Below are 72,089 nucleotides of genomic sequence, written 5' to 3' on the forward strand. Positions count from 1 at the left end.
ATAGCATCTGACAATTTCACATATACAACTTTATAAATCACATCTTATTCATTTGTTCATGTTTCATTGGCACATATTCACATTTCATTTCGATATACATCACATAACATTCTTTGCACATATACCTACATTTCATTTTCAAACATTGTATATATATTTCAACGTACCTGAATTGGAATATCTTTCACTTAGTCATTTATTTCACGAAATACCTGTTGAACTGTTCGGAATCAATAAGGATACTCGATAGCTCGAAAAGCTCGTACAATGCCAACATCCCAGATGTGGTCTTACATGTAATCAAATATCGATGCCACTGTCCCAGACAAGGTCTTACACGAAATCATATATGATGCCAATGTCCTAGACATGGTCTTACACGTAAATATCAAATCGATGCTAACGTCTCAGACGTGGTCTTACACGATAACACATATCAGAGTTCTATGTCATGACATATGTATCCTAACTATTCCTATGGTTCGTATGGGGCTTTTAGATGTCATCACATTGTCTATACTTTCTCGTATTCATATATTCTGCTACTCGAACAATTCAATATCATAATAACATATATATAATTTATTCAAAATACATATATATTTACATTACCATTCAGCATTAAATTCATTCACATAAATAATATGCATTTATAATATAATTTCATAACGTCTATTAAAATACGAACTTACCTTGTTTACAGTAACGACAAATTAAATTGACTAATCTGATACTTTGACTTTCCCTCGATCTAAAGCTGAATTCTACTTTTGCCAATCTAATTAATATCAAAATTAATTTACTTATTCAAAAATTCATTCAATTTCATCTAAGAACACATAAATGGGCTAATTACACTTTTGCCCCTAACATTTCACATTTTTCACAATTTAGTCCCCATTTCACAAAACACAAAATATTCAAAATTTCGTCATACTCAAGCATAGCCAAATTTTCCTTAAGTCGTTAGCAGCCCATTAATTCCATTTACTTCATATTTCACTCCCTCAATTTACAAATTTCACAAATAAATCCCTAATTTAGATTTTTATAAAAAATTACTTAACAAAATATAATAATCTATCAACAAATATTTATTTTTCATCATCAAACAACAAAAACATCAAGCTATCATCAATGGAAACTCAACATTTCATCAACCAATCCAAAAATTAAAGCATGGGGTAGCTAGAATACGAAACAACTATCTCAAAAACGTAAAAAATTACTAAAAACCGGGTCAAAATGGACTTACAATTGCTCCTCCAAAGTGCTGAACTATTTTGAGCATTCAAACCCTATTTTTCATTGTGATATTCCGTCATTTAATGATGAAGATGAACCAAAAATTGATTTTGGTTTTATTTATTAAGCATTACTTAAATAATTACTAGAATAACCTTAATAAAATAACACCAAAATCATCCATTTAATGGCTATTATTGTCCATTTCCACTATCCATGGTCCAATTGTTACATAAGGACTTCTCATTTAATAAATCAAAGCAATTAAGCACCTTAACAATTAGAATACCACTTTTACATTTTACGCAATTAAGCATTTTTTGCAAATTAAACACGCAAACAATAAAATTTCCATACGAAACTTTCACACATATTAATTCACATACTTTAAGCACATAATATAATATTAAAAATATTTTTTAACTCGGATTTGTAGTCCCGAAACCACTGTTCTAACTAGGGTCTAAATCGAGCTGTTACACGAACTACATAACGCATGACTTGAAGTTGGCCGCCGTGGTATTTGTACTGAAAATCTAGAGGCATTATCTGTAGGGTGAGAAGCGTATCATCTAGACTGATCACAAGAGCCTCAAGTATTTCCTTACTCAGAAAGAGTTCAATCTTAGGCAGCGTAGATGGATTGAGCTGATTAAGGATTATGATTGTACCATTGAGTACCATCTAGACAAGGCCAATATGGTGGCCGATGCATTGAGCCGTAGAGCTATAACAGATCTAAGAGCGATGTTCATTCGACTTAGCTTGTTTGATGATGGGAGTTTGTTGGCTGAGCTGCAAGTTAAACCAACTTGGATCAAGCAGATTAAGGGTAAACAGCTGGAGGATGAGTCTTTGGGTCTTTGGCTTCGATAGATTGAGAGTGGTAGCACTACGAATTTTGGGTTAAACTTTGAGGGTGTGTTGTGTTTCCGAGGCTAGATATGTGTGCTGAATGTTCTGGTTTGAGATAGTCTATACTGAGAGAGGTGTATAGTAGCCCTTACGCTATACACCCTGGTGGGAATAAGATGTATCGAGATCTTCGAGAGTTGTATTGGTGGCTGGGGTTAAAGCGTGAGGTTACTAATTTTTTTGCTTGTTGTCTGACATGCCAACAGGTTAAGGCTGAGAATCAATTGCCTTCGAGTTTGCTACAGTCGATTAAGATTCCCCTTTAGAAGTGGAAACGTGTAACGATGGACTTTGTTAGTGGGTTACCCTTGACACCCACTAAGAAGAATTCTGTTTAGGTCATCGTGGATCGATTGACCAAGTTAGCGCACATCATACCGGTTCGTACTGATTATTCTTTGCAGAAGTTGGCGAATTTGTATATTTCTGATATAGTGAGACTGCATGGGGTACCAGTTTCGATCGTTCCTGATAGGGATCCTCGCTTTACATCTCGGTTCTAGGGGAAATTGCATAAGGTTTTGGGTTTAAGGTTGGACTTTAGTACTACGTTTCATCCTCAAATCGATGGTCAATTGGAGAGGGTAATTTAGATTCTGGAGGATATGTTAAAGAGTTGTGCTATCGATTTTCGAGGCAGTTGGGAGGAGAATCTGCCGCTAGTGGAGTTTGCTTAAAATAATAGTTTCTACTATAGCATTCAGATGTCACCTTATAAGGCTCTTTATAGTCGTAAGTGTCGCACTCCCTTATGTTGGACTGAGTTGGGTGAGCGACGTGTTCTGGGTCCTGAATTGGTTTCTGAGACTGAGGATAAGGTCAGATTGATTTGGGATCGACTAAAAACTGCACCGAACAGGCAGAAATCTTATATGGATCTGAAAAGAAGTGAGATTGAGTATTCTGTAGGGGACTTTATTTTTCTTAAGGTCTCGCCATGTAAGAAGATCTTGATGTTTGGTAATAAGGGCAAGTTGAGCCCTAGGTTTATTGGATCTTACCGTATTCTAAAGCGAGTAGGACCAGTTGCTTATCAGTTGGAGTTACCTCCAGAGTTGGATCGTATCCATGACGTGTTTCACATCTTTATGCTGAGGCGCTATCGCTCTGATCCTACTCATGTTCTCCTTATTGAGGAGATTGAGGTTAGGCCTGATTTGACCTTTGAAGAGGAGCCAGTTCAAATTTTGGATCGCGACATTAAGGTTCTGCGAAAGAAACCCATTCCAATGGTAAAGGTTCTGTGGCGAAATCATAGCACTGAGGAGGCCACGTGGGAGCCTGAGGATGCGATGCGTCAGCAGTATCCTCATCTGTCCTGATCAGGTAAATTTCAAAGCTGAAATTTTCTTTTAAGGGTAAAGTTGTAACGCCTTAAATTTTATGTTTCTGCTTTTGCGAATAATTGACACAAATGTGTATCTATTTCAGTGGCTAAGTGTTCTAGGTATGTGTGAGAGGTTTCGAGTTCAAGCCCTAACTTTGGCGAATTTTGATTATTTTTGGAATTAAGCCCTATCTCTATTCAATGGGCTTATATTTAGTTATTTGTAAAACCATATCAGAATGGGCCTGCTGGTCTGGTGGTTAAGTGGAGTGTTAGGTTGCTGATGGTCAGGTGTTCGAATCCTGGCTTTAGCAAGGGTGTTATATTTTTGCTCTGTTAGTGGATAAAGTTTCGATTGAATTGAGATTCTGAGGAAGTTGAGTTCATGTGGGTAGTGGGGGGAAATCAAGAGGATTTTGTGGTATTGTGTTTTTCTTTTTTATTCTTCTTTTTTTCAAAAAAATTCTCTCTGTCAAAATTGGTTTTTCTCAAAACTTTCCTACATTTTCTCTATCTTCTTCCTTCTATCGATTCCCTTTTCGGGTTATCTTTGTGTGTGTAATGTTTGGTTTTGCGTGGTGGTTGGTAAGTGCTATGAAAGTTTGTGCTATGGTTGGTTATTCAATTTTGATAACAGTTGCATAACTTATTGTTTAGGAGTAGATTTAAAGGCTGAAGATGTTACATCGGGACTGTAGTTACGCGTTATCATTGTACTCGTTTAAGGTAAGAGATTTGGTTATCTATTGGATTGTGGGGAGGCGTAGTTTCAGTTTTAGTATCGATTTAAGCGATTAATTCGGAGTTTTTTTTGGATGAAAATAGGTTCTGGAGTACTCGGGGATCGTTTTAGCTTCAATTGAAACCAAGTGTGTACTCGATTGCACAGAAAACAAGGTTTTGACAAAAGCCAAAAACCTCACTGTCGACGCAACAAGGGCGTGTGGTCGCTCGTGTGGTTGGCCGTGTGATAGGACACGGGTGTGTGATTGACGAGGCCAGGCCGTGCGCACAAGATACGATCGTGTGATGGCTAGGTAGGCTGTGTGACACATGGGCTAGACTAATTTGGACCGTGTGGGCCACACGGGTAGCCCATTCGAGTGTGTGGAAATTTGGGCTAGGCCGTCTGATCCACATGGGCCAAGGCCAATTTGGGCGTGTGGGCCCACACGGGCAGGCTACATGGGCTTCTGAGCCTATTTTTACTGAAATGTTGTTAAGGTTGCACGGGTCGCCCAAGTCGACTGTGAACCTTCTGTAGGGTCGGTAAGCACTACATAAATTGATTAAGTGAATTATGTATTGAGCATATTATATATATAAGCATGTATACTGAACTGTATGTGTATCTGATAGATCTGTGATAGCATGACATTCTATTATATGTTGCATTGCATTAGGGTATGTTGATATTATTTGGAGGAAGTGTACTGAATGGCTTTAAGCCTAATATCTGGCAGCTCAGCTACAAATTTCTGTTTATGTGCCGCATTTGGTACTACCTAGAGTGTAGGGATGGGTGGGTTAATTTAATCCCTACATGTGGTATAGGGTTAGACGAATATGGTGTATAGAGGCTGGTTGGGTAGGACTTTGTTACTGGTTACTGTATGCATGACTGTTACTGTGATGGGCTACGGCCTAGTGCATAACTGATACTAAATACTGAAACTGAGTTGGGCTATGGCCCAAACTGCTACTCGGGCTATAATGGGCTTAGGCCCAGATTGCATTTGACTGTTTACTGCTAATTTATTGTATGTATGTTTTCAGTGGGGATTACACACTGAGTTTACGTAAACTCACCCCTTAATTTAATGTGCACAGGTAATCCCCAGACCTGACGATTCGATGTGGTGGAGGACTCGGCGGTGACCACACGTACTTAAACTGCTTTACTCTCGTTTATGGTTTTCTTGATTATGGGGTATTTTTATGTAGCTGGACTTTATGGACTGTTTTGTTTTAACTTTGGAAATTTTAATTGCTTTTATGGACTTACAACTTCAAACTTAACAAAATACGGATTTTTCTAATAACCAAGGTTTTCCATGAAATGAACTACTTTCCTTAAAATAAATGATTTCTAAAGCTTCCTTAACGAATTGAGTTTTAAAATAGTTGGCTAGATGAGTAAACGATTTTCGAAACCAATAAGAGGAATAAAATAACACGGTTTTATCGTAATAAATTAGTTTTCAAAATTTCATTCCATGTGACATTGCCAGATTAGGCCATAACGTCTAGGCAGGGTTGGGGTGTTACAAATTATAATATATATTTTTTAATTACATGATTACCAAGTGAATAAGTTTTTTATTTCAAAATGTCACAATAATAAATTTAACCTAAAAAATTTAATAGTTAAACTTAAATATTGAAATCTGAAAAATAAAGAAACTAAATTTCTAAAAATACAAATATAAGAACTAGATTCCTAAATTTTGAAAAGTACAAGAAATATAGCGACATTTTAACATTTATTCCTACATTTAAATGTTTAATAAAAATTATTATTAAAAGTTAAATATGAAATAACTTTAAATAATGATGTTGACAAGGGTCTCTTCCCTTTCTTTTTCCAAATTGCTTCTCTTTCCATTGACTGGTGTTTAGTGTTCCTTCTTTTCCCATATTAGTGACTACATGATATAATCTCTTTTGGGAAACCTAATAATTATTTTTTCTGTCAATAATGTGTAAGGGTTTTATTATTTTATAAAGTAATATTTTATCTTTATGACTTAAAAAAGCCCTTAACCAATTTCTTTAAGTTTCTATATTAAATTCGCATTCAATTAAATCTTGTTATTAACAATTTTTATCATTAATTATGTTGATCATTAAAATTAATTAATAAATTAATTAAATAATTACACATGATAGATTTTAGTTTAATGTTATATTTTTCATAAAAACTCATTAAAAATACAAAAAAATTTATTAAAATTAATAAAAACTTATAAATATTATAAAAAAACAAAACTTATAAATATTTTAAAATTAAAAATATCCAAAAAATTCTAATAAATTATAAAAGAAATCATAAAATTTAAAAACATGATAAAAATTTATAAAAAAATCTAATATGTTCTAATAAATTATAAAAAAATATATTTTTTAATAAAATTATAAAATATTAAATTATATAAAAATTCATTTATTAGAAATTAAACCCCTAAAATCAAAATGAACACATACATTAGACCAACTGTTAATTAATGAGAATAATCACTAGAATCAATATTGTTTAAATGAGACCGAATCGGTTGATCGGATCAATTGGATAGGAACCAACAAGGGTATTGGTCTAGAAAAGCCATTAGACTGGTTGACTCAAGCACTGGATAGTTGAACCGATTTTTATTTTTATTTTATTTTTTAATGATTTGTTGAATTGAATCGGATAGACCAATCGAACTAGTCGAATAGGCGAACCAATGGCCTAACTAGTTTGATCATCAATCCTGTTCTAAAAACCTTGGTCAGAATATTTCATTCTGAAATATATTAATAGTTGGATAATGAAATTGTGGTTTGATAGTGTCTAATTGTACCAAAAATACTTTATATTATACAATACTTAGCAAACAATTTTAAACTTTTTAATGTCTAAACAACTGTACTTACAAATTTGGAGATAAAAATTTTAAAAATAATAATTTATCAATAACAAAGAGAGGGTCTCGCAATTATAATTTTATTTGTAAAATATCAAGAATATTTTATTCAACATGAAAATAATTTCGATTTGACAACTATTCTTATTATCCAACTGTTGGTTTGACATTATGTGTTCATTATAATTTTAGGAGTTTAAATGATTTTTTAGTAATTTATAGTTTTTATAATTTTTAATAGTTTTGATATTTTTATATTTTATTAGAATTTTTTTATATTTTTACAAGCTTTTATGAATTTTTATAGGTTTTTGTAATATTTTATATATTTTAAATATGTTTTTATTAAATTTATAATTTTTTATAATTTATTATAACTTATTAGATTTATTATAATTTATTATAATATTTATAAGTTTTTTTATTATTTTTATAAGTTTATCATTTTTAATAATTTTATAATTTTTTATGATGTTTATGAGAAAATATAAGATTAAACCAAAAGTTACCACATGTCATCATTTGATTGGCTCACCAATTTATTTTAATGGTCAACGTGGTTAAAGACGAAAATTGTTAATGGAGGGGGCTTAATTGATTTTTTTAAGTTAATGATAAGGGCTTAATTAGGGACAATTTAATATAGGGTAAACTACAGAAATAGTCACTTTTGTTCGCCTCAGGTTACATTTTAGTCACTTATGTTTAAAATGTTACGTTTTAGTCACTTATGTTATTATTTTATTACGAAGTGATCACTCTTCCGTTAAGTTCCGTTATCACCCTAATGGTAATTCTACGTGGCAGTCCAACTAGATTTTAAGTTCATCTACTAATACATACTTCATCCGGCTAAATTATGCGTTAGATTTACTATTAACAGATAATTTAGCCGGATGAAGTATGTATTAACAGATATACTCATACGTCCTCCGGGTTACGAATGTAAATTGTATAAGGACTTACATGCAAAAATGTGCAAACGTTGAGGGCGAATTTTGGACTTTCTTGTTCCGGGTGTTTGCCTGTTATAAAACCGAGTATTAAAAACAACTTTACAGTATTACCAACATTCATTGACCATAAAATCTAGTTGGACTGCCACGTAGGATTACCATTAAGGAGATAACGGAACTTAACGGAAGAGTGATCACTTCGTAACAAAATAATAACATAAGTGACTAAAACGTAACATTTCAAACATAAGTGACTAAAATGTAACCTGAGACAAACAAAAGTGACTATTTTTGTAGTTTACCCTTTAATATAAGGGTTCAATTGATTTTTTTTTCTTGAGGGTTTTTTTTAATCTACAAACCAAACTTTAATAATATATACTTTATTTAAAAATACCTTATCTCTCTCTCTATATATATTATACAACAAGTTTCAAGCAGATTGCATAAAAGGCTAATTAAATCCCTTTATTTATATATTATTATTATATCCCCTAGCACTTAGACACATGCCAACGTAATAAGCCGTTGAAATAAGCCTTTCTAACCCCCGTTGACCATCCGCTCCCCCTTGAAAATGACCTTAACCATTCGCTTCCCTAACAAGGCCACCCACTCCACAGGTTACTTCATCAGGCACTCGCTTTTTAGGTACAAACATTTCTCCAAGTGTGAACACACCTTAAACATCAAATGAGCCCCACCAGAGAACAATAACAATCCCGTACTATTTGGGACCATTATGTTCGCAACTCACATACACTACGCCAGTACATCCAATATCCATAGTAACGACCTGCCACGTTGCACTTCAAGACAAGAGGATCCCTCCTTTAAATACTCTTTAATGATGAAGAAATAATTGACTCTTTAAGCATCACCCTTTACTCTGAGCAATCATCCTCTTTCCAGCAATCAACCTATACTCTTGCTCATTTTCGCCTCTTTGCCTCTTTAGGCAAACCGACCTTCTTAAAACCATCGTATACTCCTCCTTGCCTTCAGCCTTTCTCTACCCTTGTTGTATACTATATCAACAATTATATACAATAAGTTTCAAGCAGTTCGCTTAGAGGCTGATTCAATCCCTTTATTCGGACTAATACATCAATCAATTCTTGATCCAACCAATTTGACCGAATGATACAGTCTGATTCCAACAACACTTGCCTTGAGATTAAAATATTCCTAAAAATATTCCTTACTCTTTTTCCCACATAATGGGTGGGACGTAAAAAAATTTGAATTAGGTCGAGTCCATAGGAATTTCATAATTACTTTTACTTAAAAACGTGAAAGAATTGAAGCAATTACATAAATAATTACACTCAAATCCAATTGTAAAAAATTAGTTTTATACAAGTTATAAAAATTATATTATAAGCATGAACACGTAGGAGTGTTTAAGATTGTTATGGCCAAAATTTTCTTTTAGTATAAGTCTTAAAAAATATATTATAAAAATAATTTATGTATTTTATAAAGTTACAACAAAATATAATATTATTTAAATCCTAAAAAATTACTAAAGTTATGGCCAACAGTTTTATTATAAAAAAAATTTTACATGTTATAAAAGTGTTATAATATATTTATTTATAAGAAATGTTATAGTTTTTTTTATCATAACTTATTTATAAAAAAAATTCTAAAATTATACCAAAAAATTATATTATCCATAAAAAGTGTTATAAAAGTTTTGAACAGCTTATAAAACCCTTATTATAAATGTTATATATTGTAAAATTTATATTAGTTTTTACTTAATTTACGTATTATAAAAAGGATATAATCAATCATAAGTCTTTCTCTAAATTAAGTTTTTATAATTAAAACTACAAACTATTTGGACTATGAACCAAAATATTATAATGTCGATGCTAATTATACAAATAGAAAAGATTTTCTTGCACCATATTGTGGGGTATTATACAATTTGAGAGAATGGTGCTAGACACAAGCACCATAGACAACTAGCAAACTCTTTAATTTGAGACATTCAAGTTTTTGAAATATAGTTGAGAAAACATTTATTACTCTAAAAAATTTCTCATATTAACAATATCACCTTAGTATAATATAGAAAAATGTCGGATCGTGCTAGCATGTTGCATATTTTATATCTTTAATTATTGGTGGAATTGAGATGATTCATACTTCGTAGAGTATAATATAAAAAAAGTCGGATCGTATTAGCATGTTTCATATTTTATAACTTTAATTACTGGTGGAATTGAGATGATTTATACTTCGTAGAATATATGAAAGAAGGAGATTTTGATAGTTTTAATGGTGAAGATTCATAAATGGATATGCTTGTTTACCCAATCATCAAATTAAAACAATAGAGATCCTGAAATCTCATACCTCTAAACTTTTTAGGCGCACATAACGTATCTCAAGCTGCCCGGCAGATACCATTTTTTTATTCACCACTAAAGATATCAAATATTTTTAAAAGATAAAAATAACTCTGAAATGATACATCAAAATAGATTAATATATCATATAAATGTTTATACAACCAATTGAATGAATCACAATGAAGTTCCTCTCTTTAATTGCTGCGCAAATTTGGGTTGTAAAGTATTTGTGCAATATATTTCAAATTTAGAGGCAAACCAAAGAACTGCATTTTAGTATGCTTCAGTAAACCATTTTATACATTATATTCTTTAAATCTCAATGAAGAGTTTTTCAACATAAAATAAAAAAGAAATTTAAATGGATGCTATTGGAAAATTCTGTGAATACTCTATTGATGACACTTATACAATAGATTATGGATGTTAAGAATCGGTTACAAGATGTTAAATTTCAGTTTTTTCCGAGGGAGGATAATAAGGTGACATATTGGCTGGATAAATCAAGCTTAAATAATGATGTTGAACTCACTCTTCTTGAGTTCTCTAGTTTTCTCGTTAAAAATTTTTATTAGAAGATAAATTTGGTACATCACATGTAAGAAGAACTTAAATATAAAGGTAGTCGATTGCTTTCTTTCATCATTAAAAAAAAACGCGCATTGATCTTTACATTTTATGATGGAAAAGAAGAATAAATTGAAAAATAGAAGTTTTGAGATTGACGATATGGAAATAAAATGATGAATTTACAATCAAATTCAAATGATCAACTCAATCAATGACCAACATATGATGATAATGAGTGCATGTTAAATATTAAAGAGGGATAATCCAATAAATATGCACTAAAAAATAAATAAAATTGCATATGATGTTAAATATTAAATACTGCATGTTATTTGATTTGTATAAAATTTTAAAACTTTTTTTTAAATTTTTTTGAATTAGGTCAAGTCCGTAGGAATTTCATAATTTATTTTATTTAAAAAATAACAATATATTATTATTAACTTTAAATAAAATAATAGAATTTATCTTTTTAGGCATCTAATAAAAATTCCACTTCATTTTAAAAAAATAATTAATATAATATATTTCTTAAATGAATTCTATTTAATAATATTTTAACCCCCATTAGTGTTGATTAATTAAGTAAAATTAATGTAAAAAATTTAAGTAAGTGTTATACCAAAAAATTATATTATTTATAAAAAGTGTTACAAAAGTTTTGGACAATTTATAAAACCCTTTTTATAAATGTTATGTATTGTAAAATTTATATTATTTTTTACATAATTTTTTTGACAGATTTTTTTACTTAATTTACGTATTATAAAAAGAGATATAACCAAGCATAAGTTTTTCTCCAAATTAACTTTATATAAGTTTTTATAATTAAAACTACAAACTATTTGGACAATGAACCAAAATATTATAAGGTCGATACTAATTGTACAAATAGAAAAAATTTTCTTGCGCCATATCGTAGGGTATGATAAATTTGAGAGAATTATGCTAGACACAAGCACCTTAGATGTTATAAGCCAATGTTGGCCCACTTACATTTACAACATAAGCCCCCCTACCCACCACCTACCCAATACACAAGACCCATTAAACCCAAACCAACAAACCAAATCCCCTAGCCCAAATACCACCAACCCAATACTTAACTAAACTAAACTAGCCCAACATCAGAAAAAAGAAAAAACAGACAACAAGCCCTTAGCCCCCCTAAAGCTACCTACCCACCGAACCTCCCCACTTGCCCTGACACCTCCTGTGCACCGGCCACCAACTAGGGTCAAATCCACCGCCCAAGCACCGCCTCAGCACCTGCAAAGCATTAAAATAAGAAAAGACAGAGAGAAAGGAGGAAACAGTTTGTAATATGGCTATAAAAGCCAAATCGAATATTGTAAACGGGATTCGGCAAATTCATGAAATAAAAATCATACTCAAACAACAAAAATAGTCCCAAAAAAAATACAAAAATAGTGACAACCATTTGAAGAAGAAAAAACAACGGGCTAAAGGGTATTTTTTTTTATATATATATTTTTTTTCGTTTCGATTTTTTTCGCATACATACATATTTCTTTTATTTTCCTATTAATATACACATAATATATATATTATTAAACTATAAAAAATTTACCTTTTTTCGGCCACTGTGCACGGTGGCCGGCGGCCGGCGGCCGGCGACGGTCCGGCGACCGGACGGTGACCGGCCTTGTGGCCGGAAATCGCCCCAGCTCTCTCTCCCTCTCATTTTTTTTTCTTTCCTTGGCTGCAAATGAAAATTTTAAAAAAAATTTGGCCTTATATAGCCCCCCAAAATGACGTCGTTTTGGGGGTTGCCCTTTAACCCTAAAACGACGTCGTTTTGGCCATACCCGATCCGTCCGACCCGACCCGCTAGAGGATCCGCGTGTTTTTGTTTAATGGGTTATTTATGCGCGCGGTCTTTCCGCTTTTTCAAGCTTTTGCAATTAAATCACTTTTTTATTTTCAATTTGGCCCCATGATTTTGTTTCGTGTTCATTTTGATTCTATCTTAAGTGCAGTGTTTTGGTGGAAAGGGAAAATCTCCCTTTTAGTCCCTCATATCATTCGCGCACTTTAAAGGGGTCCCTATTTTTTTATTTCTGATTTGGCCCCAAAATTTAGTTTCTCAATTCAATTTCATCCTTTTTTACTTTTCTCGTTATTTTATTTTAATTTTAATATTATTTATACTATTATTACTGTTATTATTATAGTTTTTATTTATTAGTATTTCATTATTATTATTTTTACTTAATACTTATATGTATATATATTATATATCATTATTAATAGTCTTTTTTTAATATTCTTCTTAATATTATATTATATATATTCTTTTAATATATTAGGCATATTTTAAAATTTTATATTACGTGTATATATATACTTTTTATAACTATGTTATGTATACAATTTACATATATTGTTATGTATATATTTTAATATTATTAGTTATTTATTTTTTATACTATTTTATGTATATTTCTAATACCATTGTATATTTCTAACATCATTATTATTTATATATATATGTACGTATTTATATAGCGTATGAGTAGTTTTTTTATTATTATCATTTCTAATATATATATATTATATTTTATATATTATGTGTGTATTTTAATGTTATTAGTACATATTTCTTATACTATTCCATGTGCATATTTTTATATCATCTTATGTATATATTCTTAAACACTATTATATATATATATTTTAATACCATATTGTGTATATATTATTATTACATTTATTTTATTCCTATTATATTTATTATTAATATTAGTACATATATTTTATTATACGTGTATATATATTTTTTATATATAATATTATTTTCGTATATCATTATATTTATTATTATACTTATTATTTTCACTATTGCCACTTATTATTTTATTTTAATATTATTATGTATTTATTTTCAATATATATGTACATATTTATTAATATATTTTTATGTTATTAATATTTATAATATATATTATATATGTTCATTTTACATATATTATGTATATATTTTAGTATTATTATGTATACACTTTTCATTCCTATTATTACATATGCTTTAATATATATATCTAGCACTATTAGTATTTTTAATATCAAGTTTACGTCACTTTACTTATTATTATTATATGTTTATATATACTTTCATCCTTATTTCGCGGTTAATACTATTGTTATCATGTCTAATATCGCATACGTTGTTATCGTTTTTAATATTATTGTTGTAGTTATTATTTGTTTCGATGTATTTCGAACTCTATTTTTTTTGTTTCCTGCCATTTTGTATCATCTTGTTGTTCACTACTTTAAAGATTTTTATTCATGCCTTTCAATTTCAATAAATAAGGCAATGTATCGATTTAACATTAAGCCATCGATTTCATCGCTATGTTGGGTGAAATTCGTCGGCTCGTGTTAAAAACAGAACACCCTTCTTAAGAAAAAAATCTAAAACTACAAATTCTCATTTTTCAATCAGATCACGATTAAATGTCAAATTGAATTCGTACTTTTGAAAATCAAGACGACACGCGTTTAATAAAGATACCAATTTTGGGCGTCGCGAGGGTGCTAATACTTTCCTCGTGCGTAATTGACTCCCGAACCCTATTTTTCTCTGTATTTTCGTGTAGACCCAAATTTGGCCTTCATTTTTGTTCAAGAATAAATTTTCTTTTCTAAAAAAGATGATTTATTAGGTGTCCGATCACACCTAGAAAAAAGATCGGTGGCGACTCCCTTTTTTAATAAAATTGAAAGTTGGTTTTCAAATTTTCAATAAATTGCCCCAATTAGCGATCAAAGAGAAATATTTTACGTTGCTACAGCTGGTGGCTCCACTGGGGATCCATTTTTGAGAGTCGAGTCGAATTAAATGCGTGTTGTTAAAATTTTCAAAATTCCTTGTTCAAATTAATATTTAGTCGTGATCCTAAAATTGTGTTTTTAAAAAAGTTATGCATTTGCATCATGTTGTAAATATATTTCTAACTTGTTTTATCTTTTGCTTTCCAGCTCTAAGTTTTTATAGTTTTAGTTTCGTAGTTTTAAAATAAAATGTAAAGGTTTGTGAGTTTCTCCCCACACACCGTGCACTTGCATTTTGCATAAACATGAGCACTCTACCCAGGCTCCGTCCGTTTAAGTGAAAGTAAACGCTATGCCTTCGTGAGTTAACTCGTCCCTCCGCACAGGCTAGTGAATACTTTCGGGTTACATATGACTTATGCTTTCGTGAGTTAACTTGTCCCCCGCATAGGCATAAGTAAATGTAATCCCTCGAATTGAACTCGTAAGCCTATGATGGGCAATGACCGAGGTTCTGTACTAATCTTAGTAGATGATAGTACGAACAATTCGAGTGCCTGCCTAGGATCGAAACCGCATATAGTGAACCGTATGAGCCACCTAATTAGAGCTATACCGAACCTCTGTCTGTTAATAGTCACCAAAATAAGTACACGGGAGAAATGCCTCTTGCCTTTCATTTCCTTTACATTTACACTGTTTATGCAAAAGAATTGAACCGGGTAGCTTAATTTGTTGAAGTTTCCATAGTTTTTCTCAGTTCATATTTGTTGTGATTACTAACCAATGTTGTTTGTCTTTATTTTTATTTTTCATCATGCATCATAGGCATCTTGATTAGGGAGGTGTTGATTAGAGATTGGTTGCCAAAAACGGGTTTCTGATGGAGGAGTCAATTACGCAAGTAACCGAGAAAAATGTTTTGGTTCGAGACTGGTCTTTGAAGACTCAGAAAGCGAAAGGAGACAGTTTAACGGAAAGATGTATCTCCAATCTTCCTGAACATGTAACTTCGAATGCTCGTCAGAATAACCTCGAAGATTTGATTCAGATTTAGAAACAGTGGGACTCAGATACTAGGGGCATCTTTATTGAAAAATACTGTGATATAGCTCACTTGATCGCCATCAACGTAGATGAACAGTTGATTCAAGCCATGGTTCGATTCTGGGACCTAGCTTATCAGTACTTTACTTTCAATCAGGGAGATATAACTCCGACCATAGAAGAATATGCTGCTTTGCTTCGCGTTGACAATGTGCAATTCAATAAGATATATGTGAAAAAGCCTAAGCCAATAACCTTCAAGAAAAAGTTAGTGAGGTTGATTGGAATGACCGATAGATGGGCTGAAAAACAGATAAAGAAAAAGAATGAAGTTAGTTGTATTCTGTGGTTTTCTCTGCGAGACTTAGTTCAAAACCATCCAGATATTGCAAAGAGAATAGATCTGTTTACTTTGGCCATTTATGAATTGACCGTCTTCCCAAAGGTCTTGGGGTATATAGAAGTCGCAGAAGTGGATTTCTTCGAAAGGTTGGGGCAAGGGATCAACCCCGTCCCAACTATCTTGGCTGAGACTTTTAGATCTCTAAGTTGTTGTAGGAGGAAAGGGGAAGGATGTTTTATCGGATGCGCACAGTTACTTAATGTCTAGATTCTAAGCCATTTCTGGAAAGTGGAGCGCACACCTTTCCACATGTTTTCAAAAACATTCGCCCCATTAAAAATTCACCTCGAGAAAGAGTGGCCGAAAGATGTCACTGAGCAGCACTGGGTTTCAGTTATTCAAAACCTTCGTGCCGAAGAGGTAACCTGGAGAGCACCATGGATCCGTCCTTCAGTTTTGTTATACAAATGTGGAAGTCAAGATTGGGTGCCTTTACTAGGATTATGGGGAGGAGTTGGATATGCCCCATTAATGGTTTAAAGATAGTTTGCTTCGCGACAGTTCACACCTGCTACCAGAGGATTGGTACAATCAGAGTTCGCCTTTACGGGTGAAGGCTACATGAAAAGAGTCCGAGACACTGAAAAGTTTTGGAAGGAAATTCACCTAATGGAGTTAGCCCTTTATGCTGATACTATCACTCAAGATTATGACCTATAGAGAAAACGACGAGTGAATAGTCAACAAATCTCATCGACGAGTTACACTGTCCAGAATCCTTTCTCAGTAGAAATGCCATTTGAGCTGGAAATAGCGAGACCTGAATTCAAACGTGAAAAGCCCAAGCTGTTACGGGATATTAATTCTCTTCAAGAGGAAAACTACCAGCTAAAGATCGATGTTCAGATTAAAAAGACCTAAACTTTGAAAATCCAAAGAGAAGCTGAGATCGTGAGAAACGACTTAAGGGACCTTCATTTAGAAAATAAAAAATTAAGAAACACTATAAAAAAATAGTGGTTTGGGCAAGTCGTCAGCAGAATGGAAGGAAGAAATTAGAAACATCAAAGGTGGTATCGAATTCTGGAAAGGGAAAGCAAAGAAAGAAGAAGAAAAAGCTGCGCGTGTTATGGTAGAATTAAGAAAGAAGAATGCTGAGTATGAAATGGTGACTGCAGAATTTGTGACTAGTCAGTCCGAACATCAAGAGCTACGAAGGAAAATACGAGATCTAGAAAATATGTTGCAATCTCGTAAGCAACAGTTAGATACTCTTCTAAAAGCTCTAGAAAAAAAGAATGATTAGTACGATAGAGGCACATGCACTTATGAAAGAGCTTTTCAAGAAAAAGAAATGCAATTCGGGTTTTTGATCAATGAAATTCGTAAGGCAGCTATGCAAGTTGTGCAATTATCAGATGAAGTTGAAGCTCTCAGTTGCCAATTCCTTCCGAGCCAAAGATCAAGCATGTCAGAGTTCTTAGAGCGGGTGAAGAAACAAGGCAATGTGGCTAGGAAATTTGTGTAACTGTTGAATAAAAAAAGGTGAAACATTTTGTAATAGACCCTTTTGATAAATGAATGCCTAAGTATGGGACTGTCTTTAAATCAACACAAAATTCTTGCATATTTATTCATGACTAACATTCATTCGTCATTTATTCAACATTCATTTGTCATTTATTCATTCATCCATTCATTACATGTACATATCCCATAATCATTCACTGTGGTTAAAACCGTATAATCCACAGTTGTGATACTACAAGTCTGGAATCATGCCATTCTTATAGGACGCGCCGAAAAGTTAGAATTATGGAAGCCAAGTTCAATGAAAGAATTGAAAGGATGGAAAGGACCCAAAGAGAATTACAAAAGCAGTTGACCAAGGCACAACAGGAAGCAAGAGATCTGATGTTAAGATATCGAGAGGAATCACTCGAGCAAAGAGATCAGATGGCCAAATGATGGAGATGGTGACAGCTTTGGTAAAAGGAAAGAGACCTATATAGAGACCTGACACTATGGAGCCTCAGCCAAGAACTAATCATGATCAGGATCCGCTCTATCCCCCAAGATTCACTCCATCTCACGTACATGTAATGCAAAGAGAACGTCCTCAATGAGAACCTGCAAGTGTGGAGCAACGACCCGTACCTCCTGTTCATCTAAGGCAAGGTATATTCGTATCGAACCCCAGAGCTAATCCTGCCGATCTCAATGTTCTAGATTTGGATGATCCGTTAGAAATAGCCAGGTTGAAAATGGATGATCATGATGTTCAGGATAAGTATAAGAGTTTGGAAGAAAGACTCAAAGTGATAGAAGGTACTGAAGCCTTCTCTGCATTGAGTGCCAAAGAGCTCAGTTTGGTGCTCGATCTGGTTCTGCCTCCGAAATTCAAAGTACCAGATTTCAAAAAATACGATGGCACGAGATGTCCAAAGGCGCATCTTGTCACGTTTTTCCAAAAGATGACTGGTTACTTGAATGAAGATAAATTGTTAATACATTATTTCCAGGACAGCTTAGTCGGATCGGCCTTTCGATGGTATAATCAACTTAGTAGAGAAAGAATCCGATCATGGAAAGACTTGGCATCAGCATTTTTCAAACAATACAAGCATGTATCCGACATGGTACCTAATTGACTAACTCTACAGATGATGGAAAAAAAGCTGATGGAGACTTTTAGGCAGTACGCGCAAAGGTGGAGGGATATCTCAGCTCAAGTAGAACCCCCATTGACTAAAATTGAAATAACGGTCTCTTCATCAACACTTTGAAAGCATCCTTTTATGATAAGTTGGTAGAAAGTTCCATGAAAAACTTCGCAGATATTGTAATATCCGGGGAACTTATAGAAAATGCCATCAAAAGTGGAAGGATAGAAGGTTCCGAGAGTTCGAAAAGGGCAGCACCTGTAAAGAAAAAAGAGGCAGAAGCCTATATGGTGGGAACTGAGAATCACTACACTTCTAATCCGTATCCAACCGAGTCACGACCTCGATATCGCCTGCCTCTAAACTTCTATTATCCTCCCCAAAGCCCTTACTATCAAGCACCACCTCATTACCCTTCTTACCCCGTCTACGACGCAAATAACCAAAGACCAGTCACTACATTCCCACAGAATACCATGCCAGCTCAAAGCCAACCTAAAGATGAACAAAGACCGACAAGATCCAATCCTGAAAAACCCCAGTTCACCCTAATTCTCGTGTCATACGGAGAGCTGTACCCAAAACTATTGGAAAAACAATTAATATCCCTACATTATATGGCACCCTTGAAGCTTCCATACCCAAAATGATACGATCCTAATGCCAGTTACATGTACCACGCCGAAAACTAGGGGCATTCTATAGAAAATTGTCTAGCATTTAAAATGAGCGTTCAAGGCCTCATTGATGCTGGCATCTTACGATTTGATGGTACTAGCAATACAACTGAAAATCCGCTCCCTAACCATACTGAAGGGAATGTTAGCGCGGTGACCAAGGAAGACAAGTGCTGAACCAAAAGCTGCGTTTCTGAAATAAAGACACCCTTATAGAATATATGGAAGGTGATGGTTGAAAAGAGGCTATTCTGTCGCCCCTACAGAATCTTTAAAGAAGGAAGTATAAAAGGTCAATATTTTTGTGACTTCCATAGTATTGAAGGGTATGACATTCAGTCTTGTGAGGAATTTAGAAAGTTACTTCAAGACATGATAGACAACAAGGAGATTGGGATCTTTAACAAAGAGGCCGATGAGGGAGAAGTATGCGCTTCTGACAATCAATCATCAAGTTTCCCTTATAGTGCCGATCGACCATTGGTGATTTATTACGACCCAAAAAAGAAGCAAATGAAACCAAAGATGATAATTGAAGTACCATCTCCTTTCCCTTACAAAGGCAACAAGGCGGTACCATGGAAATACGATGTCAACATTATCACACCTGAAGGTGAAAAATCCAAAACCATGACTAGAAGCGTTGGTGAAGTAGGACATTTTACTTGCAGCGGAAGATAATATTCTAAAATGGTTGAACCAACGAAAAAGACGAGTGACTCGAACCAGAAAGGAAATGTATCGATGCATGAGGTCGAGGTAGAACTTGAGACTCCATCCAAACAAGAAGTTAAAAGGCCTGTGAATGAAGAGGAAGCATATGAATTCTTGAAGTTCATTAAGCATAGTGAATATAACGTCGTGGAATAGTTAAGCAAACAACCGGCACAAATCTCGGTATTATCCCTACTGTTGAATTCAGAACCACATCGGAATGCTTTATTGAAAATGTTAAATCAAGCTTACGTGGCAAGCAATATATCTGACGAAAAGCTTGATAGGTGGTGAATAACCTGAATACGGACAATTTTATTTCTTTTAGTGATGACGAAATACCGCCAAATGGTAGGGGCTCCGTAAAAACATTGCATATCACAAGCCGTTGCAAGGGTTATATAATACCGAATTTGCTCATTGATAACGGGTCAACACTCAATGTCATGCCTTTTGCTACACTTTCTAGAATTCCAATTGATCTGTCTTATCTAAGGCCTTGTCACTCCACAGTAAAAGCATTCGATGGGACAAGACGAGAAGTCATGGGAAAAATCAAAATTCCTCTAGAAGTGGGCCTATATATATATGACATCGAGTTTTAGGTCATAGACATCACGCCTTTGTATAATTGCCTTTTAGGAAGGCCTTGGATCCACTTTGCTGGGGCAGTTCCTTCATCTCTCCATCAAAAAGTGAAGTTTATCATAGATGGTTTTTTGGTCACCGTCACGAGTGAAGAAGACATTGTCGCATCTATCTCTGTTGATGCACCATACCTCGAAGTAAGCAAAGATGCAGTAGAATGTTCCTTCCGATCCCTCGAATTTATCAATTCTACGTTCGTTGCTGAAGGAAATAAGATTCCCATGCCTAAGCTGTCAAGGAATACCAAGATGGGAATTAAGCTGACTGTGGGAAAGGGAGCCCGAGCAAGGAAAGGTTTGGGAAGATATCAGCAAGGGATAGTTATAGCTCTACAACCAGTGCCCCATAAGGCTCGATATGGTTTAGGGTTCCAGCCGGATATACGACGGAGAAGAAAACAGTTGCAGAAAGATCAAGAAAGGAGGGTTTCAAGAGCCTTAGGCCGAGAATTGGAATGGGAACCCATAACGTACCCTCCTTTGTCAAAAACATTTACATCTGCAAGAATGATATACCCTGGGTAAGATAATCTATGAAGCACGCTATTATTAAATAAAAGGGGTCTTCATAATGTCAGTATAAATGTCATTGACAAAGGAAATAATGCAATTAAAGATGTTTCAATGATACGCCCTTGTCCTCCTGGATTCGTTTTGAACAATTGGACTGCTGTGGATCTCCTTGTAGTTTCTAAGTCTTCTCTAGAGTAATGCTCAATGTTAACACTATCTTTTTTGTGTGTCCCTAAGTAATAGTGAGATTCTTTTGTAAGAGCTTATGATTTGCTCTTTATCATTTAAATGAACATCAATGGAGATGCATTTTGTCATAGTCTTTTCATTCTCATTAACTTCATGCTTTTTCCCTCTTCTCACAGCCTATCATTGCATATATCTCACATCATGCCATTATGCTTGTTGGTCCCAATACTTTGATGCTCCTCTATAGTTTTCTTTTCCATTCAACTTTCAGGTGCTCAGATGTCAACGATATGAACAAACCCGTTACAAATCTTGAAATCATTTTCGAGAAAGCTATTTGTTTAGGAGAGTTCGAAGTTGAGGAAAATGTTGAAGACTATGTCTCGCCTCCTGACTTACTGAGAATGGTAGAACAAGAAGATAAACAGATTCTACCTCATCAAAAATCTGTTGAGATAGTAAATTTGGGAAATGAAGAAAAAATGCAAGAAGTGAAGATTGGGACCTCCATTTCAGATAACACCAAACATGATTTGATTGCTTTGCTTCATGAGTACAAAGATGTATTTGCATGGTTGTATCAGGACATACCCGGATTGGATGAGGATGTAGTGGTCCATAGACTCCCACTGAAACCAGAATGCAAACCCATTCAATAGAAGCTAAGACGAATGAGACCTGAAATGCTGCTAAAGATAAAAGAAGAAGTCAGGAAACAATTTGATGCTGGCTTCCTACAAGTTTCCAAATACCCACAATGGGTAGCTAACATAGTTCCAGTACCGAAGAAAGATGGCAAGGTAGGAATGTGTGTGGATTATCGCAATCTGAATTGAGCAAGTCCTAAAGATAATTTTCCTTTGCCACACATCGATACATTGGTGGATAATACAACTAAACATTCATTAATTTCATTCATTGATAGATTCTCGGGTTATAATCAAATAAAGATGGCTCCTGAGGATAGGGAGAAAACTACATTCGTAACGATGTGGGGAACATTCTATTATAAGGTGATGCCGTTCGGATTAAAGAACGCTGGGGCAATATATCAGAGGGCCATGGTGATGTTGTTTCATGACATGATGCACAAAGAAATAGAAGTCTACGTCGATGATATGATCGCCAAATCCAAGGGGGAAAGAGAGCATGTTGGGAACCTCAGGAAGTTGTTCGAAAGACTGAAAAAGTTCCAGTTGAAGCTTAATCCAGCCAAATGTATGTTTGGGGCTACCTTGGGAAAATTTCTAGGTTTCATCGTCAGTGAGAGAGGCATTGAAGTTGATCTAGATAAGATAAAAGCCATACAAGAACTACCACCTTCGCACACGTAAAAAGTAGTCAGAGGATTTTTAGGGAGGTTGAACTACATCGCTCGGCTCATTGCTCAACTTACCAACCAGTGTGACCCAATTTTTCGACTCCTTCAAAAACATAATCCCGGAGAATGGAACGAAGAGTGCCAAGTGGCTTTTGACAAGATAAAATAGTATTTGTCCAGTCCCCCGGTGCTAGTACCGCCAACTCCAGGAAGACCGTTAATATTATATCTGACTATGTTCAAAAATTCAATGGGTTGCGTACTGGGGCAACATGATGAGTCAGGGAAAAGAGAAAAGGTGATTTGCTATCTCAGCAAAAAGTTCACAGAATTTGAGGCAAAGTACTCGTCAATTGAAAAATTCTGTTGCGCTTTAGTTTGGGTAGTTCAGAGGCTTAGGCAATATATGTTGTATCATACTACATGGTTAATTTCAAAGTTGGACCCCATAAAGTATTGATGGAATCACCTGCACTCTCAGGAAGAATGGCACGATGGCAGATCTTACTATCAGAATACGACATCGTCTATGTGAGCCAAAAGTCGATAAAAGGGAGTGCAATAGCTGATTTCTTAGCAACTCGAACAATGGAGAAATACGAGCCATTGAGATTTGATTTCTCGGATGAAGACTTAATGTGCATTACAGAAAAAGAGTGCGAGTCATCAAAAGAGAAGTCATGGAAGATGAGCTTTGATGGTGCATCGAACACATTAGGGCATGGGATTGGAGCAGTCTTAGTATCTCTAGAAGGGAACCATTATCCGTTCACTGCCAGGCTTAATTTCTTCTGTACCAATAACATAGCGGAATATAAGGCCTGTATCATGAGACTTCGTGCAACTATTGTACGAAACGTCAAAATATTAGAAGTGTACGGGGACTCAGCGTTGGTGATATACCAAATCCGTGGAGATTGGGAAGTAAGAGATCCTAAATGAGTTAAATACAGTGATCTAGTGGCAGGACTAATTAAAGAATTCAAAGAAATAACTTTTAATTACTTCCCACGAGAAGAAAACCAATTGGCTGATGCCCTGGCCACTTTGGCTTCAATGTTCAAAGCGAACAGAGAAACAGAAATAATGCCTCTTCAAATGAGCATATATGAAGTCCTTGCACACTGTTTCAACATTGAAAAAGAGCTGGACGGATGGCCATGGTTCCATGATATCTTAGAATATGTTAAGAACCAAAAGTATCCCGAACAAGCAAACGATAACGATAAAAGAACAATCAGAAGAATGGCAGTAGGATTTGTTCTTGATGGGGACATTCTGTACAAAAGAGGAAAAGATTAAGTGCTATTGAGATGCGTAGATGCTGTTGAAGCCAGAAAAATACTTGAAGATGTTCATGAGGGAATTTGTGGGACACATGCCAATGGTTTCACTATGGCTAGGAAGATTATGAGACTCGGTTACTACTGGCTGACGATGGAAAGCGACTGTATTAGTTATGCACGAAAGTGCCACAAATGTCAAATTTACGGTGATAAAATTCATGCACCCCTTTCGCCCCTTCATGTCATGACTTCTCCGTGACTTTTTTCTATGTGGGGCATGAATGTTATAGGGTCAATTTCCCCAAAAGCTTCTAATGGACACCGGTTCATTTTTGTGGTTATTGATTACTTCACAAAATGGATAGAAGCCGCTTCGTTTACCAATGTGATGAAGACTGTAGTTTGCAGGTTTTTGAAAAAGGAAATCATTTGTCGATATAGTTTGATTGAAAGAATCATTTCAGATAACGCCTTGAATCTGAACAACAAGATGATGAAAGAAGTGTGTGAGCAATTTGAAATAAAGCATCATAACTCATCACCCTATCATCTAAAAATGAACGGAGCTGTTGAAGCGGCCAACAAGAATATTAAGAAGATTATTGGAAAAATGACCGAGACATATAAAGACTGGCACAAGAAGCTACCATTTGCTTTGTATGCATATCACACATCTGTGCGAACATCTACGGGAGCGACTTCTTTCTCTTTAGTCTATGGAATGGAAGCCGTGTTACCCATCGAAGTTAAGATCCCTTCTCTGCGAGTCTTAATGGAGTCGAAATTAAAGGAAGCAGAATGGGTTCGAGCTCGATATGATTAGTTAAACCTCATCGAAGAAAAACATTTAAAGACAATTTGTCACGGACAGATGTACCAGAAGAGAATGACCGCGGCCCACAATAAGAAAGTACGGCCGAGAGAATTCCACAAAGGAGAACTCGTGCTGAGAAAGATTCTCCCAATACAAAAAGACCTGCGAGGAAAATAGGCACCAAATTAGGAAGGACCATACGTCGTAAAGAAGACATTCTCGGGTGGAGCTTTGATTCTCACTGAGATGGATGGGAAAGAGGTACCTCATCCAGTGAATTCAGATGCTGTGAAGAAATATTATGCCTAAAAAAAAGATCAAGGTGAAAACACGAAAAGGGCGTCTTGATTAACACAAAAGATTAGGATGAAAACCCGAAAAGGCGTTGTAATGAAGCAAATTCCCAGGCTTAAAGAGCAAGGCGGTTGAATGGTGAGTCAAATAGCAAGACTACAGTATTTGAAGCATTTTCAGAAAGCTCGAAATCTTCTACGCAAGAAGCCATGCTCGAAAAGATTCTTGGTTGAGGAACGTGGAAGAGTTCATGCGTTGAAAATCTATAGCATTTGTATCCGCTGAATGCGATCCCCTTTCTTTTATTACACTTTTCAATATTCTTGGTTAACTTTCTTTGTTTATCACCTTTGAAATAAATAAATGGAGGTATCCCTTTTGTACCTACCTGACCATTCTCATGCATATCACTACGCGATTTATTTAAATGATAAATAGTGAAATGACATACTCTAGACAAAAGAAATATTAAACATTACCCGGATGAGAATTTGGTAAGTACAAGAGCCTCAAAGAAAGACAAAGTTCAACCAGGGGAAAAAGAGTGATATCTGAGAAACGCAGGTTACTTGTAAAACTTAAGGACAAGTACAGGGCCTAAAGAGAAAGTCAAGAATTGAAACAATGAATGCAGATCATCACAAAAATTGTGACGAAAAGAGATATATGACAAACATGCCTAAGGCGCATAGAATAATCATGTAGGCATAAAAGCATTTAAGACAAACATGTGCATATCATGATAACATCATGCATGACATATACAGGTACTCTAATAAAGCAAGAGGATGTGATGATAGCTGTACTGAATCAAAGGAAAAGACACCTGAGTTCCACCAGATGACATGTTTTGGTATTCTGATTTCTGTTTTCAAAAAAATCAACTCATATTGCGAGAGGTGAGTTGACCCTCGGCTCAAATGCTGAGGTATTTTCAATTTCTGTATTTCAAAAAATCAACTCATATTGCGAGAGGTGAGTTGAGCCTCAGGACACGCTGAGGTAATTTTAATTTCTGTTCATAAAAAAAAAATCAACTCATATTGAGAGAGGTGAGTTGAGCCTCATGACACGCTGAGGTATTTTCAATTTCCGCTTTTCAATTTATGTTTCAAAAATCAACTCATATTGCGAGAAGTGAGTCGAGCCTCGGGACACGCTGAGGTATTTTCAATTTCTGTTTTTCAAAAAAATCAAGCTCATATTGCGAGAGGTGAGCTGAGCCTCGGGACACGCTGAGGTATTTTCAGTTTCTGTTTTTCAAATTCTATTTTTATAAAAAATCAGCTCATATTGCGAGAGGTGAGTTGAGCCTCGGGTCACGTGCCGAGGATAAAGATTAGAGTTAATCGAAGACACAGATTTTGCCTCCTTGAAGTCGCAGTGGAGCAGGTTGAAATTGCAAGTCTTATCTTCATTGAAGTTGTAGTGGAGCTGATCGAGAATATCAGATCTTATATTTTCTGAAGTCGCGGAAGAAAAGACCACAAACCTTATCTCACTGAAGCGGTAGAAGAGCGGATTGAAGTTGTAGATCTTATATTCTCTGAAGTTGCAGAAGAGCAGATCACGATGAATCTTATATCCCTAAAGATACGAGTAGATTGAAAATACAAGTCTCTATCTCTTTAAAGTTACAGTGGATTAAACCAAAGCTACAAGATGCGGTGGACTGGAAAGAGACTACCTGAACAAGAAGAGCACCAAAGAAATCAATACTTGGCAAGACCGGGCAAAATTGGCATTTTTTATGTCTTTGCTCTATTCCCATTACACGACAATGAGCAAAGAGAGGCAGTTGTTATAGGCTAATGTTGGCCCAGTTACATTTACAACATAAGCCCCCCTACCCACCACCTACCCAATACACAAGACCCATTAAACCCAAACCAACAAACCAAATCCCCTAGCCCAAATACCACTAGCCCAATACTTAACTAAACTAAACTAGCCCAACATCAGAAAAAAGAAAAAACAGACAACAAGAAACCCTAGCCCCCCTAAAGCTACCTACCCACCGAACCTCCCCACTTGCCCCTGACACCTCTTGTGCACCGGCCACCAACTCGGGTCAAATCCACCGCCCAAGCACCGCCTCAGCACCTGCAAAGCATTAAAACAAGAAAAGACAGAGAGAAAGGAGGAAACAGTTTGTAATATGGCTATAAAAGCCTAATCAAATATTGTAAATGGGATTCGGAAAATTCATGAAATAAAAATCATACTCAAACAACAAAAATAGTCCTAAAAAATACAAAAATAGTGACAAGCATTCAAAGAAGAAAAAACAACGGGCTAAAGGGTACTTTTTTTATATTTATTTTTTTTGCTTTTCGATTTTTTTTCGCATACATACATACATATTTCTTTTATTTTCCTATTAATATACACATAAAATATATATTATTAAACTATAAAAAAATTACCTTTTTCTAGCCACCGTGCACGGTGGCCGGCGATGGTCCGACGACCGGACGGTGACCGGCCCTGTGGCCAGAAATCGCCCCAGCTCTCCCTCCCTCTTCTCCTTTTTTTTTTTCTTTCCTTGGCTGCGAATGAAAATTTTAAAAAAAAGTTGGCCTTATATAGCCCCCCAAAACGATGTCATTTTGGGGGCTGCCCTTTAACCCCAAAACGACGTTGTTTTGGCTATACCCGATCCGTCCGACCCGACCCGCTAGAGGATCCACGTGTTTTTGTTTAATGGGTTATTTATGCGCGCGGTCCTTCCTCTTTTTCAAGCTTTTGCAATTAAATCACTTTCTTATTTTCAATTTGGCCTCATGATTTTGTTTCGTGTTCATTTTGATCCTATCTTAAGTGCAGTGTTTTGATGGGAAGGGAAAATCTCCCTTTTAGTCCCTCATATCATTTACGCACTTCAAAGGGGTCCCTATTCTTTTTTTATTTCTGATTTGGCCCCAAAATTTAGTTTCTCAATTCAATTTCGTCCCTTTTTACTTTTCTCGTTATTTTATTTTAATTTTAATATTATTTATACTATTATTACTGTTATTATTATAGTTTTTATTTATTAGTATTTCATTATTATTATTTTTACTTAATACTTATATGTATATATATTATATATCATTATTAATAGTCTTTTTTTAATATTCTTATTAATATTATATTATATATATATTCTTTTAATATATTAGGCATATTTTAAAATTCTATATTACGTATATATATATATATTTTATAACTATATTATGTATACAATTTACATATATTGTTATGTATATATTTTAATATTATTAGTTATTTATCTTTTATACTATTTTATGTATATTTCTAATACCATTGTATATTTCTAACATCATTATTATTTATATATATATGTACGTATTTATGTAGCGTATGAATAGTTTTTTTATTATTTTCATTTTCAATATACATTTAAAGAAAATAAATATATCAATTTATTTTTTATATTAAATAAATATAATTATTTATGTATGCAATATATAAATATAAGATGATGCTATATTGATAATTTGTTTGTTTTATATATAATCTTAAAATTATAATTAGATGATAAAGTTTTACGTTTTCTTTCAAATAAGCAAACCCTAAGAGATCTCTCTTTGTTTCGTTCTAATTTAGAGATCAATTAGAGAGATTATTAAATAAAGATAATGGGCTTCTCTAGAAAGGTAATTTGAATGGGTTATATTTTTCGGTGAATATTCGCTTAAAAAATAAAATAATCCTTTCGAGTCTTAGGGTATTTTTGGATAGGTGAAAGATTTATTTTCAGTAATATTAAAAATAACGATGACGATAAAATTAATTATTATAACGGTAAGGTAAACTATTTCATTGTACTATAGCTACTGTCCATCTAAAGATACCCTTAACATCTACTGATATTTCAAGTCAAAATGTGTGATATCTTTATCTATGCTACTTCTACCTTTTTCCAGCTTCCATAACTTAAGTTTTTTTTATTACTTTAACATAACAAATTTTTTTTATAATTAGATTTATTTTTTAAAGCATATAAATATTTTTTTCATTCAATATTGTTTTTTACATTTTAGGATTTGACTTATAAATAATTTATTTGATTTTTAAAAATTCAATATCTAAAATTAACTATTTATGAAGAAAATAGTAGAAAAGCCACTTCATGACTTTAAACATATATAAATTTAAACTACAAAAATTATAGAAATACAACACCAACGATAGTTGTTTTATTGTTGACTAAACTTCATATGAACGTGTTTAAATTCAAGTAGTTAATTCTAAAAACAATGTACCTTATAAAATCAAGCTCTAAACAGAAAAAGCAAAAAGAGGAATTAGTATTCAAAAAACAAAAATTTAAACAGTAATAAGAAACAACTAAAGCTTAATTACGGTTGAAAGATAATGATTTATCAACAACATCTTGTTCATCTTGACATAACATGTAAAAACTATCCATATCAACAATATACACCAATATTACATTAGCATAAACAAATCATTTACATAAATATAAACACAAATAAAGAGATTGTAACCTTCAAAAAACACTAAAATGTAACTCTCAATATTTAAAAAATAAATAAATTGGTATAAATAAAAATCATTTATTTATCAATAAACAATATTAATTAAAATATATAATATTGTTAAGTAATAATTAGTGATATAATAATTTTCATAATATATTTGGAATATTACTCTTATTAACTCCAATGACTTTAAAAAAATGGAAATATAATATATATTATTAAAAAGAAAAAAAGTAATTAGCCCAAAAAATGAATTTTTTGGAAATAAAATAATAATTAAATTATGAATAATTAAAATAAAATACTAAAATTTAAGTTAATTTTGTGTCATAGAAGTTAAAATTTAAAAGTTCAATTTTTTTACATTTTACCACTTTGATAGCAAGATAAATTGGTATTTTTAACATATAAATTTTTAGCTAATTATTGAATAAAAAGCTATTAAATTTAGGTTTTTCTTATCAAGAATAAAGTTGGTATGTTGAATTTAAACTCTTACAAAAAAGGGGCTAAATTGGAATAAAAAGTAAAGAGGAAGGCTTGATTGAAAGATTGAAAATTTAAAGATAGCTGGATAAAGATTAAAAGATTGAAGATTTTTTTCAGTGACCGGATAAAGATTGAAGAATTTTTTATATTGTTAAAATTCTGTAATTAGTTTAAATTTAACCTCTTGTTTATATTTGATTTTTAAAATTTTGATTTATTTAATGAAAATCTAGCTAAATTTTAACACTGAAATTACAGTCCAAATTCTGTAATTAGTTTAAATTTAACCTATTGTTACAGTGTAAGGGACTCTGAAATTACAGTGCGGCAAGCTTGCTGAACAGAATATGATTGTTTCTTTGGGAATATTAGCCGAACAAGATGGCAGCATAATAAATCAGTGATAGTGTCCTAGTGGACAACGAGCAATGATACCTTAAGTCTTAAAAAAAGATTATTCTCATTTTTGCATTCATTCATAACACATCCAGTTAGGAGCATTTGATTCATTTCAATCATAGCATCCTAATTATTTGACATAAGCAACACATTTAGTTAGGTGCATTTGATTTATTTTGATCATAGCATCCTAATTATCTGACATAAGCATCACATCTAGTTAGGAGCATTTAATTCATTTTGATCATAACATCCTAATTATTTGGCATAAGCATGATACATGAAACCGAGTCTATAGGACAGGTCCGAGAGGACGGGGTAGTAACATCGGTGAAGTCAGATCTTATATCCCTGAAGTTGCAGCGGAATAGATCGAAGTTTACAAACTTTATCTCCTTGAAGTTGCAGTAGAGCAGGTTGAAGTGTCAGTTGTAGTAAAGTAGATCATAACAAACCTTATCTCCCTGAAGTTGCAGGGGAACAGGTTGAAGTGACAGGTCTTGTCTCCCTGAAGTTGCAGTGGAGCAAACTGAAGATAGCAAATCTTATTTCCCTGAAGTTGCAGTGGAACAGATGAAAGCTATAAATAAACAGATTTTATCTCCCTGAAGTTGCAGTGGAGCAGATCGAAGATGGTGAATCTTATTTCCATGTATCGGCAATGGAGCAGATTTTACCACTAGCCTTATCTCTCTGAGGTTGCAAGAGAGCAGGTTGAAGAATGAGTTTTATCTTTCTGGGGTAGCAAGAAAGCAAACTGAAGATTGAAGATTGGAAGAGGCAAATCTTATCTCTATGTATCGGCAATGGAGCAGATTTAAGCCTCAAACCTTATCTCTCTGAGGTAGCAAGAGAGCAGGTTGAAGATTGAGTCTTATCTTCCTGAGTTAGCAAGGAAACAAACTGAGAATTGAAGATCTTATCTCCCTAAACGGTAGCGGAGCAGATCGAAAGAGGCGAATCTTATCTCCATGTATCGGCAATGGAACAGATTTAAGCCCAAGATTCATTTCCTTGAAGTTGTAGCAGAGCAGATCGAAGAAGGCAGATCTTATCTCCATGTATCAGCAATGGAGCAGATTTTAGCCACTGACCTTATCTCTCTGAGGTAGCAAGAGAGTAGGTTGAAGATTGAAGTCTTATCTTCCTGAGGTAGCAAGGAAGCAGACTGAAGATTGAAGATTGGAAGGGATAAATCTTATCTCTATGTATCGGCAATGGAGTAGATTTAAACCCCAAACCTTATCTCTCTGAGGTAGTAAGAGAGCAAGTTAAAGATTGAAGTCTTATTTTCCTGAGGTAGCAAGGAAGCAAACTGAAGATTGAAGATCTTATCTCTCTAAAGTTGCAGTAGGGTAGATCAAAGATGGTGAATCTTATCTTCATGTATCTGCAATGGAGCAGATTTTACCACTAGCCTTATTTCTTTGAGGTAGCAAGAGAGTAGGTTGGCGATTTTAGTCTTATCTTCCTCAGGTAGCAAGGAAGCAGACTAAAGATTGAAGATCTATTTCCCTAAAGCAGTTGCGGAGGAAATTAAGGATGGCGAATCTTATCTCCATGTATTGGCAATGGAGCAGATTTAAGTCACCAGTCCTATTTCCCTAAAGTTATAGCCAAGATTCAGCAAAACCGGGCAAAATTGGTCCTATTTGAAGTCTTTGCTCTATTTTCGTTACACGACAATAAGCAAAGAGGGGTAGCTATAAACGGCCCAATTTTCCCGGGCCCATAAGAAGTAATATAACAAAATATAAAAAGATAAAAAAAATTTAGTCTAAAAATAGTCCGCTTACAGTCTTTACTAGCCCATTCAAAATAAAACCAAATAAATAATTTAAGTCCCTTCAAATGGTCTAAGACCCAATAATAGACCAAGCCTAAGACCCAAACATTAAAACCTAATCCTAGCCCATTACACAGCCTAATAACCCAACCCAAAACTTAGTCCATTAACTCTTTTCAGAAAGTGGAAACCCTAGACTACTAAGCCGCCGTTTCCATGCATCGTAGCCTCGCCTAGAATCAGTTTCCCATGCACTGTTGCTTCATGATCCACGTCGACATGCCCATCAATGACCTCGCCACGTCTGCAGCACCACGGCCTCCACACCTGCGAGAAGAGAAAACAGAAAATAGCAAACAACCATTGACAGCAAATAATAACAAATTACAGCAAGGATTTTTTGTATTTTTATTTATTTTATTTACTTATTTTTCGGCTATAAAACCGAATGAAAAAAGATGTAAAGGGGATGGATCTTTTTTCCAGAAATATACACGCATACTCTCACATACAAATCAGTTCTAAAGGGTGTGAATAAAGAGCAGTTTTCAAAGTGGTAATTTGAAAGATCATTTTTCTTTTCATTTTGCTTTTATCTCTTTAATTTTCGTTATTATAGGAGTAAAAAAACAAAAATAAAGGAGAGGGAGGATACTTATAATGATAAAAGCCCTCGAATCCTTGTTTGCTTTGAAGAAATCGAAGCACAAATAGGGATTGTGTGGATTAATAATGGAAAAACCCTCGGATTTGTGGTCGAACGAGACCAGATTTGGCTTTTGTTTGATGGTCGTCGGTCGAATGTGGAGACGAAGGGACGGTTGTGAAGCTTTAGGTCTGGCCGAATGAAATAGGCCTTAGATTTTGTTTTGTTTTTATTTGCTTTTATTAGTTTTAGGATTTTTTTTTACCTTGTTTTGTGTAGATCATGAAATGGTGTCATCTGGGGGGAGAGGATCCGCACGCCGACCCGTTTCTTGGCCCAGATCCGCGCCCTTTCACTTTGAATGGTCCAATTACGCGACTGGTCCTTCGTCTTCGCGCAGATAATTAAATTGATCCTTATTTCTACTTTGTTTCATTTTAAATTTGTCATAGAGTTTGCACGTCTTTGCAATTGGGTCCGCGCTGCAACATTGCATTTGGGGGCTTGGATTATTTCCGGTTCTAGTCCTCATATTTTTACAAGCATTGCACATTGATCCTCTTTAAGACTACCTATTTGTGAATTGTCCCGTTTATTTCAATTTTGTTAAGTTTTTCCCCATTTCTTTATTCATTGCATATCCATTTTTCTTTGATGCTTGATTACTTGCTTTTGTATTTTAAGTTGTCCTGATAATTGAATTTAGTTTCTAAAAAACTGTTATTATAGGTTTTTCCTCTTTTATTCTACCATTTTAACATTTTGTATATTATTTTATATGTATAATGTGTAATAAAATTTATTTTAGTTTATGTATACTTTTAATTTTATTTATTTTATAATTTCTTTTGAATCTATTAGCTTATTTTAATGTATATATTCTTTTTGTTATTTAAGGGGGAAATCCACCTACTTTATGTGCTATTTAAATTATTATTAGGTACATACTTGGTTCTTTGGCCTATACACCTTATTAAAGCCATGCTTTTATACATATAGTTTTTTTTAAAAGAAAAATATATATTTATATATAATTGTGTTTTTAAAATTTATTATATATATAATTTATAATAAAATTAAGTTAATCTTATAATTCATATTTTAATTAAACAATATTTTGACATACAATTATTTCTAACTTTTCTTCACATGTATATAACTCATATTAAATTATTTTCACTATAGTACATGTTAATATTTTCGTATAACTTTATGTAAACATTTTCTATACATATATCCTATTTCAAAGTTATTTATGTGTATAATATATTTCTTTTAAGAACCATATTTTAAATCATATTTATTGTATAAACTCTCATATTTCATTATCCTTATACGTATTATTTATATGTTCCGTCACTTTAAATCAATTTGTTTCATGTAAAATTATATATTATTTGTTTCCAAATTCTCTTTATAAACATAATTTTATAAACACATATCACTAAATTTATGTGAAAATATAGTTTTGCCTTTTGTATATGACCTTGTTTTTTTAGAAATTGTTGTTACCTATATAACTTATATATTTACTTTGTATTATACCTAATTTTACTCGTATATACATGTTTCATAAATTTATTATGTATATTATTTTATACCATGTATTATTATTCCTTCATATTTAATACATTATTTAAGTTATCTTGTGGATTATCAATTTTTGAATGAATTTGTGTTTTAAATATTTCATATATAATTTGATTTGAACCTTATATTTTATAATAACTATTTCAATAAACATGTATCCCAAGTTTTTATGCAAATAAACGTGTTTTTGAGCAAATTTCCAATTTTTTGTTATTTAAAAATTCTGAAATAAGGCAATATCTAATATTCGAGGAATTCGGAAAATCGTGCTCAATCGTACTAGGTATGACCTTTCCGATAAACCAAATATTTGGATAACCTTTTATAATTTTAATGTATGAGTTTTTCAAAGGTCGAAAATCGATCACATCTTAAAGGTATAAGGGATCGTATCCAATCGTACTGGGTATGAAACCGCATGTCTTTGAAACGAGAGATTTTTTACCGCTAATTTGAGCTATTCAAACATTTTTAAGAAAAATCATACTTCAGAAATTTTTTCCTTTGAAACGTTTGATATAAGGACAACAGCAAATCAATTTGGTACCAGTTTTTGGGCGTAATGAGGGTGCTAACCCTTCCTCATGAGTAACCGACTCCCAAACCCGTTTTTTTATTTTACCTAAACCAAATTTATTTTTCATTGAATAAAGCGTTTTAATAGGTGGTCCAATCACACCTAAATTAAGAGATTGGTGGCGACTCCATACTCTGTTTTAAAAGTCGATCCCCATTTTTTTCTTTCAAATAAAAAGGGTTTCGACAGTATGAACTGAATTATTTTTGTATGAATTGAATTAATTTGATAAATTTTTTATGAACTAATTTAAAATAATGTTAATATAGATATCTATAATACCCTTATTAACTCCTATTGACTCCTTTAGGAGTTGAATATATATATTATAGATATATAGGTTAAATATTTATAATTACCTAAAAAATATTTATAGTTAAAACATTATAAAATATTGCATTAATATGTTTAACAATAAAACTTAAAACAATTTAACTTTGTTAGTTGCAAACAAGTATATAAAAAATTAAATTGGTAAAAAATAAAATAGAAAAACTAATATTAATATAAAACTTCTGTATTTTGTCAATCGTTAAGAGGAGAGGTATTTTTCAATATTAATATAATTATTTTTATTTAATATTAATATAAAATAATCTTTTAAATATATTAATATCAAATTATAACTAAATCGATATAATATATAATTTTATTAGAATTAGAAGCAAATTAAGATTATTTATAAATATTGAGATTTAATTTTTTTAATCATAATCAAATTAATTGATAAAATATGTAATTATTGAGAGCTAAATATATTATTTTTCATTTTTAAAACTACCATATCATCTTTGCTTCCAGGTTTTAACAGCAATAAACGGAAAAGAACCAAAAAAATAAATCCAATAAGTTGGGTGACCAATTTAAATTTTTTTATAGTTTAGTGACTAAAAATATTTAATCATAATTGGGTGATCTCCAGTGCAGTTTACCCAAAAAGAAAATACCTAATGTCTCCTATGCACAATTTCAACTTCATAATATAAAAGTTGAAAGGTCAATTACACCACAGTTCACTCAATTATTGCAACATTTCTATTTCGGTCATCCAACTATTATTCTTTTTAATTTGATCATTCAATTAATTGAAATTTTTTTATTACATTTCCATCAAATCTCTTATGGGAGGGAGATATGACAATTAAAAAATTGATATAATAATAAATTTAGTCTACAAATTTTACATATTATTTCGATTGAATTATAATTTTGATTCTCAAAATTTATTTTCCTCCACCACCACTACCATAGTTACCTCCACCTCCGATTCTCTAAAAACAAAATTCCTTTTTTTCTTTCTTTCTATTTAAACTTAATTTATTGTTAAATAGTAATACATGTATACTCATTTTTCTAAACATTTTTCCATTTAGTTAGAGGGGTGACATTCCATTATAATGTCCGAATATGCATAGGGTATATGAAGAAAAATAAATCAGAGCAACAGCGATCATGGAAACTAGTAAAGGACAAAGTTCCAAATGAAATCTACTATAATTTCAAACAACATTTAATTGAGATAAATCAAGCAAGACGTAGATGAGAACCAGCAAAGAACATGAACTCCTAACCATGAAATTGCGAAGGTGAAATTTGAGGCGCTCCAGCTGTGGGTGTCTTGATCTGGGTGACCCGATGGGCCACCAGTAGCTTTCATACTCTTTTGATATTCTGCCATGTAGAAAGACAAGCTTAGATTGTTTAAGTGTTATGGAAAAACACACTATAAAGTGAAGAAGTAGATCGATGGGGGTTACTTATCTATGCTCTGATTGGTGGATGAACCTCATATGCTTCGACTTGTTGTATGTTTGACCATATCCATGGCGAAGCAAGCCAGTGGGCACACATACTCTCTCTCAACATGCATGGGTTCTTGTTTGACGATGAATAGATATGAGTTGAGGATGCCTCTTGCAACAACAATTGGAGATGGAGAAACTAGGGTGGGTTGTTGGAAACTTTATTTTTCAGGCTTGTTTTGTGTCCCTAGGCTTACACCTGCTTTTTCTTTTATCTACTGAATTTATGGTTAAAGTTTTGACAGGATGATATACTGAATGACCCTTCCATCGCTATGTGGTTGTTATACTTTTTTTTCTTTCTTTTTATTTAATTGCCTTCTTTATTAAGACAATAATCAATAAATTAATCAAAAAATAGTGTACTGTTTCATGATTAAAAATAAATAAAGCTTACCCTATTATAGAATATAGGCTAACTTCTCAACGAGTATGAAAGACAATTTTCAAACCTCTGTGCAAAAGCGGAACACTTGAACTTCCTTCTTTTGACCAATTCTATTGGTCCGATCCTGTGCTTGCATATCAACATACGGGTTCCTGCAAGATTACCCGAGTATCACAAATCCAACAAGGAGCAGAACATATAATAAAATTGGTATATGCTTACCAGTCACCATCATAAAGGATCACAACATCTGCTGTAGCAAGATTAATACCAAGGCCTCCAGCTCTAGTTGATAACAAGGAAACAAATTTCTTACTTCCTGGCTTATTAAAGGCTTCAATGGAAGCATCACGATCCTCACCACCTGTATTACCATCAATCCGATAATACTCGTGTCGAAACTATTTTTTTGAAAAACGGGTCGACTTTATATTTTGAAAATAAAACAAAAATTGGGAGTCGCCACCAATCTTTTTTTATTTAGGTATGATTGGACCACCTCGTAATTTAATTGTTTCAATAAAATGTTTTGTTTTACTAAAACATCGATTTTGGTCTACGAAATTCGAGAAAACAGGTTCGGGAGTCGGTTACGCACGAGGAAGGATTAGCACTCTCGTAATGCCCAAAATTGGTACCTAATTGATTAATTAATGTCTTAACGTCGGAAGTTGAAAACCCGAAAAGAATTAAAAATACGGTCCTCTTTTTTAATGTTAATTTTTACGAAGAATTTGCTTGAGTAAATCGAAACAGATGCTAAAGACCTTCTTGTCCCGAAGTAATAAAATGCCACATCCAGTACGTTAGGACACAACATTTTAAACCCTCGAGAATAAGCTTATCTTTTGATTTTCAAAACTCATGCATTTTAATTTTAGAAGGTTATTTGATTATTTAGGTTAAACGAGAAAAATCGAAACCGAGTAAGTTAGGACACGATTTATTAAATTTTCAAAAAAACAGAATATTGCCTTTATTATTTTTTTAAATTTTAAATAAATATATATGTAATATTTAAAACCATGCGTATCTATTTTATTTGGGTTTTAGTGTAAAGAATGAACATTTAACATGGCTCATGATGTGATTGGAATAATAATAGAATGATAACACGAGTAAGCAACATAACGACATATCTATAATAATAAAACAACGAGTATGCAGTGGCAATTATCAATTAAATATAATATTAATTAAATGATGATATACATAAAAAATAATAATAAAAGAAAGTGGAATATGCATAAAAAAATAAATATAAAAGTACCAAAAAATAAATAAGTAACAAAGAAGGATTAAAATAATATAAGGATGATAATAGTAAAATTTTGCTTGAATAAGAGATTATAAACAATTATATTTTAAAAGAATATATAATAATAATAATAAACAAATAAATGAATAAAAAATAGGTAAAACGGAATAATAAAAAGTATGTATATAAAAATATATAAAAGAGAATACATCAAAAAAAGAACAATCCAATTTGAAATACTAAGAAACAAAATAAAAGGAAATAATGAGAACGTAAGTAGATAAAAAAATCATTAATAAAAATTGATTAAAGATTGGAACTGTACAAATAAATAATACAAAATTTGAAGAATAAATAGATATACATATAATATTGAATTTAAAAGCAAAGATAATGAACAAATAGTTAAAATAATATTAAATTTAAATAGTTTAAAATAGAAGAATGATAAATTGATAAATCAAATATAAATATCATTGAATCTAAATATTTTAAAAGTAAACGAGGAATGAGCAAAAAAATAAATAAATATTACGATTATTAAATTTAAGTATGTAAAATAATGAATAAATAATGAAGTTAAACAAACCAGGATTTAATCAAAATCAAAACAAAATTAAAAGAAAAAACGGAATAAAATAAAATATTAGGCCCAAATCGTGACAAGCGAATGAGATGGGGGACCAAATGGGGTAATATCCCTGTCTCCCAAAACGCATAACTTCAATATGGACTGGAATGAAACGCTACAAAAAATTATAGGGTGAAATTGAAAGAAGAAAAAAGGAAATAGGATCGAATCGCAACTGGCCATAAAAGAGGAGGGACTTGTAGCGTAATAAGCCTATCAAAGTGAAAACGCGCGAATCCCTTGGCGGGTCGGGTCGGTCGGATGGGTTATTAGTGAAACGACGCCGTTTTAGCCCTTAAATGGCCTAAGTGAAACGACGTCGTTTCATACATGCTATTTAAATCAAATTTTTTACTTCAAATTTCATTTTAATCCTCTTCCCCCCTCCAAAAAAAAAGTAAAGTGCTCTCAACTCTCTCACCCTCTCCCCATTCCGGCTTGGGCTCCGGCGCCGGACCACCGTGGCGGCTGCCGGTCGCCGACGACAGCGCCGCCCTCCGCAGTGGTCGTAAAAACCACAAAGGTCCCCTTTTAATATTTTCGACCTCCTGAGCCCATTTCGGACACCAAAACCCTCGAAAAACTAACAAAAACCCCCTAAAAACCCAAGAAACCTTTCAGTTTCCGACAACCTATCCTCGGAGGTAACTACCTCTGTTTTTCACGGTGTCGAAAACTCGATCACCAGGTGAGTTTCTTCTCCCCATTTTCCTTTTTATTATTTCTGCATGTAAAAAATAAAATGAAAAATAAAGTAAAAAAATGAAACAGAAATTTAAAAGCAGTAGAAAAAAAGTCACATTTTCTTTCAATTTTTTTTTTGTATTTGATTTCTATTTTTTTTCTTATGTCCCCCCTTTATAATCGTTTTTTCTCGGTCTTATATAACCGATTTACAAGTCACTACTTTACTATTGTTTAATCACTGTTCATGCTGCTCTATTTTTCTGTTTCTCTGCTACTGTTTCCTTTTCTGCTTTTGTTTCTTTGTTGCCTTTTTTGTTCTCGTTTCTGTTTCTATTTCTTCTTTTCTTGTAGGCAAAGTCAACGAGGCAAGAGCTACTATTTTGGTGCAAGCAGTGCCAGAGGTGGTGGTTTTGGGCGACGAGCGCGCTGACCCAGCATGTGGAGGTAGCGGCACACAAGGAAACCCTAGGGTTAGGGTTAGGGTTAATTTTTAGGCCACTGGGCCTTTAATTTGTTTTTTTGGGCTGTAATTTTAATTGGTTTTGTTTGTTTTTATTTTTTGTCTAATTTGGGCTTGTTGGACCCGGGCAAATTTGGCCCGTTACAACTGGTATCCACGAAACATCAAATAATCTTCAAGAATATCCAGTAACCTTGTTATCTGAATAAAATAAATTCCACAACAAAATCATAAGTAAGAAACCCAGAAAGTAAATGAGGACACTTAAATGTAAATGATGTAAGTAAATTTAAAATGAAAGAATGTTAAGAAATGGAATCTGAAGAATACTTCAATTGTCCTTAGTAAAAGCCATTACATTTGTTTATATACAAGTAAAAAATAATTAGTTAGGAATTTAACTAATTGCTAACAAACTTCTAAATAATTAACAGATCCTATTTATAACACTCCCCCTCAAGTTGGAGGTTGAAAGGCATCTTTAACTCCTAACTTGGAAACCAAATAACCATGTTGCTGGATTCCCAGAGCTTTGGTCAACACGTCAGCCAACTGTTCTTCAGAAGCAACATGTTCAGCTTGAATCGGCCTTTCTTGTATCTTCTCTCGAATGAAGTGGCAGGCTATATCAATATGTTTGGTGTGCTCGTGGAAAACAAAATTTGCTACAATTTGCAAAGCTGCTTTACTGTCACAAAATAACTCGGATGGCTTGATCAAGTTCGTCCCCAATTCTTCTAGCAATTCATTTAGCCAAACAATTTCTGAAGCTGTAACTGCCATGCTTCTATATTCTGCTTCTACAGATGATCTTGCGACTATACTTTATTTTTTTGCGTTCCAGGAGATCAAGAAATTCCCCAACTTTATGCAAAAACCTGTGAATGACTTTCGAGACATAGGGCATGAGGCCCAATCCGAGTCACAAAAAGCAATAAGTTGACAAGAGCCTGAAGAATTTAGTAAAATTCCCTGTCCAGGATTGTTTTTAATATATCTGACCACCCTTAGTGCAACATTCAGATGTGTAACCTTAGGATGTTGCATGAATTGACTCAAGCAATGAACAACATATGTTATATCCGGCCTTGTGTGTGTTAAATATAGCAATCTTCCTATTAGCCTCTGGTAAACAGTCTTGTCTTGTAATAATGAATCTTCTTCCTCTTCTTGTCCTATTCTTTGATCATACTCTATTGCTGTAAGTTTTTTATTTTGCTCAAAAGAGGTTGTGGCAGGCTTAGCTCCCCCTATCCTATTGTCTTCAATTAATTCTAAGGCTTATTTTCTCTGATTTAGAAATATACCATCCTTAGATCTCAGAATTTCCAATCCTAGGAAATATTTTAACTTACCTAAATCTTTAATCTTAAAGTTCTGATTTAGGATCCCTTTTAACTCCTTGATCAAAAACTCATCATTTCCAGTTATGACCAAATCATCAACATAAATGAGTAAAAAAACTACCTTGCCTCTTTGCCTTTTTGTAAACAAAGAGTAATCATGCTTACTTTGCTAAAATCCAGCAGAAACCAATGCTTGTGTCAATTTTAGATTCCATTGTCTGCACGTCTGCTTCAACCCATAAAGAGACTTTTGCAGACTACAAATAGTGTTCCCCCTTGACTGCAAAAAGCAGCAGGCAACTCCATATAAACCTCCTCACACAAATCACTTGGAGGAAGGCATTGAACACATCCATCTGAAATAAGGGCCAGCGAAAAATAGAGGCTAACGCCAAAACAACTCTCACAGTTACCAGTTTAGCAACAGGAGAGAAAGTGTCCACATAGCCCATACCTTCCTTCTGACTATAACCTTTGGCCACAAGGCGAGCCTTAAACCTTTCCACCTCACTAGACGCCTTGTACTTGATCTTACAGAAAAATTTACAACTAATTGAGGACTTTTTCAGAGGCAGAGGAACCACAGTCCAGGTGTTATTTGATTCTAAAGTAGAAATCTCCTCTTCCATGGCTTTGATCTAGGCTGGATTCTGAACAGCCTCAGAGTAGGACTTAGGTTCAACCAAAGAAGAAGTGGAGGACAAAAACAACTGGTTATGGGTAGGCAAATGGGAATAAAAAATATGATTTGAAATAGAAAACTGACTAGAAGAAAAAACAGTAGAAGTGATAAAATCATGTAACCAATTCGGTGGCTTAAAAATTCGAGAGAAACAGCAAAGAGGATCATGTGGAAAAGAAGAACAACCTGGGACACTTGTTGAAGCAGAAGGATTAGAAGGTGAAGTGGATGAAGGTGTAGAGGCTGGATTAGAAGCTGGAGATGTAGGTGGTAAAGGAGAGTTAGATGAAGGAGAAATGTGTAAAAAATCAGAATCCAAGACCTGCAACTGTGGTGAAAAAACACAGAACTGTCTGTAGATGCAAAATGAAAGGGGAAAACAGATTCATGAAACTTTACATCCCTATTAACAAAAAAAGATTTTGTTTCAAGATTGAACAGGACGTAACCCTTTTGAGTGGGTGAATACCTCATAAATGCTGAAGGTATAGCTTTGGGAGAGAATTTCTCTTTGTAAGAGTTTATGTGGCATAACAGAGACAGCCAAAAACTTTGAGATGAGAGAGATTTGGTTGTTTATTGTAAAAAATCTTTAAAGGGCATTTATTATAAAGAACAGAAGAGGGTAATCGATTTATCAAATAACATGCAGTTTTGACACACTCACCCCAAAATTTAAGCAGTACTTTAGACTGAAACTTGAGTGCTCTAGCAACCTCAAGGAGATGCCTGTGTTTCCTCTCAGTAACCCCATTTTGCTGAGGGCTGTGAACACATAAGCTTTGATGTATAATCCCCAAATCAGTAAACAGGGAAGAACAGTTGAATTGAAGAATTCAGAACCGTTATCACTTCTGAAGTATTTTATAAAAGCAAAAAATTGATTTTTAACTAGGTGAATGAATTGTTTTAGGTAAAGAAGAGCTTCACTTTTATGCTTCAACAAATATACCCAGGTCATCCTAGAATGATCATCCATAATAGTCAGAAAATATCTATGCCCATTATGAGTTGATATTCTATAAGGGCCCCAAATATCAAGATGAACTAGATCAAAAGGCTTAGCAGACCTAGTTACACTATTAGAGAAAGGTAGACGAGTTTGCCTAGCTAAAGGACACACAGCACAAGAATGAATCAAATTATCATCAAAGGACAAAGATTGCAAAAAAGAAACATGATGCAATTTAGAAGAAGGCACATGCCCTAAACGAGCATACCAAAGACTGGTATTATTATCGAGCACAGAGTGTATACAATCAACAGAATGAATATTAAACGAATGAGAACCAGAAAAAACTAAAAAAGGCAAACCAAAAGCTAGACTTGAAGAATCAAACAAATATAACCCGCGAGATTCTTTACGAATCCCCTTCATCTTTCCATCGAAGATACCTTGTAAAACACAAAAGTCAGGAAAGAAAGTAACAGAACAATTGGAATCACGAGTTAATTTAGACACGGAAAGAATATTATGATTAAAATTGGGAACATTGAGGACATTAGTGACAGAATGATCAGGATAAAAGACATAAGAACCTATAAAATTGACAGGAACGATATTACCATTAGGAAGATGAACAAAGCGAGAACCATTAGCATAAGAAATTAGAGATATTAAACTCTAAGAATCAGATATCATGTGATCTGTGGCCCCCGTATCCAGTATCCAACTAGAAGAATCCTCAGAAAGAGAAAGACAGTGGGATATACCTGCCATATTCGCAGAAGAATCGACAGAGGAGACCTTGTTCAACATATTCAGGATCTGACAATATTGCTTCGATGTGAATGACGGAGCTGTAGCCGAAATTACTGATACACCAGGTGAATCTATTGATCTAGAAACCATATCAGACTCAGTAATTCTAGAATTAGCTGCCACGGACCCTGAAGGTCCTTTCTTCCGAGTAAATTTAAAGTCAGCCGGATAACCAATGAGTCAGTAACAGTTTTCTTTCTTGTGAACCTGGATCTTACAAAAATCGCACAAACCATTGAATTGCCAGCGATCTATGCCACCACCACTAGTAGAAAGCATAACGGCAGCTTCAGAGAACGGCGCAAGTCCCCATAGTTAAGTCCGCTGGGACTTCTCTTGAACAAGCATCCAATATGCTTGATTGACTGAAGGAAGCGGCTGCATGAGCAAGATTTGAGAACGGATGGCGGAGTAGGTCTCATTAAGGCTCATGAGGAACTGGAAAAGTTGTTGTTAAATCAGATGCTTGAGATTATCCTTAGAGATCTCACACTCACAAGCCGAAAAAGGAAAGAGAGTATGATACTCATCCCAAAGAAGCTTTAGACGCGTGAAATAGGTTGAAATCATCATCTCACCTTGATGCAAAGTGGTGATCTCGCGATGGAGAAAGTAAACCCTAGAGCCATCAACTTTATCAAACCGCTCCTTGAGGTCTTTCCAAACAAGAGTGGCACTAGAGGTGAATAATATTCCGGCAGAAAGTTCCTTGCTAACCGAGTTGAGAATCCAGGACAAGACGATTGCATTACACCGCTCCCACTGCGATTGCAATTCCTCTGTGTAAGCCTTTTTCTTGCTGTCACCGTCAACAAATCCAAGTTTATTTTTAGTGAGAAGAGCGACTCTCATAGATCGACTCCAGACACTATAGTTGTCAATGCCAACAAGCTGGTGAGTCACCAAAATAATCCCAGGTGTATCAGAAGGATGAAGATACGGTGGATGAGTGAAATCAATGGTGGCCGCCATTGATGTAACAAAAAAGACGAGAAAAGAGTTAGGGTTTGAAAAAGGCCCAAATGAAGAATGGCCCAAGAAACACTTAAGTTGTGGCTCTTAATACCATGCTAAGAAATGGAATTTGAAGAATACTTTAATTGTCCTTAGTAAAAGCCATTACATCTGTTTATATACAAGTAAAAAATAATTAGTTAGCCATCTAACTAATTGCTAACAAACTTCTAACTAATTAACAAATCCTAATTATAACAAAAAACACCATAGGGAAATATATAGACCAATAACCAACACATTCATGGACACAACCCTCAAGATTACCTGTGAAAATATCAGAACTCTAAAATCAAGCTCCTTCAGCTTTGGAAGTAATTTGTCCAAGAGAACCATTTTACCTGGAAATAAATAACTAAGGTCAGTTTTCATTTAGCGCCAAAGAATTCAATATCTTCCAGGAAGTAAACTTACCAGCATTGGTAACAAGATGGTCTCCTGTTGTATATGTAGGTCCAGGTTCAGCACCTTGGAAAATGTATGGCTAATTACAACATTTACGTAGCTGCATTGCACTGTTCAGAAGATGCTTACGCTCTCTACCAGCATTTACAACTTCAAGATCTTTTTGCAGCAAAACCCTATGGTACTATTTCTGCATCTGGGACATTCCTACTTTCAGGATAATTTCCTTTTTGGGAGGCAAACCTTTCTCAACATCTGATTTCAATCTATGAAGGAGAAATGGCCGAAGACCTAAAGATGCAGAGACAAAGAATGTTAATCATTTCGTTAAAAATGATTTAACAATGTTGTTTTAAGTGACTTAAGAATAATTAAAATTAAATTATGTAATTTGATTAAATTAAAAGTGTTTCATCTATTTAAAAATTGAGGTTAAGTTAAATGATTTATAATGTAAGCTTAAGCGATTTACTATTTAATGTTAAACTTCAATCATTTGGTCCAAATAACATAAAGAAGAAAGATATTTAGACATAGAATAGTAAATTATAGACGAAAATCACATAAACGCCAACAATGATAATATTCATTTGATACCTATCATTTTATTTATTTACTTCACTGGGGCATTAGGAGAGTGGAGAGAAGGGTGGGATCTAGGGGTCTATGGATGAGAAAAAAAATAAAAAGGGGAAAAAGAGAAACGTAAAAATAATAATGTCAAATTGTGGTTTTAATCCTTTTATTATGTTCAGATTTGAGGCTTTGTATCAATTATTTAATTTCACATAATTTTCTCATCTATTTTTATAGTATTAAAATTATGGTTTTGACTCTTTTATTATATTTGGATTAATTACTATAATTTAATTTAATTTAATTTAATTTAATTTTCTCATTTATTTTTATAATTTATACATTTTATGGGTTAAATTATCAACGTGTACTCCTAATTCTTTTACACATGTCAATAAAAGATTATCTCTCCACATACCAAAGTAAAAGTAGGGATAGAGCAATCTTCACAATAGTATCATGTTTGAATATTATGAGTATCCACATTAAAAAGTTATATATAATACAGAAAGTTATATATAAGTAGGAATGACAACTTGGTATTGTGGTATTAATTAATGATAATGAAAAACAATTATTCTAAAATTTCAATCCATTCATATTATTTAAATGGTAATAGAAAACAATTAAATAATACAAAAAGTATGTGGGAAACTACGCGGGAATGACAACTTTGTGTTGGAGAAAGTATAAAGTGCTCTTTACAATAATTATTCTAAAATTTCAATCAATTCATATTTTTTTAACTACTAAATACAATAATAAAATACATTATATTCTTAAAAGTAATAACCTTAAATTCCAAACATAAATAGTAAATCATACTTGAGCAAATTATAATAATAATAAGCCACACACATTTCCACAAGACTCATCTATTCAATACTAAAATGTTGTAACAAACATAGTCCATATTATGAGTGCGCTCTGCATTAAATCTGTTTGATATTCAAGAAAATGAAAGTCATGTTAGTGAGTAATAAATATATAGTAACTTAAAATTCATTTGGAAGCTAGTTTTCATTACATGGTTTATGAATACAATGTCATGCAGCCCAAATAAAGTAAAACAATCATGATTTCTCTAGGAAAAAGAACTGAGGTAAAAAAGCCCATGGTATCATGAAGACACTAATTAAGGTAAAAAAAAGGTTGAGATAAAAATTCAATATGATAATACTCTTTAAAATTTTAGGGAAAAAAATATCATGTAATAAAAGGTTAAAAACGCCCATAATTTCTTTCCGAAATGATCCATAAGACAAATCTCCACGTAATATATACACGTATAACAGGGATCATACCACAAGTTGTCATCAACAAACTCGGGACAAGTTATAAACGACAGAAATGGAAGAGAAGGGACAGAGCGATCTTCACAGTACTTAATGACATAGGGCGGTTATAGACATGCACCGGTTTAAATTATATTTTTGTGGAATTGGATCAGTTCTATAGATGAACACATCTTAGGTTGTGTTTGAGGAAAGCTGCTACGGAAAGTTGATAAAAATGAAAAAAAAAAAAAAGGAAAAGGTATAGGAATAGGAATAGGAAAGAAATTAGCTACAACATACCATGAAGCAGAGACACGTCCATCGGATATATCATTCACCAAGCTCAACTTCAGCTTCGACTTTGATTTCTGCACAGCCTCTCTTGTATTTATACACAGTTGCAGATATCATCAACCCAACCATGACAACCAGAAGCAAAACCAAAGATGCCCACTTCCCATTAAAATTGAAGCTCTCCGTAATGCTAACCCTCATTGTTGCAGGTGAGCCATTGTTTGAATCCATCACAAAATGGTTTTGCAACTCTACTTCTTCAAACTAAGAAAAAATATTTTGACTGGGACGAATGTTTGCAAATGAAGGGGGAGGATTGGAGGGTATCGTTTTATAGAGGATGAAGGCAATAGTTTGCAACCACATGGGTATCATTGGGTAGTAGTTAATAGTCAAAAGGTGAAGGATACATTGCAGCATGTCTGCTTTTCAATTCGCACTATCACCTTAAAGGGAGGCGTTTCCAGTAAACCAGTGTAGGGTTCTAAGGGGACATTTAAAAACTAAAATGGAAAATTTTTCTATTTATACAGTTTATAATTTATAAAATTTTAAATTAGTAATAGTAAAATTATATTTTGGTCTTAGTAAAAATTTGATTTAATCTTTTAAAAATTATAAAGATGTAATCTATTCAAATGGTGAAATTATTTCTTTATTATCGTAAAAATATACAATTTAATCCCGCCCAAAAAAAACTTCATTTAACTCCACAATTGAAAGTATCCCCTACCTGTTAAACCCGAAGCTCTCCGTGATGGTAACATTCATGGTTGCAAGTGAGTCATTGTTTGAGTCCATCACAAAATGCTTTCGCAAACCTACTGCTTAAAACTAAGAGAAAATATGATGGAAGTGGTTTTAATGCAGACGAAGGGGAAGATTGGAATGTAGGATTTTATAAGAGGATGGGGTCATACAATCACGAAGGGGCTCCACACATATTCAGGACAAAATGTCCGTCAATAGGGTGGGCGAATAGCTACTAAAAATTTCCCCTTTCCCTTTCCACTCACTCGGATAAAGGAAGTTTAAATTTTCATATTAAGCTAAAAGGAAAATTATATTTTTTAATAAAATTAAGTCAATAAAATAATTTGGGCTAACATATAAAATTTTCATTGTACTATTGCTGATCATTGAAATTTGTGATTATGTTTTGAGAATATAATTAAATTTATCACGGTTGAATTTTACCAGTAAAATTTAAATTATATTAAAATTGACCTTTAATCTTGATTTTCAATTAAAATTTACTAAATAATACTGATTTTCATGATTTGAAAATAAACTTTAACAAGAAAATATTATTTCAAACATTTTATTTTAATGGTTAATAATAAATTAATTTATAAAATATTAAAAGATAATAAATTAAAATAGATTTTTTTATTTAATAAAAGAAAAAGTTGAAAAATAAAAATAAAAAAGATTAAGTTTACTTTTTATAAATAACTATTTTTATTAATTGTTGATATTATATTAATTTATTATCTTTAAGTATTAAATTATAAAAGAAATTATTGGATTAAACTTGAACGGTAAAATTCAATTGAAGTGACAAAATTGAAGATAAAATTAAAATATTATGATAAAATTTTCTTTTAACTCAAAAAGACAATAGCAAATATCAATCGAAATTAATATAATGACAAATTTTAATTTAACTTAAAGTAAAGTTGTAAATTTGCATGTTAACGTTAAAATAAATATTGTTTGTTAAGTCAGTATCTAGCAGTTAATGTGGTTAATGCTGTTATTATTGTTGTTAGCAACAGTATTCCTTTGTTGTGTTGTTGAAAACGAGAGATTGTGTTTCCTGGATACGAAGACATAAGAAAAAGAGAGATTGTGCTTCTCACTTGGCTGATTCCTTTTTCTGTTTGCTGAAATAAAATCGTCAGAGGTTGTCATTAATCCATTTTTCTTTGGTTTCTTTTTTTTTTAATATTAGATAATATATTATTTTAAAAGGTAAAAAACCATATATAATTTATAAATAGTTTAAATATAATATATATGAATTTTAGAAAATCAAAATATTATGTAAAATTTGAAAACGTTATAAAAATTTAAAAAAAATGTAGTTAATTTTTCAAACATATATATAACTTTTCATAAATTTTATTTTCAAAAAATTTAAATTCTAAAAATTCAAAATAATATATCTAAATTTCCAAAATAGAAAATTTTCATCAATATATATAAAGTTTTAAATTTTTAAAAGTTTAGATATATATATTTGAATTTTTAGAATTTAGAATTTTTGAAAAAAAATATTTTTTTTCAATTTTATGTAACATTTTGATTTTTATACATTTTTAAAAAAAAATTAAATTTGCATTTATGTATTTTGTGAATTATTTATATATTATACATGATCTTTTACATCTTTAAATAATATATTATATACAATATTAAAAAACAAAAAAGAAGAGTAAATGTATCAAGTTCTAATAGTGCCTTGAACACTATCAATGCCAATCAGAGGATGGTAAACACACCAGTCAATATCCAATCAACAGTGGGTTAATATTTTTATTGTAAATAGCACATGGCACATTTTGATTGGTTAAAAGGTGCCACGTGACATATTCTTATTGATACCATATGACAATCGATTTTATTAAACATTATTACAGAAAAAGTTGAATTGGATAACGAAATAATAGTTTAAGTATTAATATGAGACAAAAAAAATACCAACATAATAAATAAATAAATAACATCGTTTAAGTCACCTATTTATTTATTTGGTATTTATAAACCAGTCTTTATATTACTGTGTATTAACTTCTTAGAAGACTACCTTTATATTTCTTCGTCTAAATATATCAGCAAAATAACTCATATCGTGACTTAGTTTTAACTTAACACTGCAAAATAAACTATTCATATTTCGTTTTAGGGATAAATATCAAAATTACATACAAAAATTACATCTAGGTTTTGTGTAGGAGGAAAACTGCTTCAGAAAGTTGATAAAAATGAAAATTAAATAAAAGAAAAAGGAAAGAAAATTAACTACAACATACCATGAGCAGAGACACGGCATCGGATATGTCATCCACCAAACTCAACTTCAGCTTCGATATTGATATCTGCATGGCTTCTCTTACATTTATAAACGGTTGCAGATATGATCAACCCAACCATGACAGTCAGAAGCAGAATCAAAACCCAAAGTGTTCCTTTCCCATTAAACCCGAAGCTCTCCGTGATGGTAACATTCATGGTTGCAAGTGAGTCATTGTTTGAGTCCATCATAAAATGCTTTCGCAAACCTACTGCTTAAAACTAAGAAAATATGATGGAAGTGGTTTTAATTGCAGATGAAGGGGAAGATTGAGTATAGGATTTTCTAAGGGGATGAGGTCATACTTTGAATCAAGAAGGGGTTCCACACATATTCAGGAATAGGACCAAATGTTCGTCTGTCGGACCAATTGGACTAAAAATGTTCCCCTTTCCCTTTTCACTCACTCGAATAAAGGAAGTATACATCTTTGTTTTCGTTTAAATTTATATTAAATAAGAAAAATCTAAATTTTCATATTAAATTGGTCGAAACCTAATATATGGATTAATGCGATAATGTACACGCATAAGATACAATACTTGACGAATGAGGATAATGTGTCTTATTTAATCAACTAACAAAGTAAATAATTAAATAAAATTAACCTAAAAAATGTAACCTGATTACAATCATGCATGGGAAATAAATTATATAATAATACAATGCGGAAAATAACAATATAACAATTCAATATAATCAAAGCAATACACACAATACATAGCATGATATAAAATAATCAATGCAAGATGTAAAAAAAAAAACATAGCAATTAGAAGCCGATGTGCTATAACGATTTTAAAATAATAACGAATAAATGGACACATAATATATAGGTTGACAAATTTGCATAAAAACTAGGGATATATTATTATTTGAAATAAATATTGTAGAATAAAGCATTTGAATTGAATAATATGCAAAATATTTTAAGCACGAATTCATTTAAAAATTGACAACATGCATGATAGCTTAAATAACATATAAATATAAAAGAATAATAAAACACACGATAAGATATAATGTACATAATAGATTCATAAAACATGTATATAAAAATAGATTTAAAAACAATTATTTGTAGGAATAGTATGAAATTAATAATGCATATAAAATTTAACTAGTCTATCTTATATACATACCATTATACTTAAAGACATTTTAAAGAGATACTAAATAAATATTAAAATAACCCAATATAAAGAAGCAATAATTTTATAAGTACAAAAATGAAGTTTTTGAATAATTCTACATATATATAAAAACATTAGATAAATCTTAAAACAAGAAGTATTTTAAATAAAAAAAAACTCTATTAAAATAATATATCTACAAATATACACAAAAATATTTAAATGTGACGTTATACAAAATGTGTAAATAATATAATAAAAAGAATTTCAAAATAACTACACAAATGAAAACAAGTTAAAATAGATTAACATTTATAAGAATATTAAATGAATTTTAAAATGGCAAATTGCACAAACAAAAAACTCGACTAAAATACTATATATGTACAAGTATATAAATATGTTTAAATAAAATACTATACATAATGTTAACAAAATATAATATGAAGATTTTAAAATAACAATTTTTTAAAACAAAGTAAAATTATTACTGTTAAATCAACAAATAAAAAAAACAAATAAAAACGAATTATCAAGAAAAACAATGCATGGTGTTGATAGAAAACTAAATTAAAATGAATTTAAAGTAATAGGGTTAATTTATAAATAAAACAAACTACTAATATTAAAATAAGGACCCATACACAACACGCGCGAATTCACAGGGACCAAAGCTGATAATTTTCCCCATCCCGAAACACTGCATTGAAATGCGGGCTAAAATGAAAAAGCGCTTAAATTTTGGGAAAAATTCAAAAGAAAACAAAGCAAATCAGACGCAAATGGGAGTTAATCATAAAGCGGTGCAAAGGAGAAGGACCAGACGTCGAAATTTTTCCATTCTAAACAAAAGGGCGCGGATCTGGACTATTAATCGGGTCAAAGCGCGGATCTCTATTCCTTTGAACGTGGCTGTTTTTTTATTATACCTTTAAACAAACATTTTCAACAATTATCTTTTAAACATAACCTATTTTTAATCTCTTTCTTTTTTTTAAAAAAACAGCAGCAACCATTAACCCCCAATTGATAGGGTTTCATTTGGCTTACAGCCGACGAGCCAGTATTTCGATTAGTGGCCGACGACGTACGATTAACGGCTAGATCTTTGCCCGCGAAAGTCACAACCATGGAGATCCAGTAAGCCACTTCTTCTCCTTCCCTTTTTTTTTAAAAAAAGCTTCAAATCGTACTTTACTCTTTCGAAAACCAAGCAAAAAAAATCAAAGAAAACATTTGACCCTCGCCCGAGTCTCTTCATTTCCGAGATGTTTGGGCTTTCATTGGTGTCGATTCATATACTAAAAAGAAATCGAGCCAACCAAAAAATAGATCGAAAAAGAAAGAAAAAAAAACTTGAGATCACCTTTAATATTTTTGATTCCTTTTTCCCTGTTCCGTGTCCGTGTAAAAAAAATACAGGTGATTCTCTTTAGGCTTTATAGTCGAGAGAAGAAAAGAAAAAAGATACAAATTTTCTGCTATTTTCTTGCGTCTGTTGTCTTCTTGTGTTTGGTGTACAGGTACGGAGGTACGGGGCTAGCTGTGGGGATATGTGGCACTCAACGTGGGGCGTACGGAGGCGTTGGAGGCAGTCGTACGATGCGAAGGCTATCGGGCTTGTAATTTGGGTCTAGGTTTAGTTATTGGGCTTGTTTGGGTCTTGGGTTATGTTTTTGGGTTTGGGTTTAATTTTTGTTTATTTTGTATTTTGGTGGACCCGGGCAAATTGGCCCGTTTACAAAATTGAAAGGAAAATTATGTGTTTAATAAAATTAAGTCAACAAAATAATTTGGGTTAACATGTAAAATTGTCAATGTACTATTGCTTAACATTGAAATTTATCATTATACTTTGAGAATATTATTAAATTTATCACATTAATTTTATGTGGTAGAATTTTACCACTAAAATTTGAATTATACTAAATTTGACCTTTAATCTTGATTTTTAATTAAAAATTACCAAATAATACTGATTTTTATGATTTGAAAAATAAAACTTGACAAGAAAATATTATTTCAAATATTTTATTTTAATGGATAATAATAAATTAATTTATAATATATTAAAATATAATTTTTTATTTAATAAAAGAAAAAAGTTGAAAAATAAAAATTAAAAAAAGATTTTATAAATAACTATTTTTATTAATTTTCGATATCATATTAATTTATTATCTTTAAGTATTAAATTATAAAAAAATTATTAAATTAAACTTGAAAGGTAAAATTTAATGGAAAATAAAATTTTAGTTATAAAAATTCAATCATAAGTAAAGTGACAGTTGAAGACAAATAAAAGAAACATGCGACATACAAAAGAGTTAAGTAAAGGAGAGTGTAATGGGCCAAAATTGCCCGGACCCATCAGAAACTAAAATCAAAATAAAAATAATAAGTCCATTTCATTAAAAGGACCAAGCAAAATACAAGCCCAAACTTAAAACCTAGCCTAGAAAAATAGCCCAAAACATAAAACAACAAAAAATCCTAGTAGCTTAGGGTGTTGCGCCTCCATGTGCGCCCCTGGCACGCACGGTGCCCAAGGTTCAGCCTCTGTTTCACCGAAATGACAGTCTACAGCCTCGTTGACCCCTTGTGCGCCTGCAAAAGAAAGCAAAAAAGGGAAACAAAGCAAGACAACAGAGCAAAAGGCGAAAACAGAGCGGAAACAAAGAAAGGAAACAACAAAGGCATAGGCAATAGAAATAATATTAAATCAAATGTGTATTCGGCTATATAGCCAGAGGAACAAAAAATGAAATTTTCACGAACACTTTCAATAGCAATACAAGAATCAGATTCAAAGTAAAAAAGGTGCATTTTGTTTTCATTTATTTCTTTGTTTTTAGAAGTACAAAAAAAAGCAATAATAACAATAAAAATCCTACCTTGGCGCGTCATCTGTCGTTGAATGGGTCTCCAGTAGCCTGAACTTCATGAAACCCGTTCGAGTTCCGACGAAGGTCGGAGAAGCCACGAAAATGAAGGCATTTTTTCCATGATTTACATCTTTCTCTCTTAATACCGTTTTAAATCCCCTAGATCTAGTTTTCTTTTAGATTTTTTTAAGGGGAAAAGGTTTGGAAAGGGCCTAAAAGGGAGCCGGATCTGTGCGCCCTTAACCACCGTTCACGGCGGAGCCACGACGAGGCCACGGCGGTGAGCCATTGAACCCCTTGTAGCCAATCTCAAACCTTTTTCAGAGAGAAATGGGGAAAGCAAATTTTTTTTTAAGAGCATGGATTAAATGAATTTTTTTAAAAAAAATTGGATTTATATGGCTTGAAACGGTATTGTTTCTATACCCTAATTCTGGTCTTAAAACGGAGCTGTTTAGGTACCATGCCTGAGATTAGACCCGAAACCCGCCTAGGATCCGCGTGCTTTTGGACTGAGGGTCTATTTTGGCCCTCAGTCCCTTCACTTTTGAGGTGGTTATTAATGTGGTCCTTATCTCGGTCTTTTTTTATTTTCTGAATTCACCCCTGTATTTTCTTTACTATTTCATTCTGGTCCCTGATGAAAATGCGCGTTTTGGGGGATGGTTTTATTACCCACCTGGTCCCCCATCTCATCCGCGCGTCACAATTTGGGCTTAACATTTTATTTTCATTCCATTTTGTGCCTTTTAATTCTGTTTTGATTTCGATTTAACCCTTTCTCTTGTTTTCATTCATAATTTTATCCCAAATCTCTGATTGAATTTTGATTAAGTCCTTTTTGTTTGTTTATTTATTCATGCATCTATTTATTGGTTCATATATATTCATCGTTCTCTGGTCTTACTCGTTCATTTATTTATTAATGTACATTACTCGTTTATATTATTGGAATTATATCATAATTCCTTTATTTCTTTTCAATTTTCATTTACTTTTGTTATTACTATTTTATTATCTATTATTGTTTTATTATTTATTCATTCATCATCCATTCATTTTTTATTATTTTCTTTCATAAATTACTCATTCTATTTATATCTTCATTATTATTAGTGTTAGATTATTTATTTTATTAATGTTATTATGATTATACTATTAAACTAATTTAGTTAATATTTAATATTTATTTGTTTGTTTATTCATTTATTCATTATTATTTTTATAGGTTGGTTTTATTTTTATTTTTACCCTTATTATTATCATTTTTATAATCTATTTGTGTATATCTTTTATACCTTCAAACTTTATATTATTTATTTTTATTATTTTTACTATTATTATTGTCATTAATATTTTATGTTCATTTTTACTTAATTTTATATTTGCCTATGCTAATTTATTTATTTTTCATTCTTTCGTTTTCAAACACTTAAATTTAACTTCATGTGTATGCATTTCACCTATTTTCATATCACCATTTTCTTTCATCTTTATTATTATTACTTTTATTATTATTATTATTATTATTATTATTATTATTATTATTATCTACGTAACGTTATTATTAATGTGCTATTATTATTATTTCCTATTTTATCATCATTATTCTTGCTATCGTTTTTATTTGTTTGTTTTATTTAATATTTTTCACCATTTTCTTTACTTATTTTTTTATTGTTATCATTCGAGTCTCCCTTTGTTTTATTAAATAATTTTGTTTATTTACATATGGTTTTCATTACCTCTTTATCTATTTTATCAATCATTTTGCACTCATTGTAGTTATTCATGTTGTTGCGTTTATTACGTTTTTTAGTATGCATGCTAGTATTACAATTTCATTGCGCATAACATAATAAAATCGTACCACAGCTTTTACCCGATACATAAAAAAGAATTTTTAAACATAAAAGGTAATATTCCGTTTTTTGGGGATTCAAAAGATTGTGCCCTACATATTGGGTTTCTATTTTTTCGTTTGACCCAAATAACCGAAAAACCGAACAACCATTTAAAATTTCAAATAAAGGCAATATTCCATTTTTTTGGAGATTCTAAAGATTGTGCCCTACGTGCTGGGTTTCGATTTGTTTCGCTTGACTCAAATAACCGAATAACCTTTTAAAATTTCAATGCATAAGTTTTGGAAATCACGAGATGATTTTGGTATCGAAGGTTTGAAATGTTGTGTCCTACGTGCTGGATGTGATTTTTTATTTCTTCGAAGCAAGAGAATCTTAATATCCACTTCAAGTTATCCAAGCATTCATAAAAAGGGATCGTATTTCAAAATTTATTTTAAATCTTTTCAATTTTCGACATTAAGACATTAATTAATCAATTATGTACCAATTTTGGGCGTTACGAGGGTGCTAATCTTTCCTTGTACGTAACCGAATCCCGAACTCATTTTCTTAAATTTCGTAGACCAAAATCGTTGTTTTAGTCAACCAAAGTGTTTTATTAAAATGACCAAACTTCTTGGTGATCCGATCACACCTAAACAAAAAAAATTGGTGGCGGCTCCCAATTTTCGTTTTTTTTAAATATAAAGTCGATCCTCCTTACACAAAAAATGGTTTCGACAGAGAGATTGTATTTCCAGGATTTATTTTGTTTCTAACTTGGCTGATTCCTTTTTTCTGTTTTTCTTTTAGTCAAAGGTTGTCTGTTCCATTTTTCTTTAGTTTTTTAATATTGGATAATATATTATTTTAAAAGGTAAAATATAACATATATTATAAAATAGAGAGAGATTGAGAGAATAAAAAACAAATAAAATATAAAAGTAATAGGTAATGTACTTTATTGATCAAAAGGGATGATTATGAGGCTTCATCAGAGTCTCTATTTATAGGCATAATAAATATAAAAGAAGTAGAGATTTAATTCTAATAATTATTAGAATTTAAAGTACATTAAAACTTTATCTTGATCATGATGGACATCCACTTAATAAAATATTCATAAAACTCCCTATTGGATGTCCATTGGTAGATAATGTGTCTCGTTAAAACTTTATTAGGAAAAACTCTGTGCGATAAAAACCTAATAAAGGAAAAAGAGCACACAATCTATAATACGCATAATATGTTGCCTCATTAAAAACCTTATCAGGAAAACCCAATGGGACAAAACCTCGATTAAGGGAAAAAGAGTGCAACTCGTATTTACTCCCCCTCATGAAAACATCACATATTTTCTCATATTCTACATATTCAATCTTGAATGCTAGTTTTTCAAATGAATATTTAAATGTATTGCTAAACATTTATATTACCATTATTTTAAAAGTCATGAGCGAGGAAAATTTGGGGAAATATATTTTGATCTCTTCAGGAGATTTAACAATAATCATAACAAACTTTAATCATGATTTTTTTTATAAAAACATAAATAGGTATTTTAGATAATTTTAGAATCCTACTTCAACTACTATTCACTAAGTCAAATTTACTATATATGTTCAAATTATTTCAATTCATATAAATGAACAATTTCTCGAGAATTTTAATATGGTTCTAGCATCCTAAATCCTTTAAGGATTTTAATATAAACTTTACTACATAGTGATTCATAAAAGGTTGTAACAATAACCATTAGATACAAGTTAAATCTTTTATGAATTGTCAATTTAATAATATATCTAAAAGTTATTGCATCCACCACAAAATAATATCATATCTTTTCATAATCAATGCCAAGACTTAGCGAAAACCTTCATATTTTTATTCCGCTTTTGCAAAACTATTTCAATTGCACCCTCATTGGTTTTATACCTTTAGATATTTTGACTACTGGTCCAAAAACTCCACTAATTTAATTGTACTTAAGTTGTGTCTTTCTATTTTGATAAGTTTATTTCATATCTATATTACTCAATAAATTTATTCAAGATCCTCCTTTTATTTTATTTTTTCAATAATAATATTGCACGCAAATTCATTGTCGACCACTTTTATTATCTAGTTCCACATTTTCTCGAATTGACATAACTTATCAAAATCTCTTATTTTCATTGTTTTAATCTTCAGTTTTAGATACCAGAATCTCTTCTGGAGTTTTACTTATTAGTTATGTCTTCGGTCTCTTCTGGAGCACCCGCCTCCACTATATAGTCATCTAGAAGAATTTTCATGTAACAGTCGTTTTCAATAAAATCGGAATAATGGTTTCAGGACCATAAATCTGAGGTCGGAAGAAAATTTAATTTAATATTATTTTATGGTCTGCAATATCGTATAAAAATTTTGTTAAGAAATTTTACCTGTTATACGTCTAATTTGATGAAAATGACCAAATTGCACTAAGTGCAAAAGTTGAATTCTAGTAGCTTAGAGTATCAAATAGCTATGGAATTTAAAATTAGAAGTCCTTATATGGAAAATAGACCATTTTGAAGAGTTAGTAGATAAGGGTGGTTATTCATCATTGGAAATTAAGAAATTATTTAGGTTAATTTTGGAAAATTAATAAAATAAAGATGATAAATGAATTAAATAATCTATTTTCATCATCTTTTCATTAAAAATACATGGAAACCCTAGTTATGAAGCTTGAAGATAGACAAGCTTATTTTGCTTAATTAGATGAGTATTCTTATCCCGTTTTTAATGATTTTTATATTTCCGAGATTGTAATAGCTTAATCTAGCTATTTCGGGAATTAATTTGCAAAACTATTAAAGTGTTAGGGTTTTGCCATGGATGAGTATAGTTGAATTATGAAGTTTTATAGTAGAAAATGAAAGGTTGTTAATAGATAAACAACTTTTGTAAAATGAATTTTGATGAAATTATGATTTAGAGACTAAATTGAAAAGATGGAAAATTTTTGAATGTTATGAAATTCATGAGCTGCTATTGTTATATATGAAAATTGGTTAGGCTTGAAATAAAGATTAGATTGTATGAATTTAATTTTTCGAGCATAGGGATAAAATCATAATTAATTAAAAATATAGGCGCAAAATAATAATTTTGCCAAAGATTTGTTTATTTCTGATCTGGTCAATCCACATCGGTTTCACTTGAAGTTCTGCCAACAGACTCCCATCGTCGAAAAGACTCAGTCGATCGAACATCGCTTTCAGATAGGTCATAACCCTACGGCTTAATGCATCGGCCACCACATTGGCCTTACTAGAATAGTACTCGATAGTGCAGTCGTAATTCTTAAGCAATTCAACCCATCTACGCTGCCTAAGGTTCAACTCCTTCTGAGTGAGGAGATACTTGAGGCTTTTGTGGTCAGCGCAGATGGTACACTTCTCGTCGTACAGATAATGCCTCCAGATCTTCACAGCAAAGACAACCGCCGCCAATTCCAAATCGTGCGTCGGGTAATTAGTCTCATGAGTCTTAAGCTGTCGAGACGCATAAGCAACTACCTTCCTATCTTGCATCAGAACACAACCCAAACCCACATGCGACGTATCATTGTAAACCACGAAATCTTTATTGGGTTCAGGCTATATCAGAACAGGAGCCTGAGTTAAAACAGTCTTGAGCTTATCAAAGCTCTCCTACAGTGCATTAGTCCAAACGAAAGAAACTCCCTTACGTAGAAGCTTAGTCAACGGCGCTGCGATTAAAGAGAACCCCTCTACGAGTCATCGATAATATCTTGTTAGCCCCGAAAAGCTGCGGATTTTAGACACGTTCTTCGGCTATTTCTAACCCAACATAGCCTCAATCTTACAAGGATGAACTCATATCCCCCCAGTAGAAACTAAATGTAATACCTCGAAAATTTTTACAGTAAAATATTATCCGTGATATAGTAAAATAAGGAAATAAAGTGACAAAAAGGGAAATTTTGAGTTATGTCAATATTGGGAAGTATATTATGATATCTTAATTCAAGAAAGGACTAAATTGTATAAGTGAGAAAAATTTTGTTGCACAAGAGTAAATACTCAAAATTTGAGGGGTTAAAGTGTAAATATGAAAATTTTGAAGGACCAATAGTGTAAATATTTTAAGGGTGGAATGATCTAGAAACTAAGAAAAATGGATGAATTAGGACCAAATTGAATAGATGAAGAACTATGAGGGACTAAATTTGAATTTTACCAAATTAAATGATGACTCAAGTATGGAATTTTAAAAGATAATAAAGGGCAAAATGGTTAATTGAAAGAGAGAGAAATCTAGAAAGTAATAATGATGCTAGAGATATTTTGATATTTTATAATTATTTAATTAGATAAATATTATTTCATTAATATTTTAATAAGATATTTTATTATCATTTTATTAGTATATAAAGAAAGAAAGATGAGCAATTCTCATCCATCTTTCCCATGCACTAACGTGAGAGGAAGAGAGAAAGAAAAAGTTTTGTTATCTTTACAATTTGGTCCTTTTATTAAAAATTCACCATTTTCACCCAAAAATCAAAAGAATTTCTCTAGCTACCAATAGAGAAAAATGTTAAGGAGACTATAGGAAGTTAGAATATCAAGTTGGATTCAAGAAATGGAAGCTGAAGCAGAGAGACAATCAAGATGAAGATTGAAATCAATAGAACAAGGTAAGAACACAATGATTTCAATATATTTTTAAATTTGATATTATTGAAAAAGTATGGAATTAATATTAATCTAGAGTTTCCTTACATATGGTCCTATGTTCTTGATATGTTAGTGAAGAGAAAATAAGAGAAAGTGATAAGAAATAGTGTAGAGAAAGAAAATAAGGGTGTTATAAACATGATAAATAATATCTTGCACTAAAACAGTTTTGGACAACAGCAGTAGTCTAACTTTGAAAAATCACCAAAAATTTTAGAAATCAAATTATAGGATGTATAAAATGTGAAACTAAATATTATTGAGTCTAGTTTCTTATAGAAGAAATTATGCAAGCAATGGAATTTTAAATCATGAGATATAATAAATTTTGTGAGACAAGGTCAAAAAGATTTCGGGTTCCCCTGTTCTGACTTTGGAAAATCATAAAAAATTGGATAAAAATAATTATGGGCTTAAATTTATATTTTTAGAATCCTGAATGAGTCTATTTTCAATAGAAACAAACAAGAACATCATTTTAATTTTGTACGAGAATATAATTAATTTTTAGTAAAGAAGGATTAGAACTATCAGACAGCAGAACATGGGTAAATTTAAAGAATAAACTGTACTTATTGGCTAAACCAAAAATTGTGAAAATTTTATAGTAAGAAGATATATGAGTCTAGTTGCAGTGAAAATTAGAGGATCTTAATTTAGAGGTTTATATCTCCAGATATAAATAATTTAGTGACTATGACACAGATGGACAACTTGAATATTTATAAAAGTAAATAATAAAAATTATAGATAATGTTACTTACAAGTGTGTTATATACATTAAGGATGTGGAATGGAGAGGAGGAGGAGGAGGAAAATATATATGAATATTCAGCTAGCATGGCTAATGTGAATGTTTTAGGCTTAAGGACTAAATTGAATAAAAGTAAAACTTTGGGGGCAATTTTATAAAAATGTCAAAAATGACCAAATTGAAGGGAATGAATTATTTTATTATCTAAATTAATAAATTGAATGAAATTTTCAATTTAAGATCGGGTGAAACTTGGAAAAATGGTAAATTACCAGAATGCCCCTGAATTTTGATATTTCTGCAATTTTGCCAGGTAAGTTCGTGTAACTTGATTTATATTTTTAAATGCTTGAAATGTATGCTATTGATTTGAATATTCATTGTATGAAAATTGATGAAACATTGATATATTTGATAAAAAAGGGGAAGAAATCCCGGTTGAATGAAAGGAAAATTCGATGGATCTCTGAAAAGGAATTGACAGTAAAAAGGATCTAGCCCGGACAGGTGATTTTATCCTTATATAGCCCTCCCAAAGAATACGTGTAAAATGGATTTAGCCCGGACGGGTAATCCGAATTAGGGTCTGAATTTAGCCTGGGCTGGTAATTCAAATCCAAGCTCATTATAGTAATTGTCGTTCCAAGGGATTTAGCCTGGACTGGTAATCTCGCTATAAGGATGAGGTTCGCGGGAGTGTGTTTTCTGAAATGAAATGTGTAAGACCATGGTTGAAAGTTACCATGGCAACATGATATGAAATGTGTAAGACCATGGTTGAAAGATACCATGGCAACATGACGGGAAATGAATAAGACCATGGTTGAAAGATACTATGGCAGCGTGACATGAAATGAATAAGACCATGGTTGAAAGATACCATGGCAACATGATATGAAATGAACAAGACTATGGTTGAAAGACACCATGGCAACATGACAGAAAATGAGTAAGACCATAGTTGAAAGACACTATGGCATCATGTCAAAGATAAATAAGACCGTGGATGGGAGGCTATGACATCTATTGAACAATTGATTTTCAGGTAATATGTATCATATGACGAATGGTTATATGAAATAGTTGTGTGAAATGCTTATAAGAACTGGTCATATGGAAATATATGTACAAAATAGTTGTATGAAATAATTATGAAGATAGATAAACGAAATAAGTATAAGTACATGGAATATAATTTATGTTAAGTTTGATATAAACTAATACCGGAATAAATATACATAAAATATATGGAAAAGATGGAGCATGAAATATTGATATAATGATATGAATGATATATACTTATGAAGAAACGGTAAGAGCATGATATGTTTCAGGACATGTACATATATGATTATCTTTGATATGTTGATATAAGGAAATTATGTAAGTAAAGACAATTATTAAACTCAAGTGTGACATGTCGAGAAAATAAGTATATAAATGTTGAATTTATATGAAATATATACTAGTGTACTAACTATGTTGTTGTTTGATGCTTATACAAGTGCCAAGTTGTTTATTGAATAGTAATATATTTATTTATATGATGCATTGAATCAGTAAGTATTTAATTGAATTTTTTTAGGTGATTTGAAAATTCTAGTAATGCTCTGAAATCCTGTTTTGACGGCGGATACGGGTTAGGGGTGTTACACTACATGTCCCAGAAATGTCACTTCCCGAAGCCAGAACTCACACTTGCTGAACTTTGCATACAACTGTTTCTCACGAAGAATCTGTAGAACCACTCTAAGATGCTCATTATGCTCATCCTTTGTCTTAGAATATACCAAGATGTCGTCAATTAACACCATCACAAACTAATCCAGGTAGGGCTGAAATACTCTGTTCATTAAATCCATAAATGTCCCAGTGCATTAGTCAAACCAAAGGGTATAATTAGGAACTTGTAACGTCCATATCGAGTCCTAAATGTTGTCTTATGCACATCTGCCTCCTTGACTCTCAACTGATGATAACCTGAACTCAGATCAATCTTAAAAAACACAGAAACCCCTCTAAACTGGTCGAATAAGTCGTTCATCCTTAGAAGTAGGTACTTGTTCTTAATCATTAGCTTGTTCAGCTTCGATAATCAATGCACATCCTCATTGTCCCATTTTTCTTCTTTACAAATAGAACATGTGCTCCCTACGAAGATACGCTAGGACGAATGAACCTACGGTCTGACAGCTCCTGAATCTGAGCCTTAAGTTTCGTCAGCTCTTTCGATGCCATTCGGTAAGGGGCGATAGACACCGAAACTATGCCAGGAAACAACTCAATCCCAAATTCCACCTCACCCCATGTGCTAAGCCGTGTGGATAATTTTGAGTATTCTGCGTCTAAATTTTAAGATGCAGGAGACATACGGCCAGACCACACACCCATGTGCTAGGTCGTGTGTCACACACGGCTAAGACACACGCCCGTGTCTCTGCCCGTGTGGATGAAAATAGGCCATTTACAAGGCCACTTTTCTCACCCCATTTGTCATCAACCTAACTCAACACATTTACACATCAACAACCTATATCATAGCATTCAAATCAAGCTAAAACCCAATTTTATACATGTATTATCATCACATATATTCTAGTATTCAAACTTATCAAATTAACCAAATTCACTTATATGCCTACTTGTACTAAGTATTAACATACTTATAAGTTTATCATCATTCAACCATAACAAACACTCACATCTAACATGATACTATATGCACATTAAAACATATCCATCATAAGCCATCCTAATGGCTAATTACTACAAAGCATTTATAAGCTAACATTGGCCAAATTAACCTATACATGCCATTATAAACAGAATCAAATCATCCAAAATTACCGATAGAATCGATGGATAGTGTGATATAGCTCTGACAAGCTTCCAACCCAATTGAGCTTCCGATAATCTATAAAGTAAATAAAAATAAACACGTAAACAATGAATGCTTAGTAAGCTCGTGTAATCTTTCATCATATCAATTCATTTCAAATATGAAATTTATACACATCAAGAATAATTCAGTATTGATACTACAATACTCATGAAGCTATATTCATCAATTCTCGAGGTGAATTAATTCACAGTATCACTTGTACATATTATCCCAAGCTTAGTAGGATTTTAAATAACTTTAACTCTTCTAAATTTCTTAATTTTCATTTGCTTTTCTTTACTTTCAACACTTATTCCATATGCATGACACACAAGTCATAAACATATCATTCAACTCTAGTCACAAGCTAGTTCATTTAACCAAAGTCTTTTTCAAATTGATCACATGATAAGTCATTTCATAAAAAATTGCATAATTTAAACATTACCACTCTTTGATGAACACTAGCATATTTTCACTTAAATACTTGCTAATTTAATGCATCATATAAATACTCATATTACCATTCAACCAATAGCTTGACACTTGCCTAAGCATCATGCAACACCAATGGTTAGTGTACTTGCACATATTACTTATATATTCAACATTGATAAACTTATTTTTCTCGACATGTCACACTTGAGTTTATTACTCATGTCAACATACATAATTTCCTTGAATCAACATATCAAAAATAGTAGCATATTTACATGTCATGATACATATCATTCTCTTGCCGTTTATTCATAAACATATATCATTCATTTCATTATATCAGTATTTCATGTACCATCATTTTCATGAATTTCGTGTATATTTATTACGGTAACAGTTCATAATCATGAATATACATTATTATTAGGCAAGTTTCACATACATGTATTTTCTATGTCATGTTTCAATATATCAAATAAATAACATTTCCATGTATTTCAGGTATATACCGATAATAGTTTATTTCGAACTCATGTTATCTCATATCAAAACTTTACCCGTTGAATCATTTAAAATATCGATTGATACAAAAGTAATACACATGAAGTGTACAAATCAAGAATCCGTCAATTCATATTCGGAGGTGCTTATTTAAGCACATAATCGGGAAGCCCTCTCTCTAACCATAGAACAGGAAGCTCATGTAAGCCATTGACGGAAAGCTTATCCAAGTATATAACGGGTAGCTCCGAAGAGCCATTAACAGGAAGCTTCGGATAGCCATATATCGGGGGGTTCTAGTGAGCCATATCGGGAAGCTTACAAAGAGCCATATATTAGGACACTCATAAAGAGCTGCGGTATGTCCGCAATATATGTAGGATCAATACCGATCATATAACAAGACACTTACAAAGAGCTGCGGCATGTCCGCAACATATATAGGATCAATACCGATTGGGATGCTTGCAGGAACCATGTAACAGGAAGCTCGAGAGGGCTTAAATAAGACACTCAGAAGAGCTATAGTGTGTCTGCAATATATGAAGAATCACAATCAATCGGGAATCCTGTATCCATCGAATTCCATGTATTCAACGGGACTTAACATTTATCGGGCATTGTCAAATATGTGATTAATTTCATTTATATAGTAATTATACAATTTACATATATAACATTCAATTCAAACATATAAATATACACAATTTAGTTACACGAACTTACCTGGCTAAATTGCAGAAATACCAAGATTTAGGAGCATTTTGATAATTTTTCATTTTCCTCGATTTTTCACCCGATCTTGATCTAAATTAATAATTTCATTCAATTTATTAATTTAGACGATAAAACCATTCATTTCATGCAATTTAGTCATTTTAGACATTTTTACAAAATTTCTCATAAAGTTTAACTTTTATTCAATTTAGTTACTGAATTCAAAACATGCAAATTAACCATTGTTAATACAAATTAAAGCTACCCAAATATTCGTGACATTCAATACAGCCCATTTTTGCAATAATTTCACAACAAACCCTTGTATTTATATTATTTCAATAATTTAGTTCCTAATCAGAAAATTCATTAAAAATTACTTAATAAAATACTTTTAAATAACAATTAATATCTTAAATTCATAATTTAATATAAAAAATCACAAGTTTCATCAATGGCAACTTTCAAAATCTTTAACAATTTCAAAATCAAAGATACAGATTAATTAGATTTAATTGTAACGATCTCAAAAATAGAAAAACTATTGAAAACAGGGCTAAATTAAACTTACATGTAAAAGAATAAAGCCAAAAACGGAAACCTCCCCATGGCTATGGCGTTGGCTGGAATGTTGGAGAAGAAACGAAATAAAAATGTTCTACTTTCACTTTAATTTATGTTAATTTCTATTTAATTACAAAATTGCCATTGGTTTTATATTATTTTATCATTTCCATTCAAGTTGCCGTCCAACTATATTAGTTTAGGCATACCACCTAAGTACTACTTTATTTATTAATCATGCCATTTAATCACTCAATTATTATAGTTAGTAAGTTTTGTATTATTTTCAATTTAGTCTTTTTTAATTAATTAACTGTTAAAATGTTAAAATTTTTTAACGAAACTTTAATACTACCTTAATGACATTCCGTAAATATTTATAAAAATATTTACGGCTCGGTTTATAAAAACGAGGTCCCGTTACCTCATTTTCTAAAACTACTTTAACTAGGGTTTTATCACTCAAACGTAATAATTCATTATAAGACATAAATTATTAATTCCAAAATATTTTTAAAACCATATTTTACTCGTAAATATTAAATAATAAAATTTACGAGCTTACTTACCAGATTTTGTGGTCTCGAACCACTGTTTCTGACACCACTGAAAAATCGGACTGTTACATGTATACTCTTTACAAAAGCAATTCATCCAATTGTTTTGTCCAATGACTTCGTCATGTGTGTGTTACCCTTATATGATATCCTTGATTCCTTTGAGTTAAATTCGTTTACTTAATATAATCCCATTTTATCTTAGTGTCACCATTGTGTCTTCTTAATGATTAATATGATCACTATCTACAATTGACTGTGATAAATTGCTCATTCGAGAACTAGCAACCCGTGGCCACATTCTATATTTTATCAATTCACATAATGCCAATGAGAGTATATCATTAACTCTTTAATTGAGCTATAAATTCCACTGTTGCTAGTAAAGCCATGCCATACATAAGACATGTACCCAACATACCGGCTATGGGCTCGACCATCTTTAGAGCATAAGCCTCCACTTATATCAAAGCACATGAGTTACATATGCATGGTTAGTGACTAACTCAGGATTTAGGTAAATCACACCATAAATGTCACAAGTGAATTAATTCACAAACGGATTCAAAATTAATTCTTCTTGGGTCTAGTCCAATGTATCATTCTACTAATGAATACATCTATGTCTCTACTTGTGGAGTCAACTGCTCCGATAGTCAAAACTAGTCATCTCCCCAATTGGAATTGTAGGCGACATAATAATCCTTTTTAGTATTTGAATCCAATACTCACTTTGTTTCTTTTACGGGATTACGGACTCATTTAGATTATCTACTGAAGTAAGTTGTCTTTCTCGCAATGTAAATATTATTACAATGCCAGTTATCTTCAACTTGAACTTAGACAATCAATAAGCTAATATTTGTTTGTCACAATCTTGCTATGCATGCAAAATGTGAAAGATAAAAAAATAAAAAAGACATAATACTGAAATGTGAAATTAATTTTATTTATTTATTCATATTCAAATAAATATGGGCACATTTCCCAACAATAATTGCATAAAATAATGCACTAAAAATAGTTTGGGAATCATTCAAGGACTAATATGCACAAAACATAAAATTCTGGGTAAAACTGTAAAATTTAAGAAACAGGGGCACATGGTCTTGTGGCCAGGCCGTGTAGAATGGCTCAAGCTATGTGGAAGGGTTACATGGTCGTGTAGTAAACTGAGGCCGTGTGGAAAACGCAAAAATTAAGCTACAAGAGAGACACAGCTGTGTGGCCAAGCTGTGTGAGAAGTGAAAATCCTAGGGTTTCAGTGGCACATGGTCATGTGAGAGGCCATGTGATCCACACGGGGAGCCCACATGCTCGTGTGGCCTGGGCTAGGTTTGATTTTGACTTGATTTTCTCGTAAAAAGAACACACCTGACTTCCGAGGTCTCATACTATGATCCTCACATCCAAACCTATCTTGGGATACCTACAACAAGTCTTTCAATCGATAAATTCGCAAGAATTAATATCAACTTCCAAGATTTATCGAAATTATCAAGATTTTCAGGAAAACTTGTTAAAGATTCAAAATCGATTTGAAAGATTGTCAAGAATGATGTTATTCTAGAATTCTAGGGTTTTACGAAATTAGAAACAAGAATGCTTACCGATCTTGGAATGTTAGAAATGGAATTGACGATGTTACACTTAAATCGACATGAAAAATGGATTGAACAGGGTTGATTTCTAGTTCAAGATTCAAATGTAAAATTTCCAGTAAAAAAAGATTCTTTTTGAAAAAAGAAAGGAGGAAATAAAAAAAATGTATTTAAAGAAGAGAGAGGAAAAAAATTTCTAAATAGGGTTGAAAAAATTAACTAAGATTCTATTGTGATTAGGAAAGGGGATCAAATGGCAAGTTTAGGCAAATTTTAGAGGGCTAATTTGATAAATTACCCATTCTGCCGAAATTTAATAAAAATGGAAAGAATTTGACGTGATTTGAACCTAGGTATAGGGAGAAAATATACTAAAATCTTACCGCTAAACTAACAAATTCATTCTAAATTACTTTTTACCATATTCAATACATATACTAACTTAAATTTATTCCCTAATTGCTGGAAAAAAAAAAGAAACTAGGAGTAATGGAATTGGATCCTTGATTCTCTAAAAAAATATCCAAAGCTCTTAATCATCAATACTCTCGGTTCTTTGGTATTCATTCTATCTATCCCCTATATTATGGGTGTTAACCCATAATTGTAATAAAAATTTTTGCTTCCAATTAACAAATAACTTTCCAATTTTATTCCAACCTTTTTAACTTAATCACGATGGATTGTTGACTAATAACCAAAGCCCTAGAATTACATTGAATTTGCCACTTGCCAGCAACTTCAGTAGCAGGTATAGCTTTGTGTTTTCGGTTTGCCCACTTTTCTATCACCCCTTTTTAAGTACTCATATTATTTTGCAAGCAACGGTTTAATAATTTCAAATAAGATTGTCAACGTCCAATATGTGAAATAATATGTGATTAATGCATGAAAAGTCATTAATTATGTACTTATTAGTATATTTCTTGTTTAGTAATGAAACAAAACCAAATTTTAGTACTACAAAATTATTTTAAAGCACAAAAAGAATTGATATAATGTTACTCTATGTCTAATGCAATAAAAAATATGTAAATATTTCATAATACAAAATTAATTCAATGCTCTAGAAGAGTTAATATATTATTATTCAAAGAAACAAAGTAAAAATGAACTATGTTCTAATCAGTCTCAAATAAATTATTAATTTTAGAATTTATTCACTATAATGGATATCATACTAAAACCGTGAATGAGAAAAATATTAATTTTGATTGGTTAAATCTATTATATTCGGTAAAAATTTTGTATTAAAAAGCTATCTTTTTTTTCTTTAGGTACTATTATACATATATTAGTATAGTTAAATTATATATATATATACTCATAATATTATTGTGTTGGTTGAAATATATTGGGTTGGACTTAGAAAGTTTAAAGGGTAAATTATTCAAATATTATAAATATTGATTGAACCAATTTTTTATCATATTATTCAATTGCTAAATTAATGGGTTAAATACTTTGTTATAATATGTAAACTAGTTTCTATTTATGTATGATGTACAGGTTGAATGTATATATTAACATTTAGAATATAATATATTTATAATATTTTGAATATATTTCGTACATAAATATTGGGAGTATAAGGTATTAAAAGAATGATATTACAATTATTATTTTGCAAAAGAATTTAAAGATGAAATTTGGAATTTCATAAATATGGGAATAATAAGAATGCAACTTTGGATTATGATATTGCAAATTTACCGTCGTAACAATCAAAACATGTGGTATTTAGTTGAGTTAATGTAAAATAAAATTATGAATTGTGGGTTAATAAAATTATTGCATGGGGTAAGCTACACAAAGAATAGAAATATAATACTAGAAAGAATAGAAATATAATTATTAGGCAAACAATATAAAAATATTAAAAGGGAGAATAACACTTAAATCACATTAAAAAATGATAAACATGTTCTCAGGTGATAGTAAAATATTCAATAGTTTCGACCAAGCTATGGATGATACAAATAATAACTATCTAGAAGAATTCTTGAATACACTTCTACCAAATAGTTTGCCTCCACACAAATTGATCTTAAAAAATCAATTGTCTGATAATAATTTTAAGAAATTTGGATCCATCAAATGGCTTATGCTATGGAACAAAAATGGTTTGCAAACATTTCCATAATAATGTAATACACTATGAGATAACAATTGATCAACTTGCTCGAAATCAAATCTTTTTATCAAGAATTTCACTCTCAACAATAGAAAATGAATGATATCCTTTTCAGTTCAAGCGAAAACAATTTCCAATACGTCTTTGTTTTGTTATGATTATTAACAAAGCACAAAACCAAACAATACCGACAATAAAAGTATATTTGCCACTACATGTTTTGTCTCATGATCAATTATATGTTGCATTATCTAGAGGGGTTTTAATGTCTTCATAAAAAATTTTAGTCAAGTCAGACAAAAAAAGCACGAAAAAAACATATGCAAGAAGGTGGTACAAATTTAATTTTATAAGTAAAAATTTATTAATATAACTAATTTATTTTTTTC

The 72,089-nt window shown here is 32.1% G+C and overlaps 2 protein-coding genes and 5 long non-coding RNA genes across 7 annotated transcripts in view; 3 read left to right on the top strand and 4 right to left on the bottom strand.

The window, feature by feature from the left end:
- Positions 1-32,472: 32,472 nt before the first annotated feature.
- On the bottom strand, positions 32,473-33,285 carry LOC107936595 (uncharacterized). Its single transcript, XR_001694425.2, has 2 exons — positions 33,143-33,285; positions 32,473-32,814 (listed from the first exon to the last, which is right to left on the bottom strand). It is a non-coding gene; the product is annotated as an uncharacterized lncRNA (long non-coding RNA).
- LOC107936596 (uncharacterized) lies at positions 33,190-33,734 on the top strand. The gene is made up of 2 exons (XR_005911007.1): positions 33,190-33,322; positions 33,413-33,734. It is a non-coding gene; the product is annotated as an uncharacterized lncRNA (long non-coding RNA).
- Positions 33,735-39,738: 6,004 nt separating this feature from the next.
- LOC107936600 (uncharacterized) lies at positions 39,739-40,737 on the top strand. The gene is made up of 2 exons (XR_001694427.2): positions 39,739-40,067; positions 40,418-40,737. It is a non-coding gene; the product is annotated as an uncharacterized lncRNA (long non-coding RNA).
- Positions 40,738-40,846: 109 nt separating this feature from the next.
- Positions 40,847-45,288, bottom strand: LOC107936599 (uncharacterized). The gene is made up of 2 exons (XM_016869358.2): positions 44,895-45,288; positions 40,847-44,754 (listed from the first exon to the last, which is right to left on the bottom strand). The coding sequence occupies exons 1-2, from the start codon at positions 45,286-45,288 to the stop codon at positions 44,738-44,740; spliced, it is 411 nt and encodes a 136-aa protein (XP_016724847.1). The 3' UTR covers positions 40,847-44,737.
- Positions 45,289-52,970: 7,682 nt separating this feature from the next.
- LOC107936585 (uncharacterized) lies at positions 52,971-53,893 on the top strand. The gene is made up of 2 exons (XR_001694423.2): positions 52,971-53,231; positions 53,615-53,893. It is a non-coding gene; the product is annotated as an uncharacterized lncRNA (long non-coding RNA).
- A 587-nt stretch (positions 53,894-54,480) lies between these two features.
- Positions 54,481-55,386, bottom strand: LOC107936586 (uncharacterized). Its single transcript, XR_001694424.2, has 2 exons — positions 54,986-55,386; positions 54,481-54,698 (listed from the first exon to the last, which is right to left on the bottom strand). It is a non-coding gene; the product is annotated as an uncharacterized lncRNA (long non-coding RNA).
- Positions 55,387-71,762: 16,376 nt separating this feature from the next.
- LOC107936587 (S-type anion channel SLAH3) overlaps positions 71,763-72,089 on the bottom strand; it is a 5,195-nt gene continuing 4,868 nt past the window's right edge. The window contains exon 5 of the mRNA XM_016869348.2: positions 71,763-72,089. This exon is cut by the window's right edge and continues 976 nt beyond it. The gene's annotated coding sequence lies outside the window, so the exon portion shown is untranslated.

The sequence above is a fragment of the Gossypium hirsutum genome, chromosome A02, assembly GCF_007990345.1.
Source record: "Gossypium hirsutum isolate 1008001.06 chromosome A02, Gossypium_hirsutum_v2.1, whole genome shotgun sequence".
Lineage (NCBI taxonomy): Eukaryota > Viridiplantae > Streptophyta > Magnoliopsida > Malvales > Malvaceae > Gossypium > Gossypium hirsutum.

Coding starts and splice junctions, on each gene's coding strand:
- LOC107936599 (XM_016869358.2), bottom strand. CDS start 45,288: ATGGCGGCCACCATTGATTTCACTCATCCACCGTATCTTCATCCTTCT.